Here is a 64,320-nt window from a genome sequence, read left to right as displayed (position 1 = left end):
TCCAACAATTTGTTGATACAAGAGATACAGAGAAATTTTTGATACAACAACCAAAGAATTAGAACCCCATCCAATAATAAAAAATTAAAGATATAGATATTGCCTATGAAATACAAATTTAGAGATAAGCAACCTCAACATAAAACTGCAATATTTACCTTAACAGAGTCCCTACCTAGGAATTACAGTGGTGACTGTGGCAGATTGTATTATTTCTTCAAAATATTCATTCCTCCTCCTTTTAAATTCCCTCTCTAGTAATTCTCTCAATGAAAGCAATATATTTCCCACCACCACAACCTCAGGTTTGGCTACATGACTTGCTTTGGCCAATCCAAAGTAAGCCCAAGTGACTGTGCCATTGCCAAGCAGGAATGTGAAGGCCAGCTTCCAGTTTCACAGTCAATCTGCTTTCCTTTCTCTCTGACCACACAAGAAAAAACAATGGTGAGCCTGTGTTACAATAATGCGCGGATGTGTTACCTGTCAACCTGCAATAGGTGCAAAACAGGAATAAGAAATAAACCTATATTGTTATAAGTCCCTGAAATTTTAGAGTTGATTGTATCAGCAAAAGCAGACAGGTACATGTCTCAAATAGATACACATTACAAATAAAGCCAATCGGTATGAAAGTAAATACTTCATCCTGGAGTTCATTTAAATATTGCCAATAAGCTCATATTTTAAATAAGCCTTTTTAATTTTCAAGCTATCATACTGTTGATGATTTTAAGGATCTTTATAGATAATGCTTACCAAGGGATAGATTTACTACTCCCTCCGTGTTTCTAAGAACGGTCAACAGATTTATCAAAAAGACATACTTCTTCTTAAAATATATTTCAAAGATATTCTAATTTTGCCCTCTGTACTTTTCCAAAACCTGTATAATAAGGTTTTTCAAAACAATGTATTGAGAAAAAGTTCTTAACAAATTGTATGCTTTCCTTCAATCTTATGAAAACAAACTGATACCAAGGGTTCTGATTCTTCCAAAGAGTACAAAACAAAAAAATTATTAATACCATTCCTATTTCCTTGGTCATTTTATAATACCAAAGGCCTTAAGTCCTCTATAATCCAGATATTAATTTTGCTGTTGTTTAAGTATCTCTTTCTGAAAGCAGTATCATATTTAATAGAATTTCGATAGCTGGAAATAGTTATCAAATAAATGTAAGATAAAATATGAGGCTAATGCTATACATTCTGCCATTAAGTTTAGCTGTGTGACTTTAGGGAAGTTATTCAACCTCTCTGAGTCAGTAGAGAAACTTAGAAAAAATGAGGATAATAATCTATGACTACCACATGTTGCAGGAACCAAATAATGCTATAACCTCTTCCCTATCCTAAAAAAACAAAAGGCCACATGATCACAACAGAAGCAGAAGAGATGCATAAATATAGTTTCCATAAACCTTAGTACAAAAACTAGATTGTTGAAGAATCAAGTAATGTTGGAAACTGCTTCTACTTCTCCACTAACCCCACTATGAAAACCACAATAAACTGTATTAATAAGAGAATTTTCTCATGTAATTCACTTTTTTATTCTAGGTGGTCATTTGAAAAACATCTCCATTTCAAGAACAAAAATACTTTCATGTCCTTAACAAAAGAGATTAAGAAATAATCCCAACGTGTTTTAAATTGCATATGTTAATATTTTTCTAAGCTTTTTACTTGTATTTACTCATTTAATCCTTGTAACAATTCTATGAGGAAGCTACCATTAATTAGTCCATTCTTCATATAAGAAAACTAAGGCACAGATTAAGTAACTGTCCAAAAGTCACAGCTCTTAAGTAGCAGAGTCAGGTTTTGAAACCAGGCAGGCAATATTAAAACTCCATTTCAACCAAATATTATCATACCAATACAAGTGAACCAAAAAGAATTTAGGGAAAAAATGCAATGTAGTTGTGTCAATAATAAACTACTATTTCATTCGTACATATTAAGCCTGTCTTTTAAATAATCCCATTCACTTAAATTATTGAAATTTTATATTGATAGAAATCATGTAAATGCATCAACTAACATAAATGTTGTTCATCTAAATCCATTACTTCCATTGCTACAATTTCTTTCATTGTTATTGATGAATCAACTTCAAAAAGTCCATTTTTGTTTCACCAGTGCAGCTGAGAAATTTTCATCTCTGAGCTAGATTTTGTTCTTAGTAATGAAAAAGTAAAGTTGAAAAAGCTAGGATCATGAACAAATAAATGTGTGGTAACTGCAACACAATAAGTAACAGCTATGGCATCTCTAACACAGTACTCCACAAGAATGCATTCCAAATTGGATATCTATAGCATGTATCTATCATATCTTTTAATACCTTTTAAAGAATGAATACATAAAGATGGCAATGTAAAAAAAAAAAAAAAAGTCCCACAGAATGACAGACTTCTACACACCTGGAATGTGTAAATGTATAACAACTCTCTGCAAATAGTGAAAGAAACATATCTTAGATTGAGATCTGAATACTAATGACAAGTTTTTGTAAGCTATTACTTTTATTAGAATATATGCCATGTAAATAGAGAAATTTCAACTCTGAAATTCCAATTTGGAATTATATTCCAAACCTTCAAGAAAGAAGATTCAGTTTAATTTAAATAATTTAAATTTGACATATTCAAATAACTCAGATCTTTTAAATTTAAAGAAATGAAAAAGAAAATATCCAAGTCCCAATATCAGAGAAAGGTGACAAAAATCCATTACTTTCAGGAGAAAAGAGTCAAACATTTCTAAGGAGACTTTTTGACTCCTTAGAAAAACTAATTTGCCTAAAATGAGCCAGGATTTTGTTATTGGTCCATTATGAAAAAGCAGATCTTACGCATTTTATTCCAATTTTTCAAATGAGAAAATTCAGACAAATTAAATATAAAAGAAGGGTCTCTATATTTTTACATCGAAATTTGCTCAAGACAAGTTATCAACAGAATAGAAATTTGGTCATACCAATGTGTCACAGAATAATGATTACTGTAGTGAAAAATACCAGTTTCTGTAAATTCTCAAAACAACTTTCATTAGTACTGTTAACTGCATAGAACTAAAACAACAGTTGGGAAGTTACTACATTTCAGTTTTTAAGAAACTTGGTGATAGCTCTTCTCCCACCCCACCCCCAGGAACATATCTGTTGCTTTTCTAACAAAATCAATAAGCCCAAGAGGGCATCTACACACATTTCCAAGTTTCAATAATAGTCAACATATTAAATAACTAATCCAGTATAATGCACTATTCCAAAGTAGTGTTTGGCCAATATACCTCTTCAGAGAGATACCGTAATTGCTTCACTCCACTTTCAATGAACAATCTATAATGAAAGCTGCTTTTTTAGGCTTAACCTAGAGCTGTACCCTGTGGGAAATGATGGGTCTTTGTAAAATGTGTTACAGTTTACTAGTAAGGATGCAGAAGAAGCACAACTGATGAACCAGCAAATCTGCTCTGACTTATTTGGTCTTTGCTGCATGAATTTGAATATTATCAAAATACATTATCCTTATCTATAACCTGCTTCCTATGATTCACTCTATCCTCATACTCATTTCAAAAGGAACTTTAAGCACTTGAATATTTTACATACCTGTGCTTGTCCTATGGCATTACATAAAACAGAGTATTTTTCTCTAAAGGACAAAAATGAAGCTTTGAATAGGAAGAAGTAACCAGGTGAATATTTAGGAACTGGACAAAATCAGACAACATTTACATAGCAATATTTATATATAGAAAAAATTTTTTTAGAGGAAGGGGGAGGGGCAGAGGGAGAGAGAGAATCTTAAGCAGGTTCCACGCCCAGTGTGGAGCCCAATGCAGGGCTCAATCTCACAACCCTGAGATCATAACCTGAGCCGAGATCATAACCTGAGCCGAAATCAAGAGTCGGATGCTTAACTGACCGAGCCACCCAGGTGCCCCAACAATATTTATATTTGATACTGATATATAATCAGAATTTCTCACCTAAAAATAATGCAAAGTTACTTTCCCTGAATATTTACCCATTGGCCATCAGGGAACCATGGAGATGTGGATTAAGATTCTCTTTCCACCAATAACCAATTGTTTTATCTTGAACACACCTGTTAATTCTTCCCTCCCTCCCTCTGGCTCACTTCCTACCTTCATTCCTTCATTCTTGATTAATTCATGAATTCATTTAACTTCTATAGAGGGTAATAATATGCGCTGGGCATTATGGTTGCCTCTAAGTCTAAAAAGATGAACAAAATAGTTGCTCCCAAAGGAGATCCTAATCCTTTGAGTGACAGAAAAAATAAATACCTATACTATAAAATATTATAAGATAGATTCATTCAGAGTGCTCTTGAAACAAAGGGGTATAACTCAATTTCCCAGAGACGGTGACACATGAACTGAGCTTTGAAAATCAAGTAGGCATTACTCCAGAAGAGGCGGTATAGGTGAGAAGTGGAATGGGGTAGGTATTTCAACCAGAAGAAATAGAAGTGAGATGCCACATCCTTTATAATTACTTAACTATGGGTCTAGGGTAGGTACCAAATAAGTAAGTGATGGATTCTCCCAAGTTGGGTGCATACACCCAAAGGTGCATAAGACAAATATAAGAGTACAGGAATAAAATATTAAAACTTCTTTTACAATTATTCTTACCACTTTTTCCTCAAAATTCTATTTTTTGAACATATTCTTTAATGGACATGATTTTTTAGTAAATAAAAAAATATGCATTGGGTATATATCCTCCCAAAATTTTAATTAGTGATATTGCAATAAAAGAAAAAGAAAGAACCTCATATTCTATATTATCCTCAAAGTGATGCATAGTAATGAAGCTTTTTAAGCAAATGAATAATGATTGGATTTTAAGATTTTATTTACTTGTTTATTTATTTGAAAGAGAGAGTGTGCACGTGCCCAAGAGCTGGGGGAGGGGCACGGTGGGGGGAGGGAGAGGAAAAGGGAGAGAATCTCAAGCAGACTCAGACCTGAGCTCTGGATCTCAAGACCCTGAGATCATGACCTGAGCAGAAACCAAGAGTCGGACACTCAACCAACTCAGCCACCCAGGTGCCCCAATAATTGGATTTTAAAAGGTCACTCTGACTGTATTCTAGAGGGTAAATTAGAAGATGAGCCCTGAGACAGGTAAAACAGTTATGAAGCCACTGTGGTATTCCTAGTGACAATATCTTAAATAATGATGGTGGTGCAAGAGGAATGCCAAGGAGGAGGCAGAGGCTGCTTGTAAGGGAAAAAAAAAAAAGAGTATAAAACTATAAATCAGATTGATTTACATCATTTATTGCATTTTGGGCCTTACACAATTCTACAAAGATAATCCACATACCTTTCCAAAAGGTGGCTTACAAGTCAAGTTAAAATGTACTATTATCCTATTAGAGATCATTAAAACTCAAAGATGAACTTATATTCTTGTTTCATGACTAGGACCAATATTTGAAAAGCAATATATTCACTATCCAAACTATATCATTCTAGTTTTTCTCATGTAAGCTCATTTAAATCTTACTCACAGACGATGACAGGAAAGGAAGGAGGAGGAAGGCAAAGGTGAAGGTGAAAGGTACTAGATGATAGAAAGCTAAGATGCTCAGATGAGTATCTAATTATCCAATGCCATCATATTGGTGATAGAAGAAAGATAGTATTTGCTTCCCTTTTCCTTCTCTGTTTTACCAGAAAGGTTCAAGAGGCCAGGGACTTTTAAATAAATCTGTGTCCAAATATATCACAGATTTCCTTTGCTAAGAGCCAGAAACCAAACAAAAGAGAACAAATAATGAGATACAATTTAGGTAAGTTATGCTTTACCCATGGGAGTTTAAACAGTTGGATTTAACAAAATTAGATACATTCTGCATAACGGATCTCAATTAAGTTTAAACTGTGGGAAAGGAAAAGATTTGATAATAGAACTTGATTAAGTCATACCTTCCAATACTTTTCTCCATCAACATTTGAAGAATACCTTACCTATTTCTGAATGAATAAATTACTGTTCAAATTTTATTTCAGATCAAAGTGCTTAGTCCTACATAAGAAGTATCACATGGGTGGCCCTGTTGCCAGAAAAGCTCCATGTGATTTAAATTGGAAATGTTTTCACCATAGCAGATAACTTTTTAACTAGGACAAAACAGAATATTATAGGAGATATCGCTCCTGGCATTTTGTAATGTTTCCTTATCCTGGCTTTCTAAAGGGTAAAGTGTTTTCTAAGTAGTTCATGTGGCCTTCAGTGGCACAGCTCCTCTCTTAAATTACTCTGGCTTTCCCACAATTCTGCCAGTCAGATTTATACTGAAACTGGCTAACCAGTATAGTGACAATAAATGGATTCTCAAGGATTTTTCACAAGAACGTAAAATACATAAAGCATTTTTGGGGTGCCTGGGTCGGGTGATAGAGCATGCAACTCCTGATCTCAGGGTTGGAAGTCCAAGCCCCACAGTGAGCATAGAGATTACTTTTTAAAAAAAATCAATAAAATATATAAAGTGTTTTACCATGACTGTTAAATATAATGTTAAATATGCGGTTTTTATACCTTGAAAATGTATAGGTACTTTTGGAATAAAAAGAGGGAGAGATGGAATATTCTTGTAATTTTTCAAAATTCTAGAAATTCACTGAATATAGACTGACAGCTCAGAGGATAAAAACAAATGCCATCCCACAGATTCAAAAAGTGTTTATTAATCATTCTAAATTTCATTCCTCTTTTTAATGTATTCTGAGAATATCATGGCAATCAGCATTATATTATTGTTATAATGATAGCTTAGGAGGCAACAAAAATCCTCTCTGGGATACTGAAATCATACGAATTAGAGACAGCTGACAGAGCACTGTTGTGGCACTTCGTTTAGAAATAACAGGTAAGGTGCCCTCTATAATAGTAAAGTCATCCCAATTTTTCATTCCAAAATTCCAGATTTACTTCTGAACTAACCCTATACAGGGCTCAAAAACAAAATATATTCACCACCAACAATAAATTAACTGACATGTGAGCACATAACATGTGGCTTTAAATATAGCACTAAATTATTCGTCCTCCATAGAGATAGAATGGACTTTGATTCATAGAGCAGGTAACAAATCTAAGGCTCTCAATAACGGCTGAAGGAATTTCCGTGCACTGAAGACATTCACTCTCTGTAGAAGGTCATCACTTCACAGCCTGGGAAATAATCCCTGCCAGAGGACTTGCAAAGTGCCTGAGGCATCGCTCCTGAGAGGCATAACTCCTCTTCTTTCAAGGCTAGAGGTCACAGTCATGATCACAGCTCAGTCAAATTTAAAGGAAAATGTATCTAGGGTCAAAAATATCCTAAGGAAAAATAGAAGACTAAAACAAAACAAAACAAAAATATATTGTCCTCCTCTGGGCTTTGGGATGGTGATAGAAAAACCTGTTGCAGAATATTAAGTGCAGACTTTTTTTTCATCTGATAGCTTCAGAATAACTAAACTGAAACTGAATACAGAATCTGATGAATGTCATGCTGCAATCAGTTTTGATGACATTTTTAAATGCTACAAATCCATTTAAATCCTCATCAGCCTAGACATTCTAAAAAAGAAAAAAAAATCAAGCTTAAGTGACTTAAACATGAAATGTGAGTATTGGCTCAATGATTAAATTACTGCATCAATTAACTTGAGTACACAGAAAGAATGCTGCTCTTTCAAAGCAATGTTAATTCTGCCTCTGATCAGACTCCTCCTCATATCACGGTTGTTGCTTCATAAAACACAACTCACACAGCAAAAGGGGAGAGATGATTTATAAATAAGAATAAACCGCTGTTTGGGAATTCTTTATAAAATACATAAACTAAATTGATGTTTATGTGAAAAATACAGTCATTTCCATATACTTCCAAAAGTGAAAAACTCTGAAAATTGTTTTTGAAAATCATAAGACAGATGAAATTACCATTAAACTCAACAAAAGTGGCTTGGTACCCATAAAAATCATAAATGAGTGTATTTAAAGATTAAATGCATTTCTGGATGTACGTATCGAAAAGAGGAAAGTATTTTATTTTGGTCATCTCTGCCAACTGCTATTACATGCTGTCATTTTCAGTAAGGGGAAATGTATTTGCAAAAGCAGAGTGAGCACAACAGGCCTTAAATCAGACAAGTTGGGGACTGCTGACAAAGCGCTGTCTGCACTCTGCCTACCAGGGCCCTTGAATATCAGAATTTTATGGTGCGTTTTCCTGACATATCTGATACTTAGTAAACTCTACTATCTCCTTAGAATCTGGAGTACTAACCTACTTCTATTTCTAAGTTTGCTCCTACTTTTTTAAGGGACCAGGCTCCATCCTGGCAAGAAGGAAAGGAAGAGTCCCTGATAACTGATTTTGTCCTTTAATTGTTTTTGATCTTTCAAATCTCAGTTCAGAGATTACCTCCTCCCTGTATTCTATATTACTTAGAACAGACTATGTTATGGTGAGGTAGCGACTTAACCCTGAAATCTCTTTGGCTTACACCAAAACGTTTTATTTCTCACTCATACAAAGTCTGTTTCAAGTCTGGCAGCCATCCATAGCAGCTCCCTCTCAAGGGTGAGTGCCAGTCCTATCTCCCTGTGACTTGGTGGTCTTAACATGCCATACCCATATCTCCATGACAGGGTAATAAAGATCTGGAGGGCAAGGTGATAAGGAGTCAGTAATTAGAAAATCTAATGGAGGGGCACCTGGGTAGTGCAGTTGGTTAAGCATTCAACTCCTAGTTTCAGCTCAGGTCATGATCTCAGTGTCCTGAAATCAAGACCTGCATGGGGCTCCATGCTCAGTGTGGAATCTGCTAAAGACTCTCTCTCTCTCGCCCCCTCTGCCCCTCCCCCTGCACTCTCACTCTCTCGCAAATAAATAAATCTTAAAAAAAAAAAAAGAAGATCTAAGAGAAGAATATTTTTAAAGGAGGGAAAAGCTTGTCCGAAGTCCAAAGCAAACTTGGTATATTCAAGAATGTAGAATATTTATATGATGTATGTAAATTAGAAACACCCCTAACTATAGTTACATATGACATTATCTTTTATCAAGGACCTTATGTAAAGTTAAAGGTATTCTCACTTTTAAGGAATTCACCACTATATTGTCGAGTTAAAGCATGGTTCCCATCAACCTCATCACTATCAACCACCAACTTTATTAAGTGCCTTACATGTGAAAAAAAAGCAGCTATTATCATATTCGATTTTTTAAACATCACTCTTCAATTTAAAAAATACAATCTATTAAAGAATAAGGCAAAAATACATAAAGTATTAATACAAAAATTTGAGGGGCTCCTCTGTAGCTCAGTCAGTTAAGTGTCTGCCTTCAGCTCAGGTCATGATCCCAGGGTCAGATCAAGCATCATGTCGGTGGGCTCCCTGCTCAGTGGAGAGCCTGCTTTTCCCTCTCCCTCTGCCTGCCACTCCCCCTGCTTGTGCGTGCTTTCTCTCTTTCTGTGTCAAATAAATAAATAAAATCTTTAAAAAATATATAAGGAGGGAGGGGAAAGATGGCGGATTAGGGGACCCTATTCCAACTGACCCCAGAATTGCGCTGGATATCTACCACACCACTCTGAACACCCAGGAAATCAGCCTGAGATGTAAGAAGATAGATCTGGATCTCTACAAACAGAGTATCACAGGCATTTGGTTTCGAGGTATGAAGCAGGGAGCCGTGATTCTGCGGGCAGATATCTGAAGATAAACAGAAGGGGAGGGAGCCATGGGGATCCTACACTGCTGGTGAGCGATAGCCTCCCATGCTGTGGACAGGGCACAGACTAACAGACCGGTAGCGGCGGGAAAGGACTTTAGGGCAGCCCCCTGACGGACCTGTAGCAGCGGGGCCACGCGTGTGAACTGGGGGCGGCTGGCGGTTTTAGAAGCACAAAGGGCAGAGATGTGCCCAGACCTGGAGGCAAAGACTGCGAGCGCTGCTGAGGGGCACACAACCCAGGACGCTGCAGTTTATAGCAGCACAGACAGAAACAGAGGTAGTGTGGCCTGGAGAGCTCACTGAAGAAGAGACTGTGCTCTCTGCTCTGAGATAGAGGGTTGGAAATGATCTCTTCTGCTCTGACTCTTGGAAGAGATGCGCCAGGGAAAGCCACCAGAGAACAAAAGCGCCAAAAAACCGGTTTTCACTGAGTCCATCCCCCGCCACAGGGGGCAGGGCAACTCTCCCCAAACAGCGTTGCCTGAGTAACAGCTGGCAGGCCCTTCCCCCAGAAGACAGGCTGGGAAAAAAAGAGGTCAGCAACCCTAAGATCCCTATAAAACAGGTGCATCTTGGTTGCATTGTGGTCAATAATTTGGACTCTATACATTCCCTCAACCACCCCTCAACAGAATGACTAGGAGGAGGAACCCCCAAAATAGGAAAGATTCAGAGATTATGACTTATGCCACAAATTTACAAATGGATTCAGATATAACCAAGATGTCGGAGATGGAATTCAGGGTAGCAATTGTGAAGACAATAGCTAGAATGGAGAAATCGATTAATGGCAACATAGAGTCTCTAAGGGCAGAAATGAAAGCTGAATTGGCAGAACTTAAAAATGCTATCAATGAGATCCAATCTAATCTAAATAATCTAACAGCTAGGGTAAATGAGGCAGAAGAATGAATTAGTGATCTAGAAGACCAATTGATAAGAAAGGAAAAAAGGAGGCCAGGGAAAAACAACTCAGAATCCATGAAAATAAAATCAGAGAAATAAGTGACACAATGAAACGTTCCAATGTCAGAATTATTGGGATCCCTGAGGGGGTGGAGAGAGAGAGAGGACTAGAAAATATATTTGAGCAAATCGTAGCTGAGAACTTCCCTAATCTGGGGAATGAAACAAACATTTGTGTCCTAAAGACAGAGAGGACCCCTCCCAAGATCAAGGAAAACAGGCCAACACCCCGGCATGTAGTAGTAAAACTTGCAAATCTTAGAACCAAGGAAACCATCTTAAGGGCAGTTAGGGGGAAGATATTCCTTACGGACAGAGGGATGAACATCAGAATAACGTCAGACCTATCCACAGAGACCTGGCAAGCCAGAAAAGGCTGGCAAGACATATTCAGGATATTAACGAGAAGAACATGCAGCCAAGAATATTTTATCCAGCAAAGCTGTCATTTACAATGGATGGAGAGATGCAGAGCTTCCAAGACCGGGAAAAACTGAAAGAATATGCTACCACCAAGCTGGCCCTGCAAGAAATATTAAGGGGGGCTCTATAAAATGAGAAAGACCCCAAGAGTGATATACAACAGAAATTTATAGGAACAATCTATAAAAACAAGGTCTTCACAGGCAACATGTTGACAATAAATTCATATCTCTCAATAATCACTCAACGTGAACGGCCTAAATGCTCCCATAAAACGGCACAGGGTTGCAGATGGGATAAAAAGATAGGACCCATCCATATGCTGTCTACAAAAGACTCATTTTGAACCTAAAGATACATCCAGACTGAAAGTGAAGGGATGGAGATCCATCTTCCATTCCGAAAGACCTCAAAAGAAAGCTGGGGTAGCAATTCTTATATCAGACAAATTAGATTTTAAACTAAAGACTGTAGTTAGAGACATAGAAGGATACTATATCATTCTTAAAGGGTCTATCCAACAAGAAGATCTAGCCATTGTAAATATCTATGCCCCCAACATGGGAGCAGCCATCTACATAAGCCAACTGTTAACCAAAATAAAGAGTCATATTGATAACAATACGTTAATTGTAGGAGACCTCAATACTCCACTCTCAGCAAGAGACATATCATCCAAGCAGAAAATCAACAAAGAAACAAGAGCTTTGAATGGCACACTGGACCAGATGGACCTCATAGATATATACAGAACATTCCACCCTAAAACAAGAGAATACTCATTCTTCTCGAGTGCACATGGAACTTTCTCCAGAATAGATTACATACTGGGTCACAAATCAGGTGTCAACTGATACCAAAAGATTGAGATTATTCCCTGCATATTCTCAGACCATAATGCTTTAAAACTGGAACTCAATCACAAAAAAAAAAATTGGAAGAAATTCAAACACTTGGAAGCTAAAGACAAAACAAATTCAAGAATGTTTGGTTCAACCAGGAAATCAAAGAAGAACTTAAACAATTCATGGAAACCAATGAGAATGAAAATATATCAGTCCAAAACCTATGGGATACTGCCAAGGGGGATCTAAGGGGGAAATACATAGCCATCCAACCTCACTCAAAAAAAATAGAAAAATCCCGAATTCACCAACTAACTCTACACCTTAAAGAACTAGAGAAAAAGCAACAAATGATGCCTAAGCTGCTCATTAGAAGAGAAATAATTAAGATTAGAGCAGAGATCAATGAATTAGAAACCAGAAACACAATAGATCAGATCAACGAAACTAGAAGCTGGTTCTTTGAAAGAATTAATAAGATAGATAAACCACTAGCCAGACTTATCCAAAAGAAAAAAAGGACCAAAATTAATAAAATTATGAATGAAAGGGGAGAGATCACGACTAACACCAAGGGAATAGAAACAATTATTAGAAATTATTATCAACAACTATATGCCAATAAAGTGAGCAACCTGGATGAAATGGATGCCTTCCTGGAAACCTATAAACTCCGGAGACTGAAACAGGAAGAAATTGACAACATGAATAGGCCAATAACCAGTAATGAGATTGAAGCAGTGATCAAAAACCTCCCAAAAAACAAGAGTCCAGGGCCTGATGGATTCCCTGGGGAATTCTACCAAACATTCAAAGAAGAAATAATACCTGTTCTCCTGAAGCTATTTCAAAAAATAGAAACAGAAAGAAAGCTTCCACTCATTCTATGAGGCCAGAATTACCTTAATCCCCAAACCAGGCAAAAACGCCATCAAAAAGGAGAATTCCAGATTGATACCCCTGATGAATATGGATTCCAAAATCCTCAACAAAATCCTAGCTAATAGGATCCAACAATACATTAAAAGGATCATCCACCACAACCAAGTGGAATTAATCCCCAGGATGCAAGGGTAGTTCAACATTTGCAAATCAATGTGATAGAACACATTAATGAGAGGAGAGAGAACCATATGGTCCTCTCAATTGATGCAGAAAAGACATTTGACAAAATACAGCATCCCTTCCTGATTAAAACTCTTCAGAGTATAGGGATAGAGGGAACATTCTTCAAGTTCATAAAATCCATCTATGAAAAACCCTAGAGTGAATATCATCCTCAATGGGGGAAAGCTGAGAGCCTTTCCCTTAAGATCAGGGACGCGACAAGGATGCCCACTCTCGCCACTATTGTTCAACATAGTACTAGAAGTCCTAGCAATAGCAATCAGACAACAAAAAGAAATAAAAGTTATTCACATTGGCAAAGAAGAAGTCAAACTCTCTCTCTTCATAGATGACATGATACTTTATGTGGAAAATCCAAAAGACTCCACCCCCAAATTACTAGAACTCATACAGCAATTCAGTAATGTGGCAGGATACAAAATTAACACACAGAAATCGGTTGCTTTCTTATACACTAACAATGCAACTGTAGAAAGAGTTAAATTAGAGAAACGATCCCATTTACAATAGCACCAAAAACCATAAAATACCTTGGAATAAACCTAACCAAAGAGGTAAAGGATCTATACTCTAGGAACTACAGAACGCTCATGAAAGTAATTGAAGAAGACACAAAAAGATGGAAAAACTTCCATGCTCATGGATTGGAAGAATAAATATTATTAAAATGTCTATGCTACCCAGAGCAATCTATACCTTCAATGCCATCCCGATCAAAATTCCAATGACATTTTTCAAAGTGCTGGAACAATCCTAAAATTTGTATGGAATCAGGAAAGACCCCGAATCGCCAAGGAAATGTTGAAAAAGAAAAACAAAGCTGGGGGCATCATAATGCCTGATTATAAGAAATACAGGCAAAAAGACACTGTAGGAATACAATTTATAAAATTCAGAATATGGGAAACTCTGTAGAGCAGATAATCATTATTCTTAAACAAATAAACTGCAAGAAAAAATTATAGGGGAACCCATAGATCTAAAAACTTCAAATGTAATGTGAAAACTTTGTTTAGGACTGATTTAAGCAAATCAACTGTAAAATATATAAAACAAAATTTGAGACAATTCTATTTGACATTGAATGAGTCTTCCATGATATTACAGAATTATTATTAAAATTTTAATTGTACTAATGATATTATAGTTATGTTCTTTTTAAGAGACATTTTACATTTTAGATATATATTCATAATTCCGAAAAGCTTACCCTTAAATATTTATCAGTAAAATAATATGGTGTCTGGTATTTACTTCACAAGAATCCAAAGGACTGGGATGACTATATATTTGTAATTGTTTATGCTAGATGATTAATATATGAGTGTCCCTTATACTAATCTATTTAATATATGCTTGCATACAAAGATTGCATATTTCAAGTGAGTTACCAAAACTTAGTACTTCTGATCTCCTGTCTGATCCTTGAAATCAATAGAGACTAAAATAACTACCCACAGAAAGAAGCATAGGACAAAGTTTTAAAAAGCAGTAATAATGGGGTGCCTGGCAGGCTCAGTCAGAAGAGCATGCAACTCTTGATCTTGGGGTAGTGAGTTCAAGCCCCACACTGGGTGTAGAGATTACTAAAAAATAAATAAACAAACAACCTTAAAAAATTAAAATAAATTAAAAATAAAAAAGCAGTAATGAAAGCACAATGCCGGCAAGTATACATAACTTCACTGTGAGAAGAAAAAGCTTCCAGAGTCTCAAATTCAGTCAGGAAGCAATGGTCAGCCTTAGCTGACTCAACTTGCTGATTGCCAAGGTGGCAGTTTGGTAAGGAAAAAAAGCCCTGGTCTAGGAGACTACCAACACCTAGCTTTGTAATCTCGGACTCACGTAACTTTAGATTTTGGAATTTGAAAGCATAGGAAGTGAAATAACAGCACGAATAATAATTGTGTTGTGAGTACTAACTCTAAGTTCTAAACTTTATAAGAGCTTTGAATGCATTATCCTCTTTCAACCGCATAACCCAACGAGGTGTTGTGGGCACTTGATATATACTTTTTAAAGGACGATTAAATGAAGGAGGCATCAATACATGGTACCATTTTGCACATGACGAGTTTAGGTTTAGAGGTGCACAAATGTTTTAGAGTCACGCACTGTGGTTGGCCCAGCCAATATTGCAGGTGAAAGAATGCTTTGAACATAACACTGCATCGGACCATAAAACAGAGGTTAGCGGACTGGGTGTGAAACTTAAAAACCGCTTCCACAGACCAACAGTTTTCCGCGGCCTTACCACACTTCACACGTCTCGGTATGACCGGTAAGGAAAACCAGCCTTTCACTCACCGCGAAGATGCTGGACCTCACATCCTGGACCTCCCGCCAAGGTTCCCGAACGCCTTCACCTCCCCGCGCCCCCCAAGCCCCGCCCCTTCACGGATCGCGCACAATTTATGACAGTCAAACTACATTTCCCATAGAACCGTTCGAGGACAGCGAACCTCCGCCGGAAGTCAGGAAGACTGAGTCCGGCGCCGGGAAGAGTGAGAGTGGGGTTTCCGGGTCTTGCGTCTATATCCTGCTTTTCTCTACTCTGGTCACCTTTGGCTTAGTAACAGCAACGACTGGTTAGTCGGCCCCGTGCCCTCCCTGGGTTGGGTGACCAGTTCTCAGTGTTTTTGATCTCAGCGCTGTTGGCCTGGCCATGCTGGGTTGTTTGGCTCAGCCTCCGGATGCGGTGAGGGTGCAGGGGCGGGAGCTGTGGGCTGGTAGCTCTGGCTCCCGGGAGAGGGTAGGGGGCGCAGCCCATGGGCTGCTAGTGGCGTTAGAGCCCAGTCCTTGAGGTGGGGAAAACGAAGGGCTACTTCAGCGTTTAAGATTCACCTTTAAAAGAAGGAGTCTCACAGTAGTGACAAAGTAAACTCTCAAGGCATTTAAATGTTTGGAGAGACCTTGCGTAGGTGGCGCTTGACTTGTTAAATGGCCACCTCGAATCCCGAAGGACATGGAATTCGTTCAATAATGGTCAGCGACTTCACTGACAGCCGTATTTGAACTCTGCCCTGTTTCTTGAACCATGTGACCTTGAGCAAGTCATGGGCCCCCAGTACACATCGGTAAAGGTGGATGTGGTTTGGTTAAAGGACCTCTCAGAATGCTCTCTGTTCCCTTTGGAAAGCAGGGGCAGCATTTTGCTAAGTGAATCACCTCATCCTGCCTTCGGATCCTTACCTTGTGGAGAACCTGTCAATGAGAAATGAAAAAGTAAATCCAGCAGTAGAGCTGGATTGCAGATTTTGTGTGATTCTCTGTAATGAGAAATGGTTGTTTCTAGATGGCTATGCTGCCAAAAAAAAAAAAAAAAAAGCTAAGGGAGAAAGTACACATTTTTCACTGCCTTTCTCCTGAGAATACTGTATGCATAAGAATTGCACTGGAGGTAGTGAACAGTACTTTATTTTTGGAGGACAGTTTTGCACTTTGTCCTGTGGAGTGGCCTGTGGGGAGGGTGAAGAAATGACTATGACCTCAGAACATGAGACAGTAAAATACTGCTTAAAGTAAACCTACCTGAAGAACCAGTGTGATATTTTGTGGAAAATCAATTCAAGGGAAAGGCAACTTGGAGGGGATACTATACATGAGTCAGTATACAGCAATGATTCAAAATCAAGTCCTGAAAAGCTGTAGTTTTGTAATTGATAATATTTGTAAAGCATTTAGAAATCTCAATATGAACAGAACAGTGAAGGAAATTCTACAGTAAAGAAATAGTTTTCTAATATAGAAGTCACTCCCCCTAATTTAAATTATAAACATATTTTCACCATTCCTGTGAGTAGTTTTTTTTTAAGCCTTTTATTTTAATCCCAATATAATGAACAGTGTTATATTATTTCAGGTGTACAATATTGTAATTCAATTCTATACACTATTGAGTGCTCATCCTGAGTATACTGTTAAATCCCCATCACCTATTTCACCCATTCCCCTACCCACCTCCCCTTTTGTGTATAGTCAAATTTGACCTTTTTATAAGTAGCAGAAAGATAAAATCAGGAAAGGTGAACAATTTTTTCAGCCCATTTTTCCCTAAATTTTGTTCATACTCCCTCTACTATATAATTGATCAGCCAAATTGCAGTGTGAGAATACTAAAGATAAGAGCAGTCAAAATGTGTGGATTATAACCTTTCTAAATAGCCTAAATATCTTATTGCTTAGAATAATAGAAACCTAGTTAGAATCCCAAATCAATCTTAAATAGCATTTCACTAAACAAAAATTCATGCCTTAAAAAAAATACTTTGTTCTCATAGACAACTTAAGCATGAACCATTTCCACAAAGAATAGATCAGTTTGTGCCCTACCACTTTCAATCCACGTTGAGACAACATTTATGAAGAGGTATGAAACATATTTTCTATATTTTTTCCTTACTGAAACAAGCGAGTAACAAAGCAGACAAAATTAATGGTTTAAAAAGCTTCTTGGATTCAAATTTTGACAAAGTGACCAAATGAACAGTGTTCAATAATAGATCCAAAATATATGGTCATCTGATTTATGACAAAGATGATAACTGCAGTGCAATGGAACAAATGGTAATTTCAAGAATGGTGCCAAGTCATATGGATTATCCACTGGGATAAAAATGTATCTTGCCCCTACTTCACACTATGAACAAAAATCAATCCCAGATGGACTGTAGAATTAATTGTGCATGGGAAAGCAATAAATTGCTTTCATGTGAAACTTAACACAAGTTTTGGAAGGCAGCTATGCTCACCACTATACCACCAACGCAGATTTAACACAAGTTTTGAATAGTCAGCTGTAAGGATCATAATTTTCCTAAGGGCAGACACCTGTCTCTGGTACCATAGAATCTAAGAGAATACTAGTCATCTGCTAAAAAACCTCTGACTTCTGCTTTAACTCCCCTCATTTCCCTGATCTATAGTGAAATCCCTCTAGTCTACTTCAGATACCTCCTCTTTGTAATGTTTGTTACCTGACACCCATTCTCAAGGATATGCCCCCCCATCTTTATTACCAAAGTTCTTTATACATTATGTTATGCATCCCATGGTGAATTATATTTAAAATTTAAATTATGTTTAAGACAATTTTTAAAGGTATGCTGTGATGACAGTTGAGTACTAATTACCTTTTGAAGAGTATATACCTTTAAAAACTATAACTATCCTAATTACACCTGTATTCAGATAATGTTCCACCATTGAACAAAGAGCAATTGCAAATGAGGGTTTTTTTTTCTATTTTCCTCTTTTTAAGGAAGAATGTCTTCTATAAAAAGAACCCCAAAGCAAGAAATAATTTCCCAGCTTCACCTTTCAGCTGCAGAAGGAGATATTGCCAGGTTAACAGTAATCCTCAGTCATTCCCCATCTCTTCTCAATGAAACTTCTGAAAATGGCTGGACTGCTTTAATGTATGCTGCAAGGAATGGGCACCCAGATGTTGTCCAACTTCTACTTGAGAAAGGGTAAACATTTTAGGCACTACTACTTGAAGGGCTCTGGTTTAATTTCTGGGTTACATATTTCCTTTTAAATTTTTCTTGTAGCCATATTTATATCATTGGGCTTGTAAATAACTCATTGACCAGTTTCATTATATAAAAACATAGCATAGTATCTAACTAAAAGCTTTTAACTTCTTTTATTGAGGGATAAATCCTTCATACTTAATAGCAAAGCAAATTTTATGAGTTAGTCTAATCTTTTTCTCCCAAATAGAAAATGTAGATCTACCCACTATAACTATCAAGAACCCCTCGTAAAATTTTAATTTCTTTTTATAACACATGAAACTTACTGTTTTTTATTTTATAATTCTCCAGAAATGTTAAATATCTACTATCTCTAACTTTTCATCATTTATGATTATTTCTTTTAACCTTCCCATTAGTAAATTATGTACTTAAAAAAATCTACATAATAATCATTAGAGGGGCCATCAAGTGCATCTGGAAATATTTTATTGTAATAAATATTAAAGAAAATGTTTATTTCCTATTTTATTTTTCTTTCCATCTATAGGTGTGACAGATCCATTGTCAATAAATCAAGGCAGACTGCACTGGATATTGCTAAATTTTGGGGTTATAAGCATATAACTAACTTACTAGCTAATGCTAAAGGTGGGATGAAGCCTTGGTTCCTAACTAATGAAGTGGAAGAATGTGAAAATTATTTTAGCAAAACACTATTAGACCGAAAAAGTGAAAAAAGAAATAATTCTGACTGGCTACTAGCTAAAGAAAGCCATCCAGCCACAGTTTATATCCTTTTCTCAGATTTAAATCCCCTAGTTACTCTAGGTGGCAATAAAGAAAGTTTCCAACAGCCAGAAGTCAGGCTTTGTCAGCTGAACTACACAGATATAAAAAATTATTTGGCTCAGCGTGAAAAGATCACCTTGGTTTTTCTTGGAGTAGAACTTGAAATGAAGAAAGAGTCTTTGAATTATACTGGAGAAGTCCCAAGAGAAGAAGAAGATGGGTTGGTTGCCTGGTTTGCTCTAGGTATAGATCCTGTTGCTGCCGAAGAATTTAAGCAAAGACATGAAAATTGTTACTTTCTTCATCCTCCAATGCCTGCTCTTCTGCAATTGAAAGAAAAAGAAGCTGGTAAGAAGTGAACATGGTTTACCTGTTGGTAATAATTACCTGTTGGTGGTAATCTGGTTTTTGGAACTGGGTTGGAGTTATACATCGTATCTTCATTTTCTAGGAGGCACACTTTTTTCAGTAAGCAATGAAATTAGGCTGTCTTCATTAGACCTTTCCTAAAGTTCTCATTCTAGGGGACTACTCTCCTGAGCAGTTACAGCAGTTTTAATCAGCCAAAATTAGTTTCCCCAGAGTTAATCCTAATGCATGCTTGTTTTATTTGATTCTTCAGTGAGTAATTATTGAGCACCTGCTATACACTGAGCATGATGTCAAAGACCTTGACTATTTTCTGTTGCAGGGTATGCTAGTTCATGTGAGGCCCTGTATGCCGTGGTTTTATTCTAAATTCCATTTAAATGTTGTAACCCAACCTATGGTTTAAAAAGAAACAAAAACCGTCACTCTTCCTGCTTTGTAGATCATGAATTCTAGGTAATTAAATATGAAATCAGAAGTCTTGTTAAGAGGGGATTTGAGATTACAGTAGCTAAGGTAAAAGGTTGCAGTGGATTGGGTTGATGGAGAAAAGGGGAGAGTTTGAGATGTTCTGGAGGTAAAACTGACAGGGCTTGATCAGTAGGTTGAGACTATTATAAGTGAGGGAGAGATGATAGTAACCTGGAGTACAGCCTGAATTAAGGTGACAATGGTAGAGATGGAGAAAAGGGTACGTTCAAGGTATATTTTTAGAAAATCATCAGCACTTGTTGATGGATTGGGTATGGGGTCTATAATAATGAAAGAAAAGATCAAGAATGATTGCTAGGTTTGAGACTTTAGTAATTTGGTGGATAGTGATACTATTTCTTGATAAAATAGGGTGACAGTTTGAGCAAGGGAAGCAGGACAGACTTGAAGTAAATAAATCGATTTTAGTTTTGGGCATGTTCGGTTTTAGAGAAGGATATTAGAATCTGGAACACAGAGGAGAGGTGTGAGTTAGAGTTACCCATATGGGAGTCATCAACGTGAAGGTGATATTTAAATCTCAGGAAACTGAGAGAGTTAAGAGCAAGCAAGAAAGCCTCAGAATCATACCTGAATCCCCCTAAATTTTGAGGTCAGGTAGAAAAAGAGGAGCCATCAAAGGTGGCCATAAGGTAAGAAGAAAACAGGAGAATATGCTCATGAAAATCAGAGAGCAGGGTATTTCTTTTTTTAATTATTATTATTATGTTAATCACCATACGTTACATCATTAGTTTTTGATGTAGTGTTTCATGATTCATTGTTTGCATATAACACCCAGTGCTCCATTCGGTACGTGCCCTCTTTAATACCCATCACCAGGCTAACCCATCCCCCAACCCCCCTCCCCTCTAGAACCCTCAGTTTGTTTCTCAGAGTCCACAGTCTCTCATGGTTCCTCTCCCCCTCGGATTTCCCCCCCTTCATTACATTACATTACATATATTGAATGCTGTTGAGAATTTGAATAAGATAGACAAAGATTTTTTCTAAGGATCTTTCGTTTTGGTAATATGAAGCTGTTGATGAATTTGACAAGAGGGGTATCAATGGAGTGGAAGGAATATAAGCTAATTATGGTAGACTGAAAGTTAATGGGAGGTAAGGAAGGGGTCACTTGTCAATGTCCACCTTCCCTTAGGAGATGTGTGGTGGGCCCTTCCAGAGAATGATTAGATTATCTCATCCCAGAGTCTGGATTGGTATGTTTTATTCTCCACATCTATGGAGAAAACATTGCACTTTTTAAGAAAATATATTTTCTTTGTAGCTATAATTTTAAGATCAAAAGGATCTCTCTCTCTTTTTACTAGTAAGAAAACTGAGGCCCTTTTATTCACTTGCTTGGTAAACTTCCACAGTTAACCTCTTTGTGCCTCAGTTTCCTACTCTAGAAACAGAGGATAATAATAGTACCTACATCATAGGATTGCTCTAAACATTAAATGAAGTAACCCATTGAGCTATGTAAATATTTTTATTTATTTCACATAAAATATATTTGTATTATTTGTCATTCATACTATCCATCCATACCACACTGCCGTCTGTATCAGGTAGTCCAATAGAAATATACCTGTTTTGTTCTTCATAAATAAATAAATAAATGATACATATAAAGCTATTTGCATGATGCTTCACACATAGTTGGTACTCAATAAATATTAACTTTCTTATTGAAACAATATTGAAATAATGTAGATAGCATAAATTACGTATTACAAGGTAACATAGCAGGGAAATATTTAATGTTGCCTATGGTTTGTTGAATTTCAGTATTAATTTGTTTTTATGTATGGTTTATTTTGTTTTTTGCAGTTTAAAACATTGTTATTGTTTTTTGTGGTTATTTTGCTTTTTTTTTTTTTCCAAAAATCCTTAAACCAAATAATGTATTTTAATGAGAACAAGTTTGTCAGGCAAATGCATATGTAACATTTCTAGTTTTATTGCTTCAATTATAACATTTCTGGTCAGGCCATATTCTTTTTTAAAGTACCAGGGTAAAGGCTATAGCCAAAGTATATATATATTGTAAGATTTATTCTAGTAGGCATTTTTTTCATGAATAAAGTTAACCATGAATGTTATAAATAGAGTATTTTATTAATATTCTATGCAGTTTCCAGTTGTAAACAGGTATGTTTCACAGTGACATGGAGCAGTAGTGGTTTAGGCACCCAGGAAAGGAGAATTCCTGCAGTTTCCTATTAATATTTTCTTTATAGTCCAAGTCTAAATCAGGAAGTGGCTGCATAGTGTATTTTTTTTTTAAGATTTTATTTATTTGACAGAGCACAAGCAGCGGGAGTGGCAGGCAGAGGGAGAGGAGAAGCAGGCTCCCTGCAGAGCAGGGGAGCCCGATGTGGGACTCGATCCTAGGACCCCAGGATCATGACCTGAGCCAAAGGCAGTCACTTAAGCAACTGAGCCACCCAGGCGCCCCGCTGCATAGTGTATTTTTATAAACGTCACTATTGTAAAGTCAGGATTTGTAAAATCACTATACACTAGAATCTTGTGTATCCAAAATTTAAAAATCACCTGTAGTAAAAGCCTGAGCTAATTTAGTATATAAGATAGGTGTGCTGACATCTATCTTATATGAGAGTTATATTTGATTAGTTCAAATTAAAGTTAAATCAAATTTTCATGTCATCTTTGGATTAAATATTTTACTTCAAAAGAAATATACATCATAAAAAGAGGAATACAAAAATTCTTGATTATGTTGCTATTCAGAAAATATAGTGTATGCCTTGACTTGTGAACATTTTACTTTGATATTAATTTGTTTACAGTTTATCACAGAATTAAAACTTTTTATGCTTTTCTTAAAGGGGTTGTAGCTCAAGCAAGATCTGTTCTTGCCTGGCACAGTCGATATAAGTTCTGCCCAACCTGTGGAAGTGCAACTAAAATTGAAGAAGGCGGCTACAAAAGAGTATGCTTAAAAGAAGACTGTCCTAGCCTCCATGGTGTTCACAATACATCATATCCAAGAGTTGGTAAGCCTTTTCCTTTATAGTGAAATCTCAGCCATCTGGAATCTTAGGGAATAAGACATTCTGGGAAGACAAGGTTTTGAGTTGTTGAGGGGTTTACCTTTTTATTAAAAGCATATTTAATATAACTTAAGACTATAAGTATTAAAGTAGTATATGGTTTCATGACTTTTAAGTAAGGGACATTGTACATAATTAGCCTTTTTTTTTTTTTTTTAAGGTTTTATTTATTTGTCAGGGAGAGAGAGCACAAGCAGGGGGAGCTGCAGGCAGAGGGGAAGCAGACTCTCTGCTGAGCAGGGAGCCTGATGCGGGGCTCGATCCCAGTACCCTTGGATCATGAACTGAGCCAAAGGCAGATGCTTAACTGATTGAGCCACCCAGGCATCCCTAATTAGCCATTTCTTAACTCTGAGTTAATCAATATGAATTTGATGTGTTAAAATACATGATTTCAAAAGTCTACCATTCTGGGTCCACTTAGTGCAGAGACAAAAAAAAAAAAAAAAAAATACCCCAACAGTTCAGTGCCTGTTCAAGGCATCACCAAAGCAATACAGTGTGGAGCTAGCTTTACATCACTGCTGTTGTCTGCCTATACCTTCTCTCCTTCTAATTGCTGCATTGGAGTCTTCTGTAGGTTTGGAAATCTGAGAACCTAATCCTTTAAAACTTGTGAAAAAATAATAGATAAACTGAGCAATACCTGAAGAAGTCTCCTGAGAGTAAAATGCATGGCTTTGTGATACCTGGTTTCACTGCTCAGGAGCCTTTTACATTTGATTCCTGTTTTCAGTCATGCTCTAGTAAGGAGAATTCACTGCATTAATGACTTCTGGGAAATAAACTTATTTAATTTAAATTTTATCTTTTTAATGGCTTAAACTTAGTCATAGAGCCACATTAGCTTTTAAAAACTTTTGTTCAGGGGGTGCCTGGGTGGCTCCGCTGGTTGAGCGACTGCCTTCAGCTCGGGTCATGATCCCAGGGTCCTGGGATCGAGCCCCACATCGGGCTCCCTGCTCAGTGCGAAGCCTGCTTCTCCCTCTCCCACTCCCCCTGCTTGTGTTCCCTCTCTCTCTGTCTCTCTCTCTCTGTCAATTAAATAAATAAATAAAATATTTTAAAAAATAAAAACTTTTGTTCAGGATTGGGTTGGAAGGGAGAGGAAAATTCACATTTACTATTGTAAAATTTGTATTTTCTTCATGCCATATAATACTGTGGGGGTGCCTGAGTGGCCCAGTCATTAAGCGTCTGCTCAGCAGGGAGCCTGCCTCTCCCTCTGCCTGCAGCTCCCCCTGCTTGTGCTCTCTCTCTTTAAAGCACTCTGTCAAATAAATAAAATCATTAAAAAAATACTTTAACTTTTTTATAATTAAAATATATGCCTAGCATACCATAAATATATAATAAGTGTTTTGTTTTTTTTTTAAGATTTTATTTATTTATTTGAGAGAGAGAGAATGAGAGACAGAGAGCATGAGAGGGAGGAGGGTCAGAGGGAGAAGCAGACTCCCTGCCCAGCAGGGAGCCCGATGCGGGACTTGTCCCGGGACTCCAGGATCATGACCTGAGCCGAAGGCAGTCGCTTAACCAACTGAGCCACCCAGGCGCCCAAGTGTTTCTATTAAGAAGAAGACAAAATTGGTCTTCCTTTAGTGTACAATACTCTATGCAATTTCCCTGAAATATTCTGTCATCAGGCAGAAAGAAACAATCTCATAATTAGACAAGAGTCTTGTTGTTATAGGAGATAAGCCTTTTATTATATTATTTGACAGTGACTTTACACAATGAGTCTAAATTATTTTTTCCTATCATTCATTCATCTGATTTTTTTAAAAACAGATCCAGTTGTAATCATGCAAGTTATTCATCCAGATGGGACCAAATGTCTTTTAGGCAGGCAGGAAAGATTTCCCCCAGGCATGTTTACTTGCCTTGCTGGATTTATTGAACCTGGTAAGCCTTTTCTTAATAATTTTAATAATAATCTTCCTTTAACTTATAATTTCCAAATAAAAATTTTAGACAGCATTTGACAAATTATCATGCTATGAAACTGGGGTATTTTTAAATATTTTCTGTATATTTTAAGTGATATAATATTTGTTTTTACTAGCAGAATAATTTTGTCTGTTTTAAAAATTCAGCATTTCCTCTTTCATGTATTGCTATTACCAAAGTATCTGCATGACTTACACCTCACTTTCTTCTTTACTAGACCCAACTGTGTCACCTTTTAGGGGTCTTCCCAGATAGCCCCAAATACATTAGTTAGCATCATACCCTGCATTCATAATTCTGTCATCCTGCCTGATTTTTCCCGATAGTGCTCATTACCACCTGACATGTATGTATGTATGAATGTATCTCTGTATTTATTATTTGATGTATGTATGTATGTATCTATTTATCTATCTACTCATTTATTATCTGCTCATACCAGAAAGTAAGTTGCATAGGGGTGGGACTTTATTTCACTCATCATTGTAGCCCACACCCTTAGAGCAGTGCCTTATATGTAGTAGGAGTTCAATAAATATCTGTGGAATAAGTGATAATATACATGTTTAATCTTAACTTCCAGTATTAATCTGCATTGATAATAGTAGTACTAAACATACTTTGTGCCACACTCTGTTTTGAAGGCTTTCCAGATACTCAATCATCTGACCCTCATACAGCCTTATAAAGTAGGTACTATTACAGCAGTTTTACAGCTAGGGCACTAAGGTCCAGGGGCTGACTCACTTGCCCAAGATCAAACAGCTAATCAGTGATAGGGCAGGGATGCAAACCTGGGCAGTTTGGCTGAGTCCATGCTCTTAATCACTATGCTGTCTCTAATAACTCTAGGCCGTTTTTTTTAACTGCTATGTACCATTTTATTTATAAATACTCTTCAATTCATCCATTCTGTTGTTAGACAATTAGTTTATATCAGTTTTTGCATTTGCAAACAACACTGCAAAGAATATTCTTATTCTACTCCTTGTGCACATTTGCAAGAGTTATCAAGGGTATATACTTGAGAGTAGAATTGTTAGCTCGTAGGATATGAGCATCCTAACCTTTTGTAGACATTGCCAAGTTGCTCTCTGAAGTGTCCCTACCAATTTACACTATTTCTAACAGCACATGAAATGTTTTATTGTTCCACATCTTCACCAAGTTAGGATTTTCATACTTTATAATTTGCCATTCCAATAGTTATGAAATAGTGTCATTGTAGTTTTCATTTTCATTTCCCTGCTGATGGAGCATCTTTTTCACATATGTTTTAGGCATCCGATTTTCATTTTCTCTGAATTTTACATGTTTATATTCTTTGCCTAATTTTGTTTGGTTGTTTATCCTTTTTTCTCATTTTAGGAGTTTTGTAGAACGTATTATATGCTACTCTTTAGCTATGGTCTTGCAAATATCTTAACGCCAGTCTGTGACTTACCTTTCCACTATATTTTTTTGGTGAACATAAGTTGTTAATTTTAATATAGGAAATAGAGCAATCTATTTGAAATAAAAAGCTGTATTTAAATAATAAAATATTTCTAAACTTTCAGGTAAATTTACAAACCATTGCCTTTATTCTGATTCTCAATTCCAACAAATCAGAAATAAAAAGTACATTTCTAGGCACTATACTTTACCATACCTGAGTCAATAGTCATCTAGAAGAAAAAAATCATTTAGAAAGAAAAAATACTGTTTCATCTTAAGTGTTTTTTAAACTTTTAGTGTTTAGTTTTAACTTTTTTTGAGAAAAGTTATCTGCAATAATTGTTTGACAACATAAAAAATTTCAAAATTTTAGTAAGGAGAAGGCTAGCCATTTATAAAAATCTTGGAATGATTTGTAACTATTTAGTGATAATACATAAATGAGATAATACATAAAATGTTTGCATAGTGTTTAGCTAATAGCAGGTGCTGGATAGTTGTAGATGTTACCATTTTTACACTCTAATCAAAAAATTTGGACCTTCAAGAAAAGTTTTCCGGCATTTTGATTATGTCTATGGTCATATACTTTAAGAAATAATGTTTTTTTTTAATTCCAGTCTAGTTTTAGGCTTCTGCTTTCTCATTCTTTGAATTGGGTTTCTGTCCAAAGTGATTTCCAAATGTTTGAACCATTCGGAGCACAAAATGTCCAAGGCATGTTCATCAGCTACTTGTTCTTTTGCCCCATTTGATTAGGAGAGACAATAGAAGATGCTGTTCGGAGAGAAGTAGAAGAGGAAAGCGGAGTCAAAGTTGGCCATGTTCAGTATGTCTCTTGTCAGCCATGGCCAATGCCCTCCTCCTTAATGATTGGTTGCTTAGCTGTGGCAGTGTCTACAGAAATTAAAGTTGACAAGAATGAAATAGAGGATGCCCGCTGGTTCACTAGAGAACAGGTGAAGTTCAATTTAATTTCCTTCTTCTATTGATTGTTCTCTGACTGTATCAGTTTGGGCATGCAGCAAAGATACATGTTTTCACCAAGTTGAATGAATGCATATGGCCCACCCCTCATGCATGGATTACAATGTAATTGATGTGTCCTATGTTAACTCATTCTGTGGGGTTCTTCTAGTTGATGATTCTGTGCCATTTTCTAATTTCAAATGCCATTCCTTCAGATTAATGATACTTTTCAATGGACTTAAAATAGGTAAACATTATTTCAAAGATGAGAGACAGGAAGATTTTTCTTAGACATTTTGTATTTTAGTTTACAGCACTAAAACAGGTAGCTCTCAAAAAATAGTAAAAATGCTTAAAATTTTTGAAAAGTTCTTGTTCATTTTAAAATGTGCTTAAGGACAAGAATAACAAAACTATATAGCAAAGATACACTCACAAGAACTTTTTAAAATGTCATCCTTCAGTAGTATAATGAAAGATAAATTACTGTTTGTGTTTTGCTTAACCCAAAGTATTTGTATAGAAAACAAATGGATACACTATTAGTAGTGAAGACCTGAAATCCTTTCTGACTTTGCCTAAACAAAATTTTTTTATTTTATACTCAACTTCAAAAAGTAGAAATTAAGTGTTTTTTAGAATTTTATAAAAGGGAACCTCTTGCAAAAGTTGACGTTACTTTGAAAATAAGTGTGGAGTGTGTACTTTTCTTTTTCATGTCCTTATTTTCATTAAGGGAATATGCCTTTCTGGAATTTTTTTTTTTAATTGATTCACTAACTCATTGAATCAACTAAAAATACTGTACTAAATTTTGCATGTTGAACATGGATGTTGTCACTTTGTACTGTTATTCGCTGTAAAATCAACACATTTTAGTTAAATTGTAAAAGCATAGAAATAGTATTTAAGTATGACAGTGTTAAAATCCTAATACATTTTATTATGGTGTATTTTAGGTTGTGGATGTTCTGACCAAAGGGAAGCAGCAGGCATTCTTTGTGCCACCAAGCCGAGCTATTGCCCATCAGTTAATCAAACACTGGATTGGAATGAACCCCAATCTCTAAATCAAATAACTAGACTTTGAGTATTAATTGAATTCTAATAACTTATTCCTCAAGTGAGATTAGAAATACTTAGTGCTCTTTGGAATGTCACAACACAAAATATCATATTAGGTTTCGGAAATATTTTCAACATGTACTTTCCATCTTAACCATAGAACTTGTGTTTTTATAAATTACAAGACTGCCTCAGATTTTGTTAAAACCCAAGTCAGCCTCTCCAGATACTTTTTTGGTTGTGCTCCACAATTCTATCTCACAAAACCATATTTCTAATAAGAAAAATCATGTTGTAAAGACGTATATTCTAAAAATGTAAACAAACAAAACAATGTAAACAAACCTAAATTCCACTGCCTCTTTTAAGCATTAGACCAATCACTAAAGTTCTATTCTTGAGAAACCAGGCAAAATAATTTTAATTAATTTTAAGCTTCATTTCCAGTCTTTTCATTACCATAAAGGTTCGTTCAGGCATCAGTAGCTGATTTTTGCTCACTTCGCATTGTATTCCACTTTTTTCTCCTGGTTTCATTGTTCTAGCAGTGGTGCTGTTATAGTCCTGCCACTCGTCTGTTTTGATCAGTGTTAAGAATTTTCTACTTTAGGCACCTGGGTGGCTCAGTTGGTTGGGCGACTGCCTTCGGCTCAGGTCATGATCCTGGAGTCCCAGGATCAAGTCCCACATCGGGCTCCCTGCTCGGCGGGGAGTCTGCTTCTCCCTCTGACCCTCCTCCCTCTCATGCTCTCTGTCTCTCATTCTTTCTGTCTCAAATAAATAAATAAAAATCTTTAAAAAAAAAAAAAAAAGAATTTTCTACTTTAACAACTTTGCTGATGATCAGAATACCATGACTTCATGAAAGGAGAGTTTAAATGAGAGCATACCACTATGAATGGGACCTCCTCCTTAAACCTAAAATCAATTAATATGTATAATTATCTGTTACACTCAAAAGTTGTTTTTAAGAAAAATCAAAACTCTGCTTTTTCACTGAAATTAAATGTATTTGAAAGGAATTCTCCTCAAAGATCAGATGTTAAATATTTCCCAGATAGATTTACATATTCAGTAAAAACACTGGCTTTATGTCATTTTGTGATAAGGGATTTATCTGCATTTGCAAAAAGTTATGTAATCATTACTAATTATATTTATTAAACTCAAATGCAGTATTTTGATTTTGGCCTTATTTTAACACATCCTAAGAAGTCTTTATAAAATAAGTATATCTTAGAACTGAATCAGTAAGATTCAGAGAAAAGTAAATTGTAGTAATTCACAGTTTTACAATATAGAACTGTCATATTTTATAAGGCTGTTTTGAAATTGTTTTAAAAGTCTGTAAATGTATAAATTTATATAATTTGGCTCTTTATTATTTTATGTTGGAACTGGAAGAGACCTTAAGGATAATATATGTAGTTTAGTGACCTTCTCTTATAGATAAGGAAAGAGAAATCCTGAGAGGTGAATTTAATTAATCCATTAAAGTTGAATCAATTAATTAATTGATGAAAGTTACACAATTACAACTTACCATTGTTCATAAAATTAGTTGTAATTATAGTTAAAAACTTAATTTTAACAATATAGCCTAATGCAGGACTCTCCCTCTAATAGGAAGTAGAAACTACTACTAAAAATATAGGTAGAATAAATTAAAATAAGTGATGATAAGAATCCATTTAATTTACCAATACTGTTAATTAAAATTTTAGATACTAAAATCTAACTTAAATATGATAATTTTCTTAGATAAAACTTTATTTTACTAATAAACAGTGATTTTCTTAGTAACTGGTGAAAGCTTATTGGTATCAGGTCTTTAGACAAAATTGACTTACATTGGATATTTAGATACATAATAAAATTTTAACTACATAAGTACATAGGAAATTATGTGCCTTGATTATTATGAAGTATGATGACTTGAGGTTCAGTTTTACTCCAAATTTACTTAGAGATTCTAAGATTACATCATAAAGTTCCAGGTTTCCATTTTCAGATAACAAAGTGAAATATAAAATATCAACAAAATGTAGTTATAAATTTAGTTTTGGATATTTAATCCTATTCTCAGGAAAATCAGTAAGTAAATTATTGTTGTTAATAATCATTCTTAACATTGCTAACCTCTGAGAGGTGAATAGCTACATGTAAATAGAAGGAATAGCAAAGAAATTTTAGAGGTCAAGTGCCATGAATGTATTCTAATGGAAGTGAAGGTAACAATATATTAAAATATCTATTTTCTGTTTTGTGTGTTACGTATTTTTTAATATGTTTTGATAAATGTTTCTGAAAAATGAAAAAAGCCAAATTTCAGTCATCCTCCCCTATATAATGATGTGTAAACAAAAAGTACAAAAGCCCTTTTAAAAGTAGTAATATCTGGAAGACTTAAATCTTTAAGCTATACATATATATGTATATATACACACACACAAACTTACATATATACATACATATATATACAGTCAATTTTTCATCATCAGATTTGAAGTTATATGTCTACTTTCTATTTTTATTACTTGTTTCAAAATACTGGTCTTTGCATTTTGAATTTTTCACTGTTTATTGTTCATGGAAGGGCTAAAAGAATTAGCACACATTTCATTTAGTTGGAAAAATTATGAAGTAACTCTTTCAAAGATCATGTTAGAGATTTGGATGAGGACAAAAGAATGGAAAAACAAAGGGTGAGACCATGAGGTGGAAGGAGAGAGTATGTTTGTTAATAAGCCAAATAAACTTGATTAAATCTCATATAACAGTAGACAGCTGGTTCTAGAACTGTGTTGCTAATGTATATATAGCAAAATAGTAGGTGTACATGTTCTATAAAACAAATACATTAATTATTTAGAATAAAATTTCCACAACACAAATTTTATTAAAGATGAGAGCCAACTATTAGGTTCTGAATATATACATACATACATGTATGTGTATATATATATATATATACATATATGTGTGTGTATATATATATTTTCAAGCAAGGTAGGAGTAATGGGTGTTGAAATTTATGTATGTGCTGTGCTTAAAAGGTCCAGTTTTCTCTAGTAGAAAAATACCTAGGACAAAGTAATCCAAAGTGCAAAATTAAGAGTATCTGTCTATAAATGTAAAAGAGCTAGGTCTTGGGGCAAAACCAGAAGTCCTTGCAAATGGGTTGAAAAAGAGGGCAAGAGAGTTTGACTTCAATGCAGGTGGAGGGCTCTCAATAAGGGGTTCAAATGCTAGGGAGCTTTGACATAGGGACAGATGAGAGACACAAGAGGGTGTATTTCAAGGAGAGAGGGATAATGTCGCCAGAGCCTGCATCCTCATAACGTTTTACCACTCAGAAGAGAAATGGAAAGGAGTTTCTTTGTGAAAATAAACTCAATGCTGAAAATGATATTTCCCCCTATTCTACGCCTTGTCCTTTTTCTTCCCAGGACACTCAGGTGGAAATCAGAACAGCTTCTGTAAGAGCAAGCACAGTTTATTATCATCTACAATAGGTTTTCAAATGGTTCGTTTTATTTGCCCAAAGTAGAAGGGTCAAAAGGAAAGTTATTCAAGTAATAAAGATGGCATATGAAAAATGGGTAATCAGAAGCCTGAGTTACTTTATTTGGGAGACATTTTTTCAACTATAAAACAAACATTTGGACATGTTAATTGGGTTAACAGGCAAATTCCTCATTCTATTTTTACTGAAGGATATCTACATATAATTGTACTTATTGGTGGAAATAGCACTTTCAACTTTTCTTTATACCTTCAAGAATACTGTTTCTCTTTTATTGCTCAGCACACAACGCCATAGCATTGGACAATGGATATTTCTCCTTTTCACAATTCCCATTGTAATGATGCTGTACAGAATAGTGGGGGCAGCTGTAAAATTTTAAAACCGATTTTAAGTTTAAAAAGAAGACTTTCTGCTAATGGAAACTTTTTTTCTCACTAGAAGTCTGATAAGGGACAGACAAAATATAGCATAAGGAGCAAAAAAAATATCCTGGCTTTCCAGTCCTTGGCTCATGGAAACTATACCAGACCAACTCTTTGTCTCACCCTGATGGATTAAGAACATTCTAACCACTTAACTTGTGAGGTGGTTTCATTTTTAGTGATGTGAAAGTTCCACCCAGAAGTAGAAATTGAAAACAGTACTTGTATTATTTTAGAACAGCCAGCATAAATGGATAAGTGATGTCTGAAATTTATTTTGTTTTATTTTTTTTTTATCCTGTCCATTTTACTCTACCCTGAAATTGTAGTCTATTGGAGCAGTGTGATGTTTTGAACACCTCAGTAGAGTATCTTATAAATATTTATACTGCTTTCAGGTAGCAGTGAGCTGAAGTCATCTCTATCAGTGGGGCTAGAAACAATTTAAAATGCCATTTATCCAGTGGCTTTGCTGCTAAGGTTTATTTTGCTTTTTTGCTGGATTTACTTGTGTTTATGAAACAAGTTTGAGTACTCTAATGCCAGTTTGGAGGATTTGGAACTCCAAATAAGAAGCCCTAATGACATGTACACATTCAAACCTCAGGGGCTGCCTTGGTCCTGACCATCATCTGCTCTGCATTGTAGTGAAGTCTTCACTGGGAATGTAGTGAACCCTGTGTGTTATGGGAGACACTGTCAAGGATGAAAAGGAAATATGCATGTATCAGTGTGGACCTCAACGTTTTCATGGCTGTACAGGTGTCTAATAATTATTATTTCAGAAAAATACTCTTATTTTACACATAATACTAGGTTTGTCATATTGCTCTTTTTCTTTAGTTCCCAGCCATTTTATACATCCTCATGAATAATAAATGTTTTTCACTTTATTATGATGATATATCATAATATTCTATATGATAATAAATCCTAGTATTCCTTAATGATTTATCATCATTCTGTTAAGATGATCATATAAAATACATTGTTTTGTTTTACACCATGAAGAGGGTAGGAATATTCTCCTTGTTCAGTATCTCTAACATTAACACTGGTAAGTTGTAGGTTTAATTCAAATCCAGATTTCTGAACTTTGTAAAAATTATTTGTTGCCTTTTCTCTCCCAACGTATTTCTCAGAACTACTTATGGATCCCTATTTACAACAAACTCCTAAGAAAATGTAACTCTTTGGTTAGGTTATTCTCATAATACTATTTACATAGGACTTTATATATAAAATGTTGACAATTATTATTTCTTTTTATCCTTACCCCTATGAAATGAATGTCAATATCATTATCCCCATTTTACAGCTGGCTAAGAAGGGGTTAACTTTATCAAAGTCACATTGTGAATAAATAGGAGAGCCAAAATTTGAACCCAAGTATTTCACTTCAAATCCTTTCATCTTTCCACTTACCAGAGCTACCTTACAGAATTTTCTTAATAATGCTGCATTGAGAACTTACAATCTCAAATTTCTCTCTCAGTTCCTTAAATTTTGGTCATTTTTCAGGTTGGACCTTATATTCTTGTTACTCTGGACATTTCTGTAAGACCTTCACTACTTGCTTAATTAATCAGATTTCTATCTCCTGCTATCAGACATTCCTACTGGGACATCTCACTGCCTCCCAAATACTACCTGTGTACAATTAAATTATCTTTTATCCCAAGTACATTCCTGCTTCTAGTCACCTATTTTAATAATCTTGCAATTTCTAATATGGAACTTTTGGGTATTATCCTTATTGTCTACTTTATTCCTTATCCTACCCCACCCTGCAGCCAAGCAATCTCCAAATCCTATTGCTTTTAGTTCTTTCATACTTCGTCTCAGCATCTTCTTCTCTTTCCTTCTCTCTACTTCTTAATATTTATTGAATCTTAATACTTCTTGTCTCTCTGTCCATTGCCACCATCTGAACTCAGGCTATTAGTCTGGTTTCTACATTAGGTTCTTAAATTGGTCTCCTGACTTCAGGTTTCACTCCCAATTCATTCTTCACAATGCAGCCAAAGAGATCTTGCTAAATTCTTCAGAAAGACTCCCCTTTGGACAAAAGATCAAGTCCAATGTCCTTAGTATAGCAATTTACCTCTGCAGTTTCAACTCTGATCACTTCCCTTGTTCCAGCCTCATATATATCACAATTTATGTGTTTGCAGAAAGCCACAGAACTTTTTAAATTTTTATTAGGCATTAATAAGAATCACCTAAATAATTATGAGCAATATCACTACTTTAATAGAAATGTCTCATTTAAAGATTCTAAACTCTATCTCTAAATTAATTTCATCTGCATCTTTCATAGGATTTCAAAAATTCTAAATCATGGTCTATATTATTAATCCCAGTTTTACAAATGAGCACATTGAGTCTAAGAAAATTCAAATGAGGGCGCCTGGGTGGCTCAGTCCTTTGGGTCTGCCTTCAGCTCAGGTCATGATCCCAGGGTTCTGGGATCAAGTCCCACATCGGGCTCCTGCTCGGTGGGAAGCCTGCTTCTCCCTCTCCCACTCCCCCTGCTTGTGTTCCCTCTCTCGCTGTGTCTCTGTCAAATAAATAAAATCTTCATAAAAAAAAAAAGGTCAAATGACCCTCAAAATCAACATAGGATATGGAAATGTGATTCAAATTTAAATCTTCCTAATCAAAATCTACAACCTCTGCCACACCATACACCCCATACCATACACCAGACTGTTTCTGCCCCTGTATCTGTCTCACAAAGAAAAATGTGTTACCTTATAATTAACCCCACCAGTGTCAAGAGCGAAACTAGATCATTTATTCCTTTTTATTGGGGGGGGTGGTTCTTCCACTCCATTTACACCACATGAACATCATAGCCATGTTTTGAAGTACCCCTATCCAAACTCCTAGGCAACAAAAGCACACAGTATATCATTGTTCACTAAAGGTATATTTGAAAACCAACAGACTGTTAGGAATGGTTAAGACAGATAATAATAGACTGATTAAAGGATGGTAGATCATTCCTGACACTGCATAAGATTAAGTATGCTAATCAGATTTTGGATTTAGACAACCCAGATAAATCCCAAGTAGAACAAGAGGAAGTATTCAAATCTTACTTCCTTTTCTTGTTTTTCAAAATACATCTTTGTGTTTTATCTATGTCTCCTTCAGAGCTGAGGAATTATGAAGGCTTTACCCAGGTGAGTTGATTATATGTTCTTTTTACTTTCTCCTTTTTTTTTCTTTTGCTGTTTTGAAAGAAGTATCCTCTATTTTAATCCTTGCTGTCCTAGATTAGTTGCCTAGCAAAGGATGATAGCAAAGGGGAAATTATTTGAATGTTATATATGAAGACAATTTAACAACTCATTTCTTTCCAGTCACAAAAAATCCAACAGCTGTTTGTAACTTGCTGTGTTACCAAATAGGATGGATACAGAAAAAAGATGGATGGGAAAAAAAAATCTAAATAGTCCGTGTGTTTAGGACTCTTTTATTTATGCTAAGAAAAACATCATATGCACATTTGAATAGCTACCATCCATATCCTAATTTGGTTATTTGAAATAAATTGTGCATTTGGAAAGCAAGGAAAATGCAACTGACAAGCTAGGCTTTTAAGCGTAATTGACATTCATTCTGAATTCATGGTAGGTCAGTTTCATTTCAGAGCAATAGCCCTTGTTTTGAATTTCTATAATTCTGCTTTTTTTTCTATTGCAGCATTAAATTTACCAAAATCACCAAAATGATTTTCTCATCTGATTTTGTTAATTTTTCTTCCTTAATTTTATACTATAAAGAAGGAATTTTACCTATATAAATTTTACCTATATAAAAGTTTATATTTAATTTTTTGAAATATATTGTGATCTCAAGAAAGAAAACATTAAGGAATAATGTTTTTCCTATAAACAACTGCAGTTACTCTGAGATTTAGATCAATTTCATTGGCAAAATATTCTGGCTGATATCTTTTGTATAAATAATCCTAAATCAAAGTTTGCAAAATAATTTTTTTGCAATTTCACCATCAGTTGATCTTTAAATGATATCTTCCAAGATTTTGATGTCAATATAAATTTACAAAGATTTCTCTCACCATCAAGAGTTCAGCCAGTCCTTCTTACCTTCCTCAGTCTCACTTAGAACTTAAGTACTAGATGGTTTTTAACCTTCTTTTCTTATCCCAGCATTTAAACATTAGTTATTTTATTCTAGTGTCAGATTGCAACAGTGTTGAATAAGTATCCTAAAACCCTTCATTTGGAAAGTAAACTGAAATATAAATCTCTGTTGTCTACTTTTTGTTTTCTCAGATACTCTCTCAGTTACTAGTAATTCACTTTTTTAAAAAATTCTATGTGCAGTCATTTAACTTCTCAAAGAAATCTGTAGTAATCAGGTGATGAAATTATAATCAGGATGCTTATAAAATAGCCTTGGTGTCTTCAGGAGAAAAAAATCATTCAATAACCAGGTTTTCAAAAAGGTCTTTAAAATGACACACCAGGAATTTAACTGTGATGGGTCAAATTCTTGACTCTCTCAGTTATGATGACTCTTTTTTCATAGACTGGTTCCTGATTATTTTTGCAAAAAGTGGAACAAAAATTCTGAATGTGCTGACTTGTGAAGATATATGCTCATTACACAAAATGCACTGATATCTTATTCTTATCTCATGAGACTGCCCAGAGCTCAATGAACTTGAGGGATGGGATGGAATGTTAGCACTGATTATCTGCCCAATATAAACCTAATCATAAAGTGATTAAATTAACCCAGCAGATTAATTCTAAGTATAATTTCTCATTCCCTCATCATTGGCCAGACTGCAATTTACACACATTTTTATGACAGTGGGCAAACTATAGCATAGCTGGTAGCTCAAGCTATGTAAAAGAAAGGTCAGCAGAAAATATCATAGAACATTTAAAATATCAATGCCTTTTTGTTGCTTTCAAAAACATGCATTAGATTGGATTAAGCTATGAAAATTTATTTACTTTAGTGAATTAGTAAAATAAGCATAGAAAAATTTTTTAAATGGTGATTCTGAAATTATTGAAGATGATGTCTCTAAATGTTTTGATTGAAGCCTCTTTGTAGTCCTTACATCTTGTTTACATTAATATTCTCACCAAATTATTTTTTCAGAGGTAACACAAGTAATTTTAAGGCAATTCCAGGTATCGTGAATTATGAAATTATTTTAAAATGCCTGATAAAATAAAAATAAATAAAAAATAAAAATGCCCAAAGTACCCTAATAAAAATAAAATAAATAAAAAAATAAAAATAAAAAGTTGGCTCTTAATAAATAGCCGATGATAACATTTCCACTGAATGTATTCATTACTTCTTTCTGAATATATATATAGAATATATTCATTACTTCCTTCTGAATGACTGGAAGAAGTAGAAATTAACCTATGGCATTTTTTAGGCTACTATGAGCAAAGCACAGGTTTGCTTGGGGGTAGGAAGAAGTATTTTGAATGTTTAAATATTGACTTCAGCTTTTTCTCATTCTTTAGAATTTAGCAGTGTGGTTATATATTGGTTTTTCTTGGTTCTATGCTGAAAAGGGAGGAAGATGTTACACATTTTCTGTTTTGAGCTGTCAAAAACTCTGTTGTCAGCAGAACTGATGAGATCTGCCCCTGAGGGATAAGACATCTCATTGAAAGAATCACAGGGATTCCATGTTTGGGGGAAATTACCCACAGAGGTTTCTGTATGAAGATCAAGACACAGTATATTCAAACAGTACTTCAAACTGAGTTTTAAGGTTGGATGCTTCAAAATTAAGAGGATGCTATTTAAACCCATCAAGAGTTGGTATTTCAGCAATTATTAAATCTTCAGAGAAGCATAGCCCTTCTGTAACCTAGTGAAGTAGTGTGGCTCCACTTCAGTAAGTGAAAAAGGAGACAGCATTCCTCTTTAGAAAACTCAAAGGCATTCTTCATTTAATTAATAGGTAGGGAAAGTCTTGAGCAGGAAAAAAGTAGTCCCTGAGATCTATTCAATTATCCTTTTGTGCCTATTCTTGGCCAATTTTTCAAAGTATCTAATGACATATTTAAGTGCACATATGTGCTTTATTTTTCCTCTTTCTTTGTCTAATAGAAATACACCTGTTTAGTAAACTTTTAATTATTTGAAATATATAAATGTTGCAATAAAGTTGTCATCTCTCATCTAGTTGCAGACAGTATAATTAGCAGAAGAGGAATAATGTGAATTGTCACTTAGGACTGAGAGAATGGAAATGAGATTCTCAAGATAGATTCTGAAAGTCCCTGTGCTGGTCAAGGTCAAAGTAGAGAAAAACCATAATTACAGATTTCTCAGACCTAGCAATTGAAAAAAATTTAGAGTAGCTAGGGTTCTAATTGTAGTTGAAAAGGGTGATTCCTCTTCATACAGTGATATTTAATTCATGCATCATTCTGCACAGGGGATTAACAAAACTTGTACTCTAATAATCATTCCAAAGCCAAAAAGGAAATGAAGCAAAATACAAATAGATTTCTAGTCTAATAATTTCATGATAATAGCACACAGCACATGACTGTATCTTCTCAAGTAAGAGACAATATACCACGGCTGGTATGCAAAATGTTTTGAGGTGGTACAACATAAAGGTATTTTCTTTTTATTATTGTTTTTGTTTTAATGTGCAATAGCTACAACCCAGAATTTCACATACATTATTATCTAACGTGAAGCTAAAGTAAAATTTTAATGAATCAAGAAACTATTAAGCAAATATCAGGATGATATTTAATGGGAATAATCAGAATCATGAAGATAGTATACAAATGATGAAGTCAGGAAACAATAGAACAAGTTTTATTCATTCATTCACCCTAAAATGCTTACTAACTACTGTGTTTTTCCACATATGTGGAATAGGAACACATCCAAGTATAAGATAGACAAGTTCTTTGCCCTTGTGGATCCTACATTTCAGTCTACATCTCTAATGATTTCTCAGGAGACTGGGATAATCTACGGCTAAATACACTGGGGCGTTCTAGCTATGTTTGTGGGGTCCAAAATTAAACTTCCCCTAAAGCTCTGTTGGCTCAAGTCAGGTTGACTGTGGAGCAACCAGAGGTCTGTTTCAGAGGAGGAGAATAGTCTCACTAGAAGTGCTTCATAAAGAGCTATGTCCAGCAAATACTGGAGTTCTAAGGAACTGAGCTGATGGATGCACCATTGTAAATAGGAAGATCAAGAGCTGGGTACCTCATTTACTCTACCAAGTACCCTCCTTCTGAATCCTTCTACTACACTGTAATGCCCCATGTACCTGCCAACCATTTTGGCTCTTATAAACAAAGTCAATCCCAAAATAACTCTGAGAAGTCAAATGTGAACATGGGAGATAAGCAAGGAAAATTACAATGTGACATCTTCTTATTCTAGTGGCCCTGGCTTGCTAATCTGACTTGCTAGTTTCTATCACAAATTATGGTTAGCACAAGATGAAAGAAGGATATTGGAGAGTTAACACCTAAGATAGATATAGGACACAATTTTAGTAGAGCTTCTTTACATGGGGCTGAATGTTAAAAAAAAAAAAAAAAAAGTGTTCTCTCAAGGAGTTTTTTCTCTAGAAGCTCGCTGATATAGAAAGAAAAACAATCTGTGCTTAAACCGAAACAATTAAAATTTAAATCTTAGTGTGTACCAATTAGGAGAGGAGGAATGAAATGAAACTGAATTCAGGACTGCCCTACTCTAAAATCCTAAGGCTGTTAAAGATTTGCTGAATGAGGTTCCATCCCATTGAGGGGTTTCTCAATCAGAATCACTTGGTTGCAGGGGGGTAGGAGAGTGGATGCCTACTAAAAATGCATATTCCTGTGCCCTGTCTCAGAATCTGAATCTCTAAAGTGAGGCCCCAAATCTACATTTTTAGCAAGTTGCTCAGTGATATTTTGAGCACTCTCAAGTTTGAGAATCCCTGTGCTACCCTGTAAACTCCTTGAAGTTTACATTATATTTACATTTCCATCTTAAGTCCAGCTCAGGACCTTGAGCCCATAGCACCTCTGTGGGAAGGCTACCTCTGTGGGGAGTACACTGGGTTTCCCCAACCATAATTTAACTCCTTTCATTTTATAATAAAGTGAGAGAGGAAAGGAATAGTTCCTGAAGCATGACAGGAAGATCCTCTACATTTAACACAGTAAAGCAATAAACATCTTTCAAAAATCTTAAGTAAAAAAACTCACTTTTGGAGTCTTGCCATGGTAGAAGAGGAAGTGAGGCTTCCTCTCAGTGCTACATTTCCTTGGGCAATTTGCTGCCTCTCTGTTTCCTCTAATGAGCTATGAGGGAGTTGGGTAGGTGATCTCACACCTATCTATCCTGGAACAAACAGCAGACACTTTCAGAAGTATAAGGGACCTTCATTTTCGGTTTATCCTTTCCTTCCTCTACTAGTATTACTTAATTTATCAAACTTCATTAAATACTGAGCTCAATTTCCTTTTGGTTCACTAATATAAATTTTCCTTACCCAGTTTTTAAAACATTAATAATAGTAATATGAACAATAATAAATTCCACACTGCACAACGCTCTTCTCTACCTGCATTTCATTTCTGCAGAGATTCTAATTTAACTTATATGGGATGTGACTCTTGCTCTCCAAGCATTACCCTCATCCTCTAAGTTATGTGTGATCAATTATGGGTCAAGTAAGGTGATGGCATTCCAACAAACCTTATGTTTAAAGATAATAATTTTAGGGGCGCTTGGGTGGCTCAGTCATTAAGCGACTGCCTTCAGCTCAGGTCATGATCCCAGGGTCCTGGGATCGAGCCCCGCATCGGGCTCCCTGCTCCGCGGGAAGCCTGCTTCTCCCTCTCCCATTCCACCTGCTTGTATTCCCTCTCTCGCTGTGTCTCTCTCTGTAAAATAAATAAATAAAATCTTTAAAGATAATAATTTTAGTACCGAGGTTCTTTTATATCTATTGGACTCAAACCTTTACAGATTATGTCCAGTGATCACCAAGAAAATGAACACTACCTGTGAGCTTCAACAACCTACTTATTGTGTGCCTGGGAAAAGGAAAATCTCGTTTCACTGGACGTGAGATTTGGATGTTTCTATTTTTAAATTTTAACCTAATGGATTCCAGTATTTTACCCAGATGAATGTATATAAATATAGATAGAAATGTATTTACTATTCAGTGTTTCCAACACAGAAAAAGAAGTAAAGGTGTGAAGAACAACTTGCAATAGTACTGAGACTGCCTTAAATGATCTTAACTAAAGCTGTTGAGTTTCAAGACACTAGCAAACTATTCATTAAGAATTACTACACAGCAACCAAGTTTATAAACTTCCACCCTTGCAGCCCCATGGAAGCTGAGTGCAAATTTGAAGTGATATATGGGCATTACTGAAACAGCCATTTTCCAATATTATTATTCTTATGCCTTATATAACTTTTAAAAATAAAGGCCAAAAGAATATAGTTTAAAATCCATGCCATTAAAAATCAGGAATGACAGAAGACAGGTTGGTACACTCTCAAAAGTAAATGGAAATTTTAGAATTTTCTTTTCTTTGAATATTTTTTTTAAAGATTTTATTTATTTGTCAGAGAGAGAGAGAGCACAAGCAGGGGGAGTGGGAGAGGGAGAAGCAGGCTCCCTGCTGAGCAAGGAGCCCTATGTGGGACTCGATCTCAGGACCCTGGGATCATGACCCGAGCTGAAGGCAGACGCTTAACCGACTGAGCCACCCAGGCGTCCCATTCTTTGAATATTTTTAAGCTTGAACTTTCCATAGTGTGTTTTATATGTATAAATTTCCTTTAAACATTTAGTACAGAGAACATGGGCTTTGTTTTAAAATCAAGGACATAAAGCCATAAGAAATACACTAAGATTTCTTTCAAATTCTACAGAAAACTGGAGCCAATGGATGTTAAAGACATTAAAGAGAGTATGCTACCCTGGAGGTTAAACATTTAACCTTTCTTTTTTTCTTTCTTTTTTTAAAATGAAGTATCGTTGACATCATATTTAGTCTCCTTTTAGAATTTTAACAGTGATCATTATGTACTCTTTTATGACTCTTTCTCTTCTTATTGGTAATAGGTCATTGCTTTTGAATGTTCCAAGGAAAACATTTCAGCTTAGCAATAGAGAATTTTTAAATAATTTGTCAGAAAAGTGGCACCAGTAAAATTTTCTAATAACTTTAAAGAGAAATCTTTACCATCTAACAGTTTTCTCAGGATAATGGTGTCACTATATAATTCTGCAGTAGAAAGATATTGTTGGTATTTCCTGTTTATATTTTTCCTCATTATAGTAATGAGTCAAAACCCAGTTAGAGAAAAGATCTATAAAATCCAATATAAAGGTCTCAAATGTGATAGGATTCAGCTGATATATAACAGCAATCATGGTAACTTTTCTAAATTTTATTACCAATTTTGCACAGAATAAACATTTATGAAAAATATAAATCCAGGGAATCTGTAATGGAATGGATACCTTAATGTACATCCCAAGGTCTAGTGATGATATATTTTACTTGTGAATAAAATTATACCTTATTGCATATATGTAAAAAAACACTAAAGTGCTTAAAATTTTTTCAAAGTGGAAGGAGAGGCCATTAGAGAATTTTAAACAGGAGGATGACATGATTTAATTTATATATTTAAAAATTCTGCTGGCTATATGAATAATCAAAGGATATAAATATAGAATAAAATCAGTTAGAAAGCTATTGCTATAGTCTAGATTTTTTAAATATAATATATATATTTATCATGTATATATTATACATAAATTTTAAAAATCTAGACTCATATATATACATGTATACACACATAGATATACACATATATAGGAAGAGAAGGAGGGAGGTTTAGATTGGGGTGGTAGCAAGGGGAAAAAAATAAATGGATATATTAAGATAAGATACTTGAAATAATGTAGGTCAAACTGGCTGGTGGTTCTGAGGAGGAAAGTAAGTTAAAGGAAGAGTCAAAGGTTGTATGTCAGTGTTTGATTTGAGCTAGACAGATGGTGAAGCTGTTGGCTGAGACTGGAAAGACTCGGGATTCACTGGACTTGGGAAGAAGTCAGGAGTGGAATTATGAATTTTATAGTCATCCATATAGATGGCCTTAAAGCCATGAAAATGATTGAGATTTCCTAGGGAGAGAGGTGATGAAGAAGCAAAAAGAACACTGAAGATGCTGAAGATTAGATCCTGAGTGAGGGAAGACATAGCAAAAGCGTCTAAGAAGAATGGTCAGTGGAGCAAGACAAGGACTGGGAGAATATGGCGCCATGGAATCTAAAAGAAGGAATAGAATCAAGAAGAATAGAATGACCAATTGTGTCAAATTCTGCTAAAAGTGTGAAAAATCTGACTACAGAGAAGGAACATTAGGTTTGGCAATATAGATGTCACTGGTGACTGGGGCAAGAGTGCTCCCAGTAGGGTGGGCAGATAAAAGACTCCTTGGAGTGGGTTTGGAGGAGATATGAGGAGATAAGTGGGGTCAGAATAGACAGACAACTCCTCCAAGATGTGTTGTTGTGAAGGTAAACAGAGGCATGTGACAACAGATGGAGTGGTCAGGGAATGTTTGTACTCTGACATGAGAATGATGCAACAGAAGACAGAAATTGACACTGCATGAGAGGAGAGGGATAATTGCAGGAAAATGGTCCTAGGGACCATTTCACCTTCCAAATAAGAGAGATTTGATAGTATATGATACAAATGAAACAAAGAAGTTTGCAGTTTTGATATTGGGAAGCAGAGAGAATTTCTCAGCTTCTAGTTCCTCTGATCATGTGTCCACATCATCATGGAAAGTGGAAGAGGGGCAGGGATAGGAAGGGGGGAGAAAGAGAAAGTGTGAAATACTTGTTTTAGAAATAGGAAATATGAAAAAAAATTTTTTTTTAATTTATTTGAGGGAGAGAGCACAAACACGGGGAGGGGGGAGCAGCAGAGGGAGGAGAAGCAGACTTCCCGCTGAGCTGGGAGCCCAATATGGGGTTCAATCCCAGAACCCCGGGATCATGACCTGAGCCAAAGGTAGACACTTAACCCACTGAGCCACCCAGGTGCCCCACAAAAACATTTTTTTGAGAGAAGGAGCTCGCACGTGTGCACATGTGCAGGCAGCGCGGGGAGGGACACAGGAAGAGGGAGAGAGAATCTTAAGCAGGCTCCATGCCCAGCGGAACCTGAGGCCGGGCTCAATCTCATGATCCTAAGATCATGACCTGAGCAGAAATCAGGAGTCAGGTGGACTTAATCAACTGAGCCACCCAGACGCCCCAGTTTGCAAATTTTATTAAATCACTGTAGGAAAGCTTTGAAATGATTGTGATGCCAATGTGAAATTAAAAATTCTAAAGTATGTGGAAGGAAATCCAACACTATTCTGATTTTCCCAGTGATGACTGCTCTGAAATTTTTTGAAATAACAAATACCAAATTCTTTAATCTTTTAAAATTTTGGTGTCCCCTGCTTTCTGGTGTCCTAAGCAAGCACTGTCTCTATGAATAAATTTATTAAGCTCTTTCTAAAAGAAAGGAGAGAGGCAGGGGAGAGAATGCAGTGATTTGACTAGGAAGAAGAGGGTTCCCCACAAAGAAACAGACTGGGGACACTAAGGAACACCTTCTCCCACTCCTCATTTTGCTCAGGGTCAATTAAGACAATGTCACTGCAGCCATGCCCTGTTTAACAGGCAAATGGGGGAAATGTTTGCTGCCATTTAGGTAGACTAGAATTTGTAGCACCCACGACAGACTGCTCATGTGACCTATACCAATTTTTCCAGGCACTGCCATCAACTTCGGTACCTCTTATGAAGTGTACAGAGCAAGAGAGATAACTAGTGAGGAAAAATAGAACTTTATTAACAATCAACAAATTAATACACAGTAATAAGAAAGAATACATTTAGAAATACAAGAGGGTACATTCTTAAAAACATAATTAGATGCAGATTGAGCTGGCCATCTAATTCATTTAGTCATACATATTTATTAGGTGCCCATTATGTGTCAGGCACTGTGCTAGAAACTAGGTTACATATTCAACGTTCAACAGTACATTCAATTTCCTGGATCAGAGTTGTCATGCTCTTTCTGAGCTTAAGTGCAAAAAGAATATAAAGTTTGCTCTGTATGATCAGAAGCAATCTCAGGGCATCTGTACTTTGCATGTCTGCTCAAAGAGAGAGTTAGCCTAATTCCTAAAAGCCTGGGTTCTAGTCCTCAGTTTGCCACTATTAGTGTGACAAAGGAAGCAAGAACTCTCTGGGTATCAGTTTTTCCCGTGCAAAATGAGAATTTTGAATGGGATGATCTTGAACACTTCATTTAGATATTCTAGCTCAAAAAGAGTTGATGGCTTGATCAGCTTTATCTATGCATTCACTTACAGCTCTGATGGGATGGGTATTCTCCCCTTGTCAAGCACTGCTCAATACTAATGTGTATGTCTTACAGATATGTATATATACTCCAATATAAGGTTAAGAATGATAGATGCCATTTGACTGGAACTATTTATCACACATTTTCAGTTGTTTCTTCAAGACAACTCTGTAAGGTGAAAATTGTTACCATTTCTGTCTCAGAGTCAAAGGAAACTCAGCTTCACAGAAATTGCATGACCCGCCCTGAATAAGCAACAGAGCCAGATCACAACCCAGAACTTTGGAGTCAAAGCCCAGAGTACTCTCTACTAAACACAGAGGAACTCCCTACATTTTGCTGTTCAAACTATATGGGAACACAGAGAAATAATCCATAACCTAGTCAAGTGCTTTTAAAGCATTTTTTAAAATTAGAAAACCCAATATGTGTAAGACAGAAATTAAAAAAAAAAAAAGAAAGAATATGAATTAGGTGTTTGTAATCCTCTCCCCAATCCAACCCCCATGTTAGCCTTCTAAGAAGAAAGGATTATTGCTTGCTTAGTCAGCCATAGGAACTTAATTGTGCCTACTGGGGGAAAGAATAGAAAGGATAATTGGAAGACGCCAAAAGAATGCCAGTTACTCTATATAAAAAAGGTTGCCTAAGGAAAAGGAATTTTCAGAAAGTTATGAGATTTTGAGAGTTTATGGAGGAAAAACAATTTGAAATCATCACATTCCAGGATATAGGGGATTTTGAAGACAGAGATAAGAAGAATTTAAATAAATTTTTGCCAAAACTGGCCACAAAACAGTCCCGTTTTATTTGAGTTATGTGTAAAACAGATAAAAGTTGAGCTGCTCTGCTGAGGTATCCAAAGGCACAGTCTACCTAAATACACTCAAAACAATTGCTTCAGAGTGAAGCTATTTCTCTTTGCCTCTTTGCAGACAGTTTAATCGTCTAAAAGGAAAGCAGCTGAATCAAGCATAGTTCTAAGCACAGGCAGGTGCCTACTGAGGTGATACTGGGGAAGTTAGGAGGCTGCATCTCCCCCAACTAACTTTCCCAATACTTTTTTAAAAATTTTTTTATTATGTTAATCCCCATACATCATTAGTTTTAGATGTAGTGTTCCATGATTCATTGTTTGTGCATAACACCCAGTGCTCCATGCAGAACGTGCCCTCTTTAATACCCATCACCAGGCTAACCCATCCTCCCAACCCCCTCCCCTCTAGAATCCTCAGTTTGTTTTTCAGAGTCCATAGTATCTCATGGTTCATCTACCCCTCTGATTTCCCCCTTCATTCTTCCCCTCCCGCTATCTTTTTTTTTTTCTTAACATATATTGCATTATTTGTTTCAGAGGTACAGATCTGAGATTCAACAGTCTTGCACAATTCACAGCACTTACCAGAGCACATACCCTCCCCAGTGTCTATCACCCAGTCACCCCATCCCTCCCACCCAACCCCCCACTCCAGCAACCCTCAATTTGTTTCCTGAGATTAAGAATTCCTCATATCAGTGAGGTCATGTGATACATGCCTTTCTCTGTTTGACTTATTTTGCTCAGCATAATACCCTCCAGTTCCATCCATGGCGTTGCAAATGGCAAGATCTTATTCCTTCTGATGGCTGCATAATATTCCATTGTATATATATACCACATCTTCTTTATCCATTCATCTGTCAATGGACATCTTGGCTCTTTCCACAGTTTGGCTATTGTGGACATTGCTGCTATAAACATCGGGGTGCACGTACCCTTTCGGATCCCTACTTTTGTATCTTTGCAGTAAATACCCAGTAGTGCAATTGCTGGATCCTATGGTAGCTCTATTTTCAACTTTTTGAGGAACCTCCATACTGTTTTCCAGAGTGGCTGCACCAGCTTGCATTCCCACCAACAGTGTAGGAGGGTTCTCCTTTCTCCGCATCCCCGCCAACATCTGTCATTTCCTAACTTGTTAATTTTAGCCATTCTGACTGGTGTGAGCTGGTATCTCATTGAGGTTTTGATTTGAATTTCCATGATGCTGAGTGATATTGAGCACTTTTTCATGTGTCTGTTGGCCATTTGGATGTCTTCTTTGGAAAAATGTCTGTTCATGTCTTCTGCACATTTCTTGATTGGATTCTTTGTTCTTTGGGTGTTGAGTTTGATAAGTTCTTTATAGATTTTGGATACTAGCCCTTTATCTGATATGTCATTTGTAAGTATCTTCTCCCATTCTGTCGGTTGTCTTTTGGTTTTGTTGTTTCCTTTGCTTTGCAAAAGCTTTTTATCTTGATGAAGTCCCAATAGTTCATTTTTGCCCTTGCTTCCCTTGCCTTTGGCAATGTTTCTAGGAAGAAGTTGCTGCGGCTGAGGTCGAAGAGGTTGCTGCCTGTGTTCTCCTTTAGGATTTTGATGGACTCCTGTCTCACATTTAGGTCTTATAACCATTTGGAGTCTATTTTTGTGTGTGGTGTAAATAAATGGTCCAGTTTCATTCTTCTGCATGTGGCTGTCCAATTTTCCCAACACTATTTGTTGAAGAGACTGTCTTTTTTCCATTAGACATTCTTTCCTGCTTTGTCAAAGATTAGTTGACCACAGAGTTGAGGGTTCATTTTTGGGCTCTCTATTCTGTTCCATTGATCTATGTGTCTGTTTTTGTGCTAGTACCATACTGTCTTGATGATTACAGCTTTGTAATAGAGCTTGAAGTCCAGAATTGTGATGCCGCCAGCTTTGCTTTTCTTTTTCAACATTCCTCTGGCTATTCGGGTCTTTTCTGGTTCCATACAAATTTTAGGATTATTTGTTCCATTTCTTTGAAAAAAGTGGATGGTATTTTGATGGGGATTGCATTGAATGTGTAGATTGCTCTAGGTAGCATTGACATCTTCACAATATTTGTTCTTCCAATCCATGAACATGGAATATTTTTCCATTTCTTTGTGTCTTCCTCAATTTCTTTCATGAGTATTTTATAGTTTTCTGAGTACAGATCCTTTGCCTCTTTGGTTGGATTTATTCCTAGGTATCTTATGGTTTGGGGTGCAATTGTAAATGGGATCGACTCCTTAATTTCTCTTTCTTCTGTCTTGTTGTTGGTGTATAGGAATGCCACTGATTTCGGTGCATTGATTTTATATCCTGCCACTTTACTGAATTCCTGTATGAGTTCTAGCAGTTTTGGGGTGGAGTCTTTGGGGTTTTCCACATAAAGTATCATATCATCTGCAAAGAGTGAGAGTTTGACTTCTTCTTTGCCTATTTGGATGCCTTTGATTTCTTTTTGTTGTCTGATTGCTGTGGATAGGACTTCTAATATTATGTTGAATAGCAGTAGTGATAGTGGACATCCCTGCTGTGTTCCTGACCTTAGGGGGAAAGCTCTCAGTTTTTCCCCATTGGGAATGATATTCGCTGTAGATTTTTCATAGATGGTTTTTATGATATTGAGGTATGTACCCTCTATGCCTACTGAAGAGTTTTGATCAAGAAAGGATGCTGTACTTTGTCAAATGCTTTTTCTGCATCTAATGAGAGGATCATATGATTCTTGTTCTTTCTTTTGTTAATGTATTGTATCACGTTGATTGATTTGCGGATGTTAAACCAACCTTGCAGCCCAGGGATAAATGCCACTTGGTCATGGTGAAAAATCCTTTTAATGTACTGTTGGATCCTATTGGCTAGTATTTTGGTTAGAATTTTTGCATCCATGTTCATCAGGGATATTGGTCTGTAATTCTACTTTTTGATGGGGTCTTTGTCTGGTTTTGGGATCAAGGTAATGGTGGCCTCATAAAATGAGTTTGGAAGTTTTCCTTCCATTTCTATTTTTTGGAACAGTTTCAGAAGAATAGGTATTAATTCTTCTTGAAATGTTTGGTAGAATTCCCCTGGGAAGCCATCTGGCCCTGGGCTTTTGTTTTTTGGGAAATTTTTGATGACTGCTTCAATTTCCTTAGTGGTTATAGGTCTGTTCAGGTTTTCTATTTCTTCCTGACTCAGTTTTGGTAGTTGATACATCTCTAGGAATGCATCCATTTCTTCCAGGTTATCTAATTTGCTGGCATAGAGTTGCTCATAATATGTTCTTATAATTGTTTGTATTTCTTTGGTGTTGGTTGTGATCTCTGCTCTTTCATTCATGATTTTGTTGATTTGGGCCATTTCTCTTTTCTTTTTGATGAGTCTGGCCAGGGGTTTATCAATCTTGTTAATTCTTTCAAAGAACCAGCTCCTAGTTTCGTTGATCTGTTCTATTGTTCTTTTAGTTTCTATTTCATTGATTTCTGCTCTGCTCTTTATTATTTCTCTTCTCCTGCTGGGTTTAGGCTTTATTTGCTGTTCTTTATCCAGCTCCTTTAGGTGTAGGGTTAGGTTGTGTACTTGAGACCATTCTTGTTTCTTGAGAAAGGCTTGTATTGCTATATACTTTTCTCTTAGGACTGCCTTTGCTGCATCCCAAAGATTTTGAATAGTTGTGTTTTCATTTTCATTGGTTTCCATAAATTTTTTAAATTCTTCTTTAATTTCCTGGCTGACCCATTCATTCTTTAGTAGGATGCTCTTTAGCCTCCATGTATTTGAGTTCTTTCCGACTTTCCTCTTGTGATTGAGTTCTAGTTTCAAAGCATTGTGGTCTGAAAATAGGCAGGGAATGATCCCAATCATTTTGTACTGGTTGAGACCCGATTTATGACCTAGGATGTGATCGATTCTGGAGAATGTTCCATGGGCACTAGAGAAGAATGTGTATTCTGTTGCTTTGGGATGGAATGTTCTGAATAGGTCTGTGAAGTCCATTTGGTCCAGTGTGTCATTTAAAGTCTATATTTCCTTGTTGATCTTTTGCTTAGACGATCTGTCCATTTCAGTGAGGGGGGTGTTAAAGTCGCCCACTATTATTGTATTGTTGTCAATGTGTTTCTTCGCTTTTGTTATTAATTGCCTTATATAATTGGCTGCTCCCATGTTAGGGGCATAGATATTTACAATTGTTAGATCTTCTTGTTGGATAGGGCCTTTAAGTAGGATATAGTGTCCTTCCTCATCTCTTATTACAGTCTTTGGTTTGTCTGATATAAGGATTGCCACCCCAGCTTTCTTTTGGTGTCCATTAGCATGGTAAATGGTTTTCCACCCCCTCACTTTCAATCTGGGGGTGTCTTGGGTCTAAAATGAGTCTCTTGCAGACAGCATATCGATGGGTCTTGTTTTTTAATCCAATCTGATAGCCTGTGTCTTTTGATTGGGGCATTTAGCCCATTTACATTCAGGGTAACTATTGAAAGATAGGAATTTAGTGCCATTGTATTGCCTGTAAGGTGACTGTTACTGTATATTGTCTGTGTTCCTTTCTGGTCTATGTTGCTTTTAGGGTCTCTCTTTGCTTAGATGACCCCTTTCAAGATTTCTTGTAGGGCTGGTTTCGTGTTTGCAAATTCCTTTAGTTTTTGTTTGTCCTGGAAGCTCTTTATCTCTCCTTCTATTTTCAATGACAGCCTAGCTGGATATAGTATTCTTGGCTGCATATTTTTCTCATTTAGTGCTCTGAATATATCATGCCAGTCCTTTCTGGCCTGCCAGGTCTCTGTGGATAGTTCTGTTGCCAATCTAATGTTTCTACCATTGTAGGTTACAGATCTCTTATCCCGAGCTGCTTTCAGGATTTTCTCTTTGTCTCTGAGACTCGTAAGTTTTACTATTAGATGTCGGGGTGTTGACCTATTTTTATTGATTTTGAGAGGGGTTCTCTGTGCTTCCTGGATTTTGATGCCTGTTTCCTTTCCCAAATTAGGGAAGTTCTCTGCTATAATTTGCTCCATTATACCTTCTGCCCCTCTCTCTCTTTCTTCTTCTTCTGGGATCCCAATTATTCTAATGTTGTTTCATCCTATGGTATCGCTTATCTCTCGAATTCTGCCCTCATGATCCAGTAGTTGTTTATCTCTCTTTTTCTCAGCTTCTTTATTTTCCATCATTTGGTCTTCTATATCACTGATTCTCTCTTCTGCCTCATTTATCCTAGCAGTTAGCAACCCCATTTTTGATTGCACCTCATTAATAGCCTTTTTGATTTCGACTTGGTTAGATTTTAGTTCTTTTACTTCTCCAGAAAGGGTTTCTCCAATAACTTCCATGCTTTTTTCAAGCCCAGCTAGTATCTTTAAAGTGATGATTCTGAACTCTAGATCCGACATCATACTAATGTCCGTATTGAGTAGGTCCCTGGCAGTCGGTACTACCTCTTGTTCTTTTTGTTGAGATGATTTTTTCCATCTTGTCATTTTGTCCAGAGGAGAATAGATTAGTGAGAGAACAAAATGCTAACAAGGTAACAGCGTCCCCAGAAAATATACTCTAAACAAATCAGAAAAGACCTGAAGCAGTGGGAAAAGAAAGGGAAAGAGAGGAAAAGAAAAAGAAAAAAAAAAGAAAAAGATAAAAACAAACAAAAACAGAAGAAAACAAAAAAAACCGGAATATGATCAAATATGCTCAGGCTGGTATATAGATCAGTGCCACACACTAGATTTTGGGTGTATTTTGGTCTGTTAGAAGAAAGTGCCTCCCAAAATTTTAAAGAAAGAAAAACTTATATATGTACAAAAATAAGGTTGATATGATGAAGGGATGGAATATGACTGTAAAGATGGAAATTATAAAAAATTTTATAAAAGAAATTGATAAGAAGTTGTTTGAAAAAAGAAAGAAGAGGATTTAAGAAAAAAGAAAGAAAAAAGGGAGAGAATGTGATCAGGCAGGGGAGTAGAAAAAGCCATACACTAGAGATTTAGGGTATATTTTGATATTTTAGAAGAAACTATCTCAAAATTTTAAAGAGAGAACAACTTATATATATATGCCAAAAATATGGGTAACTACTATGAAGGGATAGAATACGACTCTAAAAATGAAAAATAAAAAATTTTTTTTAAAAGAGGGATTGATAAGATGTTGGTTGAAAAAGGGAAAAAGAAAAATTAAAAAAAAAAAAACAGTTAAAAAAAATTAACTTTGAAAGACTACAGAATCATGGTAAAAAAGCCATGGATTCTATGTGCAGTATTCCCCTAGTGCTGGAGTTCTGCTGTTCTCATTGATCGGTAAACTTGGTCTTGGCTGGCTGTTCTCACTGATCTTCTGGGGAAGGGGCCTGTTGCTGTGGTTCCCAAATGTCTTTGCCGGAGGTGGAATTGCCCTGCCCTTGCCAGTCCGGGCTAAGTAATCTGCTGGAGTTTGCTCTCGGGAGCTTTTGTTCCCTGTAAGCTTTCCGTACAGTTTTGGAGGCGGAGAGTGAAAATGGCAGCCTCCCAATCTCCGCCGCATAGAAGCCGAGAACTCGGGGCCCCACTCCTCAGTGAGCCCCCAGAGAAAAGCAGTCACTCACTCCCGTCTCCCTGGTCTCCGGCCGCACTCCGTGCTCACCTGGCCTGTGACCGTGCGTTTCTATCTCTGATTTCTATCTCCGACCCCATCTGGAGTCTCCAAACCCAGCAGATCCCTGCGGTGTGCTCCCACACTGCTCCTCCCAGGGGAAGAAGGTGAGTCTCCCCGGATCTGCCGCTTGTTGGGTCCCTGCTGGAGGAGCAGTGGCCTGACTGTGCCGTGGATCACGGTTTATGACAACCCCGAGCTGAGAGCCCGCGCCTGGGCTCCGTCTCTGCAGCCGGCTTCCCAGCTCCGATCCCTGGGATCTCTGCCTCACTCAGGCACCCCCAGTCTTTCTGTGACCCCGAAGGTCCTGAGACCACACTGTCCCGGAGGGTTCCACCCCCCACTTAGCCACCAGAGTGACGTCCCTCAGCAGAGCAGACTTTTAAAAGTTCTGATTTTGTGCTCCGTGGTTCTATCACTTGCCAGAAGCGGCCGACGGAGGCCCCTCCCCCGCCATCTATCCTCCCAAATATTGCCTCGGATTCACTTCTCCGCACATCCTACCTTCCAGAAAGTGGTCGCTTTTCTGTTCAGAGAGTTGTTGCTATTCTTTTCTTCGATCTCCTGTTGAGTTCGTAGGTGTTCAGAATGGTTTGATCTTTATCCAGCTGAATTCCTGAGACCAGACAAAATCCAGGTCTCCTACTCCTCCGCCATCTTGCTCTGCCCCCTTCCAATACTTTTTATTAGTTAAGACATCAACAGGGAAAATAAGCCTTTGTTTCACAATAAAGGTACAGAATTGATTTTATCTTCTACAAAGACTATAGAGTGTGTATCCAATCTTGGACTATTTAAATATAGTGTTTACGGTGATAATGTAATGGAGACAAATCATCTCCCCATCTCCCTACCCCACTCAATTTAACAGGGCTATAAATCTGATGATAATAAATTTACATCAACTTCACAAAAAATCATATTTCTGTTAGGCTAAGAAAAGTTGGAGTACAAAAATAATTGATTAAACAGAATATGTTTTTATAACTTGCATCCTAAATGTCTACACATATGAAAAAAATACATGTTTGAAGGTCCACATGGGATATAATAATGCACTAAGTGGTTGGGGTAGAATTAAACAGGAAAGGAAAATAGAATTATGGTAACAAAATATATTCAAAGGAGAACACCATTGGACACCAGAGAAAGTACTATGCTATCAAGTTAGCAAATAAGTTAATAATTTTACTAAACCTAAATTCTGAGTGCAAAATAATTTCAATTTTTATGCTTTCAAAGGACAGTGAAAGCTGAAGATGCTCAGCTTCCCAAAATGAGAAGGAAAAGAAGAAAAGTGTATAAAAAATTGAAAATCTTGTATCCCACAGTAGGTAAGTCTAATTCATTGGCTTTATAAGTATGTATAAAATGAACTACCCAGCTATTTACTTTTTTTATCACAGAATGTCTATAAAAGTAAGATAAATACATATTAATGTTATAAAACAATTTAGAAGTTTGGTAAGTATGTACATATTGCAAATAATATATATATATATATAAGTATATATATATATATACACACACACTTATTCAAAGACTATTAAGACCCCTGTTCTTAGAATCTGTTATCAATGGCTTATTATATAACTATCTCCGTTCTATGTTACTCGTAGAAATTGAAGTATAGTCAGTTGAAAGAGGCTATAAACTACAAAATTATGAAATTGAAAAGGGCTATAAACTGAACTGTTCTTGGCATGAGGGTGTTATTTTAAGAATAAGCTGTAATCTATAGTTTTGGAAGGCAGTCCACCAGTATATAAACTACTAGGGTATTCATGCTATATTGTAAATGGGCTTTAGAGACATGTTTCCATGTCTTTTCTCCCACGATTTCTACATTACAGCTCTCAGATTGTAAGCAGGCCTGCGGGGAAGTCTTTCAGTACTTGCCATGAGAAAATCAGACTAGCAGAGAGGCAAATGGGAACTCCATGGAACTCCAGGATGCTTGAGAACCTAAAGTTGGAAAGTAGTAATTCCTAAACCTATGGTTCTTTATTTGATTCTGAAGCAGTAGTTGTATTTCTGCACTCCATATTGTATGCCACCTCTAGCCAAACTTTGGTAGGATGTTTTTCTTTTTCTGGTTAAAGAGAATTTAATTATTTATTATTTACATAAATATTTATATAAAATATGATTTTATATGTACTTACATATAAATTAACATTTAAAATAATTATAAGTAATCTTTTCTGATTTTTAGCTCAATCGACTTATTAAAATTATTTCCATGGAGACCTGGTTCATAGATTTCTATGACATCTCTATCTATTTGTTGCCCATTCTTCTTTCTTTTCCTTTCCAAATACTCTTTCAGACATAGTTTAAAACATATGAGATCTTCATATTTTGTCCACTGTTTTTTTTTTTTTACACAAGATCTGCTACCTCGTTCCCGGACTCACAAAGTTTTCAAGCAAAATATTCTAAAATTATGAAGTAGAGGAGTAAAGGTTGCAAGCTGGCAGTTCTTAGGCCAAAGCTGGTCCCTATATTTATTGGCCTCCATCTATTGAGGGTTTTTTTTAAATGTAACACAATCTTTAGAAATTAGGAGATTTCACAATATAATAAATCCAGGCTCTAGTTCTCTCCTGGAAGATGATAGCACCTGGCAATGCTAGAACACCCTCTCTGTGTTATAAAAAGCCTCTACCAGGGCAAAGGAAACTATGGACCTATTTAAAAGGCTATCTATAACCCATACTTGCTTCTCTTTATTTGCTGTACCTTCTCAAATTAAATCAAGCTTGATTTAGCCTGTATTATAGTAGTATTATATGTAGTATTATAACACCATGTTCAAATACTTGATCATGGCAACTTATTCTTTATCTAGAAGTCTCTTAAAATTTATTTGCATAAATTTATTCTGAAATGTTCATTTCACCCATTTGGAAGTCTCTGTTTTAGAGTAAAGCTTAATTACATTCTTAGTTCCTAGAACTACCAAGTAATATTCCACATTCCAAAATAACTGATTTAAACTAAGATATTTATTAGAAATGAATTTTTATGTAAAATACCTTTACATACTAGAAATGAATTAAAATGTTGCTCAAAATACAAAGAATATGCAGTGAATTGTACCCTAGAATTTGCATCCCATCTGCTCTCTAAATGGACACAGAAAACTTTCTTTCTTTCTTCTTCTTCTCTCTTTTTTTTTTTTTTTTTTTGCTTCTTCTTTAGGTGAACCTCAGCTTGCTAATCAAGCATACCAAAAAAATATAAAAGATCTTGAAAAGGAAGTCAAAGGAGACACCCCAAAGGCTGTGTTTCATCAGACTAGGGCATCAGGGAAATCTAAGGAAAATGGAGATGAGCATACATCTGCTTCTATGAATGGAAAACAGAATTCCCCTTTCCTCCCTAAAGATAATAAACAACTTTCACCTGACAGCAAACTAAGTAGGGAGAAGGAAAATGATAATCCTCCTTCATCTATTTCTCATCAACGAGACAGAGTCTTGTCAGTGGCCATGTTTAACGCCTGTGAAGAATCATTATCAGGAAAAATTACACTGCAGGATTTCCCAAACACAGTAGAAGCCCTTAAACCAGCAAAAGGCAAAATCATTACAGAAGTAAAATGTGGGGCTTTCAGCATGCAGGTAGAAATCAAGAACGGATTTTTCTGTAAAACAGAAATGCAGTTCCCAACAAAAAGGAGATGTCCAAAATGTCACCAACATTACTCTTGCAGACACATTCAGAGATGGTACACTTCTAGAAGCTGCTTTTCTAGATGTAGGAATATGTTGGTAGAAGAACTAAAACCCAAGGTGCCATCTAAGTCTGAAAAAATTGCCAGAGCAGAGAGACCTTCCCTGAAAGTAAGCATTGTAGAAGAAGGAATTAAAGTTAAATACATGAGTAAGAAACAGAACATATTAATTAATATAACTCATCCTAAAAGAAGGGGGAAAATAGCTACATACAGAAACATTTCCTCCAATCACACTACTAAAGAACGTTCCAGGTCTTCTGCACTGTCTGATATTAGGCACCCTGAAAAGCGGCAGCTTGAGAACAAGCATCAGAGTTCAGATGGTTTGCGTGTCTCTCCTCCTATTGTGCTTGCTGTCCAGAAGGAGAAGAATGTCGATACAGCTGTGGATTTTCTGTGCTCAACCCCTGAGAGGGAGAATACTAAGCCTTATACACTATCTCCAGTTTTAGATCACCGTAAGGTAGAATCTGCCATCTCTCAGCAGGAGGACTTCAAAATTAGTCAGAGCACCCCCAAAAAGAAACTCTTCTTTGAGGCTGAGACTCTTCTCAAAAACTTTCTTCCTACTTCACAAGATACCCTAAAGACCACAAATTTAAGTGATACAGGCTTAAGGAAAATGCCTTTTGAGGATCCCAAGGATGTGGACAGAGAGAGAAAGATCATCTTTGATATGCCAGAAAATATCCTATCAGACTTATGTGTAAGGCAAAGCACAGAAGGAATAAATTATTTGCCAAGTGCCATGACTGACATCTTCCCTGTTCAAGGAGGCAAAGACTCTGACTTTTGTTCTTTATCTTCTCCGAGCATGCAGCTTGTAGAAGAAAAGGCAACCAGCATTTATTGCAAAGGCAGCAAAATTCCACCTGCAGATTGTTGTGAGAAATCAAATTCTTCATCTTTGCCTTCCAGTCAAAATGCTCTGATGTCTTCCTCCTCATTCAGCCCGTCCCACTGGGCCACCAGACATTCAGAACCTAAAGAAATCCCTGGGGATACGTTTCCCTTCACTCAGTGTGCTGAGTTTTTGAAAAACTTGGAGGAAGAGCATGTTGATGTGACTGACAGAGACTTTCACAAAGCCGCTTTGCATAGTGACATTCGTACAAAAGCAGAGCAACTGTTGGAAATGAAGAGCACACCGCGCCCAACCCTCAGCCCTGCATCCTCCGGCAGCCCCTCTGCCAGCAACCCGCTCAACGGTAGCAGCCACAGCACTGTGGAATGGGGCCCAGCAAAATCCCAGGCAAGTCGTCCAGAGAGAGCCGCTCCCAGCACAACAGAGCTAGTCATGACCTTGATAACTGACGCGTTACAGCAAAGATTAATTATTCAAAACGACAAAGAAGGCACAGTTTATTCTAATTGTCCCTTGGGAATGAAAAGTCCTGAAGACTCACCCAACACTCTGGGACATGGTGAAAAAGACAAATTCCAAGTAGTGCCAGTGGTAAAGAATGCAGGCCATGGAGATTTTGAAGACCTATCAAATGAGAACCATGACAAAGCCTGTTTTCGGATGGATTTTCGGAACACCGCTGAGTTCAGCTGCACAGCATGTGCTACAGATAATCTGTTGATTATCGAGAAAACACTCACCAGTGATGCAGACCAACATGGTAACCAAGTTGAAAAAGGCCTTGGACTAACCAGCTTTAAACAGGAGCCAGCAGAGTGCCAAAGGAGTGCATCAACAAAGCCAAATTCTGAAGGAGATAAAAATGACCCAAAGGAAACTTACTATCACCAAATAGATGTATTGCTGTCACCTCAGAAGCAGAAGGCTTTGACAGGTACAGTGGCTATACAGAATCTTTAACTTTCATTGTTCTTACATGTTTGAGCTTTGGAAAGTCTTAATGTGAGGGCTTGTTTTTTTATTGCCCGGGATTTTTTCTTTATTGCTGAAGATATATTGAGGATTTTAGAGTTAGATGAATATGGGCAAGCATTTTTCAGCCTGCTTCTTTATATTATCACTTACCCCACCCATAAATAGTGCATAACAAAATCACCAAGGCTGCAGTTTAATATAAAGTTTTTAAAAAATCAATTTCTCTTTAAAAGGTTGATGTATTGCCAAATCAATTTTGTAAGAAACGTTAGCCTTTTGCCACTCTTAAATAGTCTACCATTTCTTTCCTTCTTGCAAGCTAAGCATATTTATAAAAGGAAGAATATGTTTCTGGTAAAATGTGTTCTTAAACCTTGCTGGGGTGTTGCAGAAGGATGGTGTACATGTTTCAAGAGGCCATGTGGAATAGTCATCAAAGCAAAGGACAAAAAGCAGAAACAGCCATGGCTAATCCTGATTGAGCCATCCAGGGGGCGTCTGACCTCAAGCAGACCCCTAACCTCCCTTGTGCATTGGCTGGCCCTATGCTCAAAACATTGATAGAACCCAGCAGCTCTCCAGACCTCGAGAGGGCTAAGATGGAAGCCCTTTTCTAAGTACATAATACTGCCCTGTCTGCTTTCAATCTTGGGTCGACATTATATCATTTTGGCCACTTCACAGAAGGCCCTCATTGTTTTTCCTCAGTAAGTCAAAAATATTTTATATTTAATGTTAGCATTTTTCCACATTATCTATTAAAATACATCTTGAACAAATAAAAACTTCCTTCCAAACCACCAGTAACATTCCTGACATATCCGGGAACGATGGAACTATCTTTTCTTTGTTGTGCCATCCCTAATTTTTTAAATAGAATTAATACGATCTAGAAGTAGAAGTAAAATACAGAAAGCACAGTAATATAGGTGTTGGCATAAAACATGAAATTTGCTGTACAGAGAATTTTAGGTATAATGTCCTAAAATAACACAAATGCTGTAGTCACCCGCTTAACAGGAACATCCAAAAGCTAAGATCCATCAGTCACAGAGACTGCTGCCAAGTGCCGACATACCTCCAGATAACAAGATCAATGGCATTAACCCCAACTTTTGCTTCAGTCCATAATTACTTGAGTCAGCAAGAGGCAGATCTGCAGTAAGAGCACTCGTGTTTCCCAGAACAGATGCATTGCTCCTGTGGATGAATATCCGTCCCAGGCTGGCTCTCCTTCCCCCAAGGCCATTCTCCTCCCTGGACTGCCCTTCCCAGCAAGGCGTATTTCCTTAAGTAAATTAATAATTCAATTTGGAATCTTCCCAAAGCTGATGCTGCACTTCAGGAGACTTTGAAATTGTCTCATTGGGTGAACAATTGCAACTCCTAGTTCCCTGTGTTACTGTGGTTCAGCAAAAGGCTGTTCCTACAACTCTCCCTCTCACACCCTTACTCTTCTTCCCCTGGATCATTCTGTTCCAGCCACACTGACTTCCTTGAGTTGCTAGAACCTGCCAGGCAAGATCCTGCTTCAGTTCCTTTGTTTGGGCTGCTTCCACTACCTAGACCACTCTTCCCCCATATGCCCACATGGTTCACTCTCATCCCTTCAAATTTTTGTTCATGTGGTGCCTTCTCAGTCCTCAGTGAGGACTTCTCAGACCATTCAATTTAAAACTGCAATCTGAGTCTTGTCCATTCCAGCCCAGGTATAATCCATCCCTTTTCTACACACTATTTTTCACCTTCTAATATGGTTTACTAGTTTATTTGTTCTGTCTTCTCCCACAAGGGTATAGTCATGAGGGCATGGATTTTTTTCTGTTTTGGTCATTGCTCCATCCACAACACCAGAACGGTGCCTGTCCAATAGAGCAGGCACACCATGAATATTTGTTCAGTGCAAGAATTCAGGGAAGTCACATTAGGTTTCTTTGTGCAAAACTCTATGTTCACATGTGAAAACAAAACAAAATACAACAAAACAAAAAAACAGGGAAATGCTTCAGAGATATGTTTGTATTAAAAATATTTAAATCTCTAAATATTTGCATGGATTGGACTCTTCTAGAGTTATGAATATTTCTATACTTTATTCAATACTATTATTATTATACTATTGATACCTCAGGCCAGGATTTTGTAATCTTTTCAAGGTATAGATTGCTTTGAGGAACTGGGACATCTTTGTACTGTTTTACCAGAAAATTATAAATTTGCTATAAGCATAAACTTATGCCTAAATTCTTGGAAGTGTCCTCCAACTCCTCAGATTCTGTCCAGGTACCTCAGATTAAGAATCCCTGGCATGAGAGTGCTGACAATAATACAGATAGTCCCTGATTTACAAAGATTCAATTTAAATTTTTCAACTTAAGGGTGGTACAAAAGTGATACATACTCGGTATGTATTCTTCGAATACATATGATATATGTACACTTCTTCTCGGTAAGTGTACTTCGAATTTTGAATTTGATCTATCCCCAGCTAGTGATATGTGGTGCCATGCTCTCTCATGATGCTGGGCAGTGCGGCCCCAGTGCCCAGGCAGCCACAAGGTCACAAGGACGAGCAACCCGTACACTTACAATCATCCTGAACCCATACAGCCATTCTATTTTTTACGTTCAGTACAGTAGTCAATGAATTGTATGAGATATTCAACACTTTATTATAAAATAGGCTTTGTGTGAGTTGGTTTTGCCCAACCATAGGCTAATGTGAGTGTTCTGAGCACAGCTAAGGTAAGCTAAGCTAAGCTGTGATGTTCAGGAGGTTAGGCACATTAAATGCACTTTTGACTTACGATATTTTCAATTTACCATGAGTTTATCAGGACACAACGCTATCATAAGTTGAAGAAGATCTGTATTATATAGTCCCTTCCACCCACCTGTGTATGGGCTTGCAAATTAACTAGATTAGAGGTCACAATCTGGACTGCTTCCAAAAGCCAGGCAGATAATGTAAATGAGCAAAGCAGGATGCATGTGAGAAATAATGGAGTGTTGGTGACCAAGAGGGAGCTCTGTCCACAGGGAATGAGAATACAGGTCCAGTACTGCCAGGTCTTCTGATTTTTCAAGAGAGCTGGAGATCTGGATTTTATATATATATATGTAAAATATAAATATAAATTATATATAATATATATGTAAATATAAAAATAGATATATAAACTCATGTGTATATATGAATCTCTAGACTATAAAACTTTCAAGACAAAGTGCAGACTAAACAGTCTATGACCTCTGAACTAGATAAAAAAGAGGGGGTGGGGACGAGCAGGTGGTGGGAGGTCAAAAAGCCAGTGATATAAAGGAAAGGATACCAGTCTTAAACCCTTAAAACTAAATTCTGGGTTTTTCCCCTGCTAAGTCAGGTCTCTGTAATCCTGGGTAAAGAACTTTCTCAGGGCCTCATTTCTCTAGCTATAAATAGACTAAAATATATCTTTAAGATCTCTGCCAGAGAAAAAATTTTATATCATAAAATATTTTAATGAAGAAATCAAAACTAGACTATTCTGTGAGAATGACAAGGAGAGAATGAGAAAGATTAAATGATATTTTACATGGCATAAAATATAATTAAGCAGCCCTTTATATGTAATATGACACAAAACTTGCAGTCATATGTAAGATACTTTATTTTGCTGTGTTCCAAGGAAGGAGTGATTCTGAAAGCCAACATCAAGGCAAATGGGGGTTCCAAGATCTGCACCAACTTCTAGGGATAAAAAGATGAATAAAGAAAATATTCCTTTTCTTATAGCAGAATACAGCTGTTAGGATAATTTCCAACAAGCTAACTTTTGTGAAATTGTGTACTTTTCACATTTCAACATTTCTCAATAGATGAGCAAGTCCAGGATCCAACATCCAGGGTCCATTTTCAATGCCCATCCTTCGTCCAGCAGGGCTCCTCCCAGCTGAGCATCTTCCTCTCCTTGGTCTCCAGCTTACTCTGTAGGCCTCCCTTTGTCTTTCAAAATGATAGATTTCTTTCTTTTTTTTTTATTTCTACAAAGTGATACTTTTCTATTTCTACATTCATGCTTGATAAAACATTAGTGTGTCTTTTAATGGATTAACATATTATTCTTACAAAATGACTCTGTATATTTTAATAGAGTCCTTCAGAATACTTGATGTCTTCATTCCAGCCCCAAATCAGGCAAGCACATTGCCTGATTCCTAGAAAGGCTCAGTAAACATCCACATTCATGGAATGAGGAAGAAGCTCATATGTAAATGAAGGTTATTGGGCTAGATTCAATTCACCAAGTAAAAACTTCCTATCAGTTTGAAATATTCAAAGATTATGCTGATCCAAGTTATAAACAGGTAATACATTTGAGTATGGGAAGTGCTCAAGCTTAGATTGAATGACTACTTAGTAGAAATCTTGTAAAAGTGTTTTAAGCATACAGAGGATAATGAGACCAAATTACCTTATACTTTAGCAAATCTGAGATTCTATAAATACCAAGCAGGACAAGGGGAGTGATACTTTGCACTCAGTAGGCATTACAGTGGTTCTCAAAGCACACTTCAAAACATACTGTAGGGCACACAATTTCTTTCCATTTATGTACATAAGAAAAGGCTAGAGGAAAACTTTTCCTACCATATCACAGGGCCATATTTCCATCACACTCAGTTTCCTAGGCTCACAGAACTTCTTTTTTTCTCCAGCAATTTCAGGAAAGAATTGCTTTTATTTTTTTTATTATTATTATTATTTTTTTTTTTGAGAGACATAATGAGCGAGTGAGAGAGAGCACAAGCTGGAGGAAGGGCAGAGGGAGAGGGAGAATCAGGCTCCCCGCTGAGCAGAGAGCCTGATGTGGGGCTCGATCCCAGGACCCTGGGATCATGACCTGAGCCGAAGGCAGCTGCTTAACCAACTGAGCCACCCAGGCACCCCAAGAATTGCTCTTAATGTAAAATAGTTGACATTAGAAAATTTTCCTTCTCATCTCATGGAGGCCTTCAGAGTCAACCTGGACTCTTAATCTCAGCAAATGGAACTAGAGCGAGCATTGGAGAAAGTGGCCAGAGAATTTTTAAAAGTTCCACCACTGTTTAAAATCGCAGAGGACAAAAAAAAAAAAAAAAAGATAATCTTATTCATAGTTGCA

At 36.5% G+C, this 64,320-nt stretch overlaps 1 protein-coding gene across 8 annotated transcripts; it reads left to right on the top strand.

Annotated features, from left to right (window-relative positions):
- The first annotated feature begins 15,610 nt into the window (after positions 1 to 15,610).
- NUDT12 (nudix hydrolase 12) lies at positions 15,611 to 31,025 on the top strand. Of its 8 annotated transcripts, none has more exons than XM_064596448.1 (8): positions 15,624 to 15,848; positions 17,431 to 17,519; positions 18,415 to 18,621; positions 19,178 to 19,767; positions 23,121 to 23,288; positions 25,137 to 25,250; positions 27,492 to 27,691; positions 28,661 to 31,025. In XM_064596448.1, the coding sequence occupies exons 2-8, from the start codon at positions 17,512 to 17,514 to the stop codon at positions 28,769 to 28,771; spliced, it is 1,398 nt and encodes a 465-aa protein (XP_064452518.1). In that variant the 5' UTR covers positions 15,624 to 15,848; positions 17,431 to 17,511; the 3' UTR covers positions 28,772 to 31,025. The 8 variants fall into 8 exon arrangements, with proteins under 8 accessions (XP_045755554.1, XP_045755576.1, XP_064452518.1 ...); XM_064596450.1 differs by having other exon boundaries at positions 18,411 to 18,621; XM_064596449.1 differs by having other exon boundaries at positions 15,628 to 15,738.
- The last annotated feature ends 33,295 nt before the right edge of the window (positions 31,026 to 64,320 follow it).

The sequence above is a fragment of the Mirounga angustirostris genome, unplaced genomic scaffold (assembly GCF_029215605.1).
Source record: "Mirounga angustirostris isolate CCGP_5_RB_7025 unplaced genomic scaffold, mMirAng1.0.hap1 SCAF_7, whole genome shotgun sequence".
In the NCBI taxonomy this organism is placed as follows: Eukaryota; Metazoa; Chordata; class Mammalia; order Carnivora; family Phocidae; genus Mirounga; species Mirounga angustirostris.
This window is presented reverse-complemented; position numbering and strand designations above follow the sequence as displayed.

Excerpts from the sequence above, each read along its gene's own strand:
- NUDT12 (XM_064596448.1), top strand. Across the intron at positions 23,289-25,136 it reads TACATCATATCCAAGAGTTG|ATCCAGTTGTAATCATGCAA; the intron begins GTAAGCCTTTTC and ends TTTTAAAAACAG. Across the intron at positions 25,251-27,491 it reads TGCTGGATTTATTGAACCTG|GAGAGACAATAGAAGATGCT; the intron begins GTAAGCCTTTTC and ends CCATTTGATTAG.